Source organism: Triturus cristatus, chromosome 9 (assembly GCF_964204655.1).
Source record: "Triturus cristatus chromosome 9, aTriCri1.1, whole genome shotgun sequence".
NCBI classification, from domain to species: domain Eukaryota; kingdom Metazoa; phylum Chordata; class Amphibia; order Caudata; family Salamandridae; genus Triturus; species Triturus cristatus.
This window is the reverse complement of record NC_140592.1, coordinates 584,383,470-584,455,558: the sequence shown is the minus strand read 5'-3', so window position 1 is coordinate 584,455,558 and position 72,089 is coordinate 584,383,470. Positions and strand designations below refer to the sequence as shown.

The window sequence follows — 72,089 nt, the reverse complement described above, 5'->3', positions numbered from 1 at the left end:
CATACCGGAGGTCCTTATGAGCCACCCGTCCTACCCCTACTTGACGACAAAACCGCACCATCTCCGTGTTGAGCTTCCTCCTTGCTTTATCCACCGCCCCAGGGTTTACAGCCCCCCTCCAACTCCTCCGCGGAACAAACTCAGTCCATACAATGGAACACCCTGCCCATCTCTCCTTGATCAAGACCAAGTCCTTCTTCATCGCCCGCATTAGTGCCAAACCTGTCTCCCTGACCATGTCATTCTCCCCCAAATGTAAAACCAACACATCCGGGCACCGACCCCCCCTCAAAATCCCGTTCAATACTGTTACCAGTTCCTTCCATCTCATGCCACCCCTTCCCCGCCATGCCACCGAGAATAAATCTTTATTGAACCCCAGGCTGTCCCCAAAGTAACTCTCCTGGGCCTGGACCTGCGCACGCCTCACAAACAAGTGCCCCACAATCCAAATGGACATCTCCCTGGCGAGGGGTCCCATAACCGAACCTGAAAAGAAAAACAAGAATGAAAACCAGGAAAACACCCCTGAAAAACTCTCCTTCTCCTCTTCTTTTTTTTTTTTTTTTTTTTTTTTACAGCAACCCACCCCCAGTTTCGCTGCGCACATAATGCTGATAACAATTCGATGACCACCTGCCCAACCTCATGATGTCCCCATTCTCCCAACCCCTCGCATGTGCCTCTGATGCCGCCCCAATTCGGAAGGAATGCGTTCCAAAACCCTTCTCCTCTACCCCCAGTCTCCTCAGCGCCTTACGCAGCACGGCCAGTAGTTGTGAAGCCTTAACGCCCCACCCCTGCCGATGTAAAAAGACCAGGTCCCCCAGCCCCCCCGAGCATGCTTTCCAACGCAAACCCCACCGAAACGAACAAACCGACGGCGAGCTCCCCTTCTTCAAAGCAACCCACTTCCCCCGGCTCTTTTGGTCCGTTTTAGCCTTTCTGAGCCAAATACTCACCACCTCCGCCCCGAAAGAGACCTCTCCCCAGGCCAGACCCCGAGTCCCTTTGGATCCCAACAACTCCGACACCCGAAAAGCCCCGAAAAACATCCAAGACATGAGTGTGGAAAAAAGTATGGCCTCCCCGTCGCCCAGACAAACCCCCGGCAAAACCCCCATCACCCCCTCCAAGAGCTCCCAGGATAGTGGTTTCCTCACCTGAGCCGTGCTCCCACATTCCCGTGCCCACCCTTCCAGAATCCGTGTCCCTAGTTCCCCCGTGGAGGGGGCGTAGCCCCACAACAGCTTCCCGACAAAAGCGATCCCCGCTAACTTGCCCCCAATTGTCACCTTCGTCAGGCCTCTTTCCACCAAGTCCAATATGAACTGCACCACATCCTCCTGTCTGGCCGCCCCGGAAGCCCGCCACCTCGCCCCTGAACGGACAAAATCCTCCCATGCCGCCCGGTATGCCAACCGTGTAGACTGTGCTAATGAGCCTAAAACCAATTGTAGCATCCTGTGTTGCCTACTTCCCATAGTTGGTTCAGCATTCTGTCCGGATTCACGTCCGCGTCCTTGGCGAGCCCACGGAATCTCCCCCACTGCGAACGAGACAAAGCATCTGCAATGTCATTGTCCACGCCTGGCACATGCACCGCGCGAAACGCCATATCATGTCTCAAGCACCCCAGCACAAAAACCCTCAACAACTTGAGCACCTGCTCGTCCCTTGCCGACTGCCTGTTGACCACCTGCACCACAGCCATGTTGTCAATCCTGAACGTGACCCTCTTGTGGGCCAACAAAGCTCCCCACAATGTGACCGCCACCACCAAGGGAAAGAATTCCAAGAAGGCAATACTCCTGCCGCCCGCCAACTAGTCTGAGGGCCAGGGTTCTGCGCACCACCTCCCCTGCCAGTACAGCCCAAAACCCTTGCTCCCCGCAGCATCTGAGAAAATCTGCACATCCCACACCATGTCCACATCTTTCATCAACGGCACCCCGTTAAACTGCTGCAGGAAAAACTGCCACATCCTCAAGTCTTCCCTCACCCCGGCGGACAGCCGCACATGGTGGTGCGGGGGCCTCTGCCCCTCCAATGCTCTCCCCAGTCGCCTACAGAACGTCCGCCCTACTCTTACCACCCTACAGGCGAAATTGAGATGTCCCAGCAACACTTGAATGTCCCTGACCGTCACTTTTTGTCGTGCCAACACACTCGCCAGCAGCTCCAACATGTTTTGTTTCTTATCCGCCGGAAGGCATGCTTCCATCAAAACGGAATCCAGCTCAATGCCTAGGAAAGCCAGTGCCGTGCTAGGCCCTTGCGTTTTTTCTGGGGCCAGCGGCACCCCCATGTCCCTCGTGATCTCTTGGAAACTGTCCAGAGACTTCTGGCAGTCCGCGGAGCCCGAGGTGCCGACAAAAAAGAACTCATCCAAGTAATGCGTCACTCCTTGGTGACCCGTCCGTTCCGTAAACCACCATTGTAGGAACGTGCTGAAACATTCAAAAAGTGCGCAAGACATGGAGCAGCCCATCGGCAATGCTTTGTCCACGTACCAGTGGCCGCCGAATTGTATGCCCAACAGATCCCAGTCATCTGGGTGAACTGGCAGCAGCCGGAAAGCTGACTTTATGTCGCACTTTGCCATCTGCGCTGTTGCGCCCGCGGTCACCACCAGTGACATAGCCACGTCAACAGAGGAGTAAGATACAGTGGCCGCACTTTCCTCAATAAAGTCATTGACCGACCCACCTTCCGGCCATGACAGATGCTGTATCAGGCGAAACTGACCCTGTTCCTTTTTGGGCACCACTCCAATGGGTGACACAATCAAATTATGCAGGGGCCAGTCCCGAAAGGGTCCCGCCATGCGGCCCTCCTGCACCTCCTTATGCAGATTCGCTTGTACCACCTGTGGGTGCTCCCGTGCCGATCTCAAGTTGTCTGCCCATCTACGCACCCTTGGACCCTCATACCCCAGCCTGAACCCCTCCAGAAATCCCCACTGTAGTCGCTCCGCCGCTGTCCTGTCCGGATACCCCCCAGAGCCCCCAACAAAAACTCCACCTTAACCGGAGTATGAGCCCTTTGGCCCAGGCCCCTTAGCCCCCCTCCCTCCTCCCGTCTGTTGTGACTGCTGCTGTCCCCCCGCCTTAAAGGCGCCTGACTGCCACTGCTGACCTGGCAACTGTCCCTGGGCCCCCCAACACTTGACCAACGCATGCCGCTTTCCGCAGCCTGAGCATTCGTGCCGAAAACGGCAATATTCCCGCGTGCACATGCCTTTATTGTAGTCCCAGCACGCGCCTTTCTCTCCTGTCGTACCTCTGCCCGCTCCCCCCACCCCCCCTCGGGTGGGACCCCCTCGAAAGGGCTGATACACGAGCGGTAGCCCGCTGGTCGTAAAAATAGTCTTCCCCGACCCCGCGAGCCCCATCGTGTGCTGCCACAGATCCGTGTCCAGCTCTCCCCACTTAGCCTCCGTATCCCAAGCCATGCGGGCCCTGAACTCCTCGTCGTACTGCGCCCATGCATATCCACCCCCTGTAATTTGTGCCTTCCGAATGACATCCATATATTTAAACATGGCCACCGACCTCTCTGGAAATTTCTCACAGTACACACTAGCGTAAATGAGAAACGCCGCCGTCCAATTTTCTATCGTCAACGGCACCTTCGGCCGCTTTGCCAACTCAAACTCCTCTTCCTTCGAGCCCTCCTTAGCCCTGACCTCCCTGTGCAGAAGTTTGAGCATCTCAACGTATTCCCCTTTCCAGATCCTCTCCTTAGTCGACACCATCAGATGCGCCCCCAAGGGCTTTGTGACCCCCATATACGGCAACCTTTTGATCTTCAACTCCTTACTTTCCAACTTCGTCTCCCCTTCTCCCGTCTTAGCGTCGCCTGTCCCCTTCTTGTCCGTCACCCCTGTGTCGCTCTTCCCTTCGTCCCCCTTACCTGCACCGTCCGTGCCCACAGACACATCCACCACATACGCTCCCCTGCTCAACCTCCCCCCAACCCCCCTCCTCAACAGGCCCCCCCACTCCTCTGGAAACCATCACTGGGCGCCCGAGCAAATGTTTATTACCTGGCGCCAGTGTCTCTGTTCGCCGCTCCTGGCGTCCTGTCCTGAGGGCCGAGTCGGTCTCCCACCTCGATGTCCGACCCGTGAGCCGCGCCTGGCGTTGTGACACCTGTAAAAAACTAGTCACAGCATTACTCGGCCCCCCCGCCCTGTCTTCCACATCACGCAACTCCCCCTCTTCCATGCTATCTTCCTCATAATCCAATTCCTCCTGTCCCACGCCCCCAGCATTCCCCGCTGGTGGCACCAACTGCCTGTTCGGTAAACCAACATCCTCCGCTGCGTTGCTCCTCTGCCGCTGTCCCCCGGGGCGCTGCGACCCCGTGGGTGTTGGGGCTGGCGACCCGTACCGGGCCTACTTATGCCAGCCACGCCGGGATCCCCCGCCGGTACAGGATACGCCGCCCAAGGCTCCACCCTCCCTTCTCCTTGGTGCTGTCGAGCCGCTCCCAGCCCTACCAAGTCCGGCACCCCGCGACGGTCCAGCTGTCGGTCCCCTGCCTGAAAAGAAAAGGAATGGTCTGGTGTGCTGGGCCTACCTCCTTTCTGCCTACCATCCCATCCCCGCTTACCGGCCCCCCACGTACACGCTACCCACGCCTTCCCCACCGCGCTCAGATCCACCGCCTCCTCCCCTGCACCGTCCCCGTCCTCCCCGTCGCTCCCCTCCCACGCCCCGACCCCCCCACCCCTTGCCCGCTCTACCCAGCTCCCTCCGCGTCCCCTGTCCAACCCCGAACCCCCGCCTCACTGTCGCCCCACCTCTCTCCGCCCCACCCCACCCCGAACTCCCCCTCACACCGTCGCCTTCCTCCCCCGCCCCGGACGCCTCCCCTAACCCCTCCGCCCAGGACTCAAAAATGTCCAAGCCTTCCCAATCCCGCTCGCTGCCCTCCGATTCGAACAGCACTGGGGAGTCCCCCCCTGCTGCACGCCCCACCCCTCCGTCGTCCGCCTGCTCTCCCACCCTCCCCCCGATGTATGTTGTCAACCCCGTGCCCCCCCCCTCCCGGTCAAACCCCCCCGCTCCGTGTGCTCCCCCACTCGCCCCCCCCAACCCTGGGCAAGCCTCTCTGCCTGCCTCTTCGCCATACTGACGTAACCCCCCTCTGGGGCCAGGGCCTTCCCCCTGTCGGTGGTCCCCGTCTACCGCACGCCCCACATGAGGGCCCAGCCGCGTGCCCCCCCCCCCCCGCCGTGCCGTCCTCCCCGGCCCGTCGCGCCTGCCCCCTGCCCCCCCAACCTCTCCCAGTCATGTCAGGGACGGGGCCAAGTTCCTCCGCCCTGTGCTGCCCAATGTAGCCGCCGCCATCCTCCTCCTCTCCCCCGCCCCCCCGCAGCCTCCCCCTGTTCCACTACGAACGGGGCAGCGCTTCTCTGCTCTGCGCTGCCCCGAGATATTGCAGACAGCCTCGTTCCCTCCGCCGCTTCGCTCCCTGTCGTCCCCCCACGCCCCGCCCCCTCCCACCGCCCCGGCGCCTCCAGGGCCGCTCCCCTGCCAGAAGAGCGGCCCTGCCATGAATGTCCCCGCGCCCCCTCCGCCGCTCTCGCTACGGCCGCTCCCCGTGTCCGGGAGCGGCCTTCCGCTGACTTCGCCCGCGGCGGGAGAGCCCCAGACACGCTCCCCCGCCGGGGTGCTCGACCCCGCCCCCGCACCAGTGACGCCCCAGTCGGGCCCACACCCGCGATCCCCGGGGCGGCGCTCCTCGCATACGCGCCGCCCCTGACACTCACCGTCCGTCCGGGTGGCGAACATGCCGCGACAGCGGCCGCCCTTCCCGCCGATGCGCGCCGCACGGGGCGCGCCGATACCATTAACGGCGCCTCCGGGATCAGGAGATCCATCCTCCCCGCCTCACTCAGCAGGCGAATCGCCTCCAACACCCTATAGTCGCCGCCAGCCATGACCAGTATTATCGCGACTACTCTACACCACCTGACAAATTTTTTATCTTCCCACTAGCGCTCCCAGCCACCAGGTCACCAAACTTAAAATGGTGGCTGGGAAAGCGCGTAACTGACACTTATACCCTTGGGCTTCTTTTACGAAATTTGGGCTACATTTGGGCTATTCCCAAATGTAGCCCAAAACTTACAAAATGGCCGCTTCGGCCACGCCCTCTCCTCCCCCCCTCCCAATCTGCCCGGGGAGCGGACCTCGCTGCGCTCGTCCGCCCCCCAAGCTCCCATTCGTGCCGCTTTTTAAATCCTGTTCTCCGATAGTAGCAGTGGCGTAACGATAATTGAGGGGGGGCCCCTGCAAGGAACGTGGAGGGGCCCACTCCGGACTCTATCAGGAGCTCCCTGGCCAAAGTGCAGTGCTGAGGGGGCCCCCTGGAGCTTGGGGGCCCCACCGCACTGCGGGGGATGCGGGGGCCTGTGTTACACCCCTGGATAGTAGAAGGTTACTTGGATGCATGTAGTTGCGTCATCACATCATGCCAATAGAAAATGGGTTCAACAGAAATTGGAGAAAGAGAGCAGGTTATGGAAATACCCCGCCATCTTGACTGAGCTCTCACATAGAGTTTACGCTCGAGTCATGGGCTCTAGATTGACTAATCAGTGATCACACAAAAGAGCACAATCGTCACGGCTCTGTTAATAATGTGTGAATGGAGTTTTGTGAACTTTTTTATTGTTCTGCAATCATTTCTATGTTTGAGAAATAACTAGTAACAGGTTCTAACTAGTCCAGATATCTACATAGTTACAGGTTTTAACTAATTCAAATATGTTGAGTAAAAGGTATAGACAAAGTTACTTCCCCTAGAGAGCAAACTATGAGCCAGATTAAGTTGGAAATAGGAGGGCGGGCCAAAGGATGCCCCACTAAGTATGTAAGCGCCCCCGGGGTGCATCATCTCATTTGTTTGAAAATCATTATTTTTCATCTATGTTTTGGAGGGAATAATGATGAACGATACATGAACCCGACTACAATTATAAATACACATCGGGTGTCTTTATTTACAGGTCTATCATCCATACAAGATCTAAAAAGGTGGGTTTACTTTGGGCTCACTTCTTAGATGAATAAAGGTAGTTGTAGTATATTTATATTTTAAGCAGTTTAGATGTAGAAAAGGGGGCAGAGGCAGAAACAGCCTCTAAGTGTCACGACTGCATGAAGGCGATAGCTACCTGGATGGCAGCTAACTGCCTTAAGTTAAACGCTGGAAAGACCGAGGTCATTCTTTTTGGTAATACTACCAACTTGTGGACGACAGACTGGTGGCCGTCATCTATGGGCAGACCTCCCATCCCAGTTTCAAAGGCAAAAAATCTTGGGGTGCTCATTGATGCCAAACTCTCGTACGAAGATCAGATCAGTAGGGTTGTATCTTCCTGGGCCTTTACCCTGAAGCTCTTACGCAAAATCAGATCCCTCCTTCCAGACGACTGCCTAAAAATCGCAGTAACGGCACTAATCCTATCACGGTTGGATTACTGCAACAGTCTCTATATCAACATTCAAACAAAACAGTTATCGAGACTTCAGACTGTGCAAAACGCCGCAGCCAGATTACTCACCGGTATACCCAGGTTTACATCAGTAAGGGCAGGGCTTAGATCCCTCCACTGGTTACCGGTGGCAGCTCGAATTCAATTCAAAGCCCTATGTTTAGTCTTCAAAGCCCTTAATGGCATCGGCCCTGAATTCCTTAAACATTCCATCCAGTGGTATGTGCCAGGGAGAACTCTGAGATCTCTGACATCCAAACGCGCTATTCTCCCCCACTATTACAAACTCAGATGGGGCGGATGAAGTTTCTGCCTCTGTGCCGTTAAGGCCTGGAATAGCCTTCCCACCTATCTCAGGAACTCCCCTGGATTACTCCCATTTAGAAAGGGCCTGAAAACCTGGCTCTTCTCGTGAATTCCCGGCCCTCTGCTTTCTTAGATAGGTAGCGCACAGCGCCAGGACACCCCAGGGTAACAGTGCGCTTTAGAAATCATGATAACATAACATAACATAACATAACATGTAACTGAAATGCCTGTAGTGGGGACTTTTTATTGATTACATTTTATTGCTTGTGCTCTGGGTATTTCCTGATTTAAACCCTTTTTAAAAGTGTTCAATGTAAAAATCCAGTACACCTTCCGTCGTTTCCTAACTGTTTCAGAATCTTGCCCTTGTTTAGGTTGGATTTTTTCTACAATGAACCATTTTATATCATCTGCTGTATGGTTCATTTTGGTGTAATGTTGTACCATAGGTGCTGGCATTTTTTTGGTATGGATTGCTGATCTGTGTTCAGTTAAACGGGTATTGAGGATACGTGCCGTCTCTCCCACATATCCCATTCCGCAAGGACAAATTAAAAGAATATATTATATCTTTTGTCTTACAGTTCATCATTCCTTTCGCGATGATGGTCTGTCCATTGCATTGCAGAGAACGTGTCTCCAATGCCAGTGGACAAACCGTGCACATACCACATTTGTAATTGCCTACAACAGGCTGTTGCCCAACAATACTTCTCTGTATTGGCTTTTGTAATAGGGACGTGTTTTCAAATTTGGCCATGTAGATATTAGCTACTGTGGGGGAGCAAGATGCGCCCATACTTACGCCCTTGACCTATTTGTACATTTGGCCATTACATTTAAATACATTTTCTTCTAAGAATATTTTTAGACAATTGATGATAAATGTCTCATCACAGTCAATGTTCATAGTTTGAATGAATCACTGCACAGCTTGCAGTGCTCCTTGAATAGGTATGTTACTATATAGGCTTTCAATGTCCAGTGTGACAAGATAATGTTGTTCAGGGTTGAATGGAATGCCTTCAACCAAGTTAATAATATGTCTTGTGTCCTGGACATATGCTGGTGTCTGGTTTATATGGGGGTGAAGAATGGCATCTAGATATTTTGATAATGGTTCTTTTATCGAACCTATTGATGTAACGATTGGTCTATATGGAGGATTTGTTTCACTTTTATGGATTTTAGGGACTACTTACAGGCTATCCATTCTAGGATGCTGAACATTCATGTAGGCACACTCCTTCTCGCGTATGTGTCCATCTCTGAGTGCTCTATTGGTTAGATGTTGGATTTTCATTTTAACCCTGTCTGTTGGGTTGCTATTGAGTTTGGTATGGAAATTGGTGTCATTTAACATTTCCTCCATTTTGGATACATAGACTGGGGTGTCTATGACCACAATTCCGCCTCCCTTGTCACAGCTCTCTATAGTAATCGCAGGGGTTTGTTTCAAATCAAGTAGCGCTTGATGTTCATCTTTCTTTATATTGTATGGTGTTCTTTGCACAAATTTTGTGGCTGCAGTTAATATTTGATACACTACCTGTTTGAATATTATTACTTCAGGAGATATTTGCTCTGCAGTAGGAGTGAATATGAATTTCAATGACAGTCCTGATCTATTGAGCTGCACGAATGTCGGGGCTTGTTGGAGCAAAATACGACTTTAAGGGGATTTTCCTGAAAAATGCCATCAGGTCTCCAAAGAGTTTGAACTTGTTTATGCCCGAACGTGGCACAAATGTCAATGCTTTAGATAGTAGGGAATATGTGGCCTGTGTCATGTTAGACGTACTCAGATTAAATACAGGAATTTCCGTTATTCTCTCCAATATTGGGCGTTTCGAGTTACCGGGTACTGATTCTGATTGACCTGCTGATTTCTCCGGTAATGGGGTTGGTACTGGGACCGCCAATTGCCCCTTCTCTGATTGCGTCTGCCTAAAAAAGGTTGGTTGGTTTGGTAAGTTCTGGATATATAATGGCTATTTCTAGAATCAAATTGATTTGGGACACTTTCATTGTCAGAGTCTGCCGTATCAGAAAATGTTGTTACTTTCCGGCTATATTGTCTGCATGTCTGTTGTTCCTGCTGTCCCGCATCTGTTTGAGTGTAATAATTTTTTAACAGATATGGGTATGTGTTTTCCCTACCTGATAATCTAATGTCTTTTTTGGGTTTGTCTGTTTTTCTTTCATTAAGACATTCAGTGTATGAATGCATTTCAGCATCTATTTCCTCTAGTTTTTTCTTTGCTTCATCCACAGCTGATGTACCGCACACTGGGGTGGAGCAGTGAGCAAAGCAACAATGGATGAATGTTTGATTCATTCAGCATTCCATTCATCATTTGTTGCCCCAGGACTTTTTGCCCTAAGTAGGATGGTTATGCCCAGATGTGGGTTCTATGCTCACAGTACCTCTGGATTCAAGTTAGCCTAGCTGATGAGGGGTGTTACCCCGAAACCGTCCCAGTATGCTTGTTTCCCGTTCAGGGAGGACCCGGCTTGGCATTTCGGGCTGAATTGTTCCATGCGGAGCAAGGTCAAGACTGATTTGCATATGGCTGGGTCTAAACTCGGGTAGCGTTGTGAGCAAACGAACAATGGATTTAACCAAGACCCCTTGACTGGGGGTGAATGTTTCATTCATTCAGCATTCCGTCCATCATTTGTTAACTCATCACTTTTATAAATTGGGCATTTTCTTGCATAACAATCCTGTGTGCCTCTGTCTGTTTGCGTTTTCACCGTCTGGTTTTATAACGATAGGACCTGCAGATGTGCATTCACACTAGACAGTCACAAGGGGGGTTGAGGAGTTTCCTGCCTTCCCAAGGTGACTCCTAGCCAGGCTGAATAGTCCTTTTCTGCATTTGGGGACGGATTTGGGGACATTCTACAGCACGTATTGAAAGAGGAAAATGCTTGTAGTGATTGTTTTTGTGCAGGCAGGTGCCCTTTCCTGCACAAAAACAATCTCCCCATGATGCAGGCATTGTGCCTGCATCAGCGCATGGCAGCTGTTTGTGCGCCAGCGCAGGGGAGAGCACAGGAATGCAACATATCCTTGTAAATATGTCACATTCCTGTGCTCTGAAAGTGCCGCAGCGTGGCGCATCCAAAGGGCTTGTGGTGCTGCGGAACTTTCTTATAGATCTTCCCCTTAGAGTGGTCTGAGGAGTGTTTACTAGTACCTGAATAGGATGTGTCTGCTCTGCACAAAGGTATCTCCTCCTCCTGCAGTGAAGCTGGACTAGAGGGGACAGAACTGGTTTTCACTGAGCTCAGAGACTTTCTGCCCAAAAACTTCAAAGGGAAAAGTAGTATTAATATTGGGGCCGTGACCCCAGAATTTTAGAGCTTGTTTGGACCAAGGAACCTGCCAAGAAAGGAGCTGGAGAAGCTGTAAGGAGAAGCTGTGAGGAGTTACTACCACTTTGCTGTGTTGGCCTGCAGTGGCTGCTTCTGTCTTGGGCAGGGAAAGGACTGGACCGAACTTTCTTCAAGTTATTTTCCTGAGTTTCTCCAAGGGCTTGAGATAGAGCTTGCCACCTGTTCAAGAAGTCTTAGGAACAGAAAAGACTTCAATTTCATCTGCTACCAGCACTGGGAATTGTGTGTTTTGTGCTGTAACAGAAAAAAAAGCAACCCGATGCTGTCAACGATGCGGCTGCTGGGTCCATGACCTTTTGGCACCACAGAGAGCATTGCCCTACTTCACAGCGCAACCCTGATCCCACCGACAATGTCAACCGATGCTGCCACTGAGCTGCTGCTTGCACTGTGACCTGAAGGCACCGCCCTTCCACCGCCTCACTTCACAACGCCGCCCTGGTTTCATCGATGACAATGTTCCACACCAACATTGATGCCACTGCCTGCATCATGGCCTAAGTGCACCGCTCGTAAGTTACTCGATGCACCATCCCATCCCACACGACAGCCTTGCCCTCTCGATGCCGGCACCATCGACTCCAGATTGTCTGCCGATGACAGTGCTTCTGCAACGACGGTGCAGCTGCTTGCACCGTGACCTGCCAGCACTTCGCCATGCACCGCCTCGCTTGCATCACAGCGCTGGTCACAGGATGCCGCTGAACGCCGTCACTGAGACGCTGCCTGCACCGCAACTTGAAGGCACTGCACTGCTCCACTTCACACCGCAGCCCCAACGCCTGCCAATGCCGGAGCTCTTGAGTTCAACCTCATAGAGTTTGATCTGCAATGCTTGTGACTTCAAGGGTCCAACAACTCGTGCAGCGACCTCCGGAACTGACACCGATGACGCCGCCTCTCCAGAGCTCCTCGCAAGGTCCACAATGCCCTGCCTTTCCAAGGTACTGTTTGCAGGTCTTCCCGACACCTTAACTGGCCCATGACGCTGTGGTCGGCCTGACCTTTTCGATTTGTTTGTTCACAACACCGTGAAAGCCACGAACGGCGATATCAACTTCAAAGAGCTGTACTTTAAGGTTTTTCTTGCAATATTCGTATTTTGATTACAGTATGGTGGATTGTTATAGTTTTAGTCTTGTTTTACAAAGATAAATATTGGCAATTTTTCTTAAACTGGTGTGGTGTCCTTTTGTAGTATTTTTACTGTGTTAGTGTGTGTTATGTACAAATGCTTTACACATGGCATCTGAAATAAGCTTGGCTGCTCGTGCCAAGCTACTAAGGGGGTGAGCAGGTGTTATTTTTGACAAGTAATGCCCTTATCGTGACTAGAAGAAGGCATCCCTATTTGGACATGGTGCATACCTCTGCCAACTAGAGACCCCCATTTCTAACATAGTGTTTCATAAGTTCTTTATGAAGACAACAAGCCACCATTTTAAATATTGGATGGGCTGATAAGGGATTTTTCTCTAGGGTGGTGGGTTATATTGGCAGGATGCCAGTTATTTTGTTTTTTATATGTTGGGGTGGAGTGGGTGAGGGTGTTTTGAGGGTGCTCTGTGATGTTTCAGGGTATTAAATATTTTTTTTGCATTTGGAGGGGTGGTGGGTGACACAACTCCAGATTAATCATATTTTAAAATTATAGGGAGGAAGGCTGAAAGATGCAAGTCTATGTGGTACATGACTTCTCAATTACACCCCTTCTTCTGCACTGCTGAGGATTAGGGGACATAAACAACATTTAGTTTGAAGAAGTGTGATTGTCACTAATGTGGAGTTTTGCACCTTGACATCAACAAAAGCTTCTTCTTCTTCTCCGCTTCTTTTGCACAGCTGAGGATTAGGGGGCATACATAACATATAGTTTGAAGAAGTGTGGTTGTCACTAATGTGGAGTATTCCACCTTGACATCAACGCAAGCTTCTCTTGTCTATTTAATGCCACTCAGAACTCCTTGTTGGAAAATAACCTGCTATTGCCAACTACCGATCTATAATTCTATGCATAATAAAAGGAGCATTGAATACATTTATAAAAACATGTTCTCTCATTTTCTTATCACAATCTACTTGTGGCATCAACATTGTGCATCTATAATAAGAAAACAACATCACTTTTCAGTTGTAATAAGTTACTTCTATTGAGCTGTGACATCCCAATGCCTGCCATCAGAGCATTCGAAATTTGTGAAAAGCAGATCACTTTGCAGAATTACAACTGTTGTTTAAACAATGATCAGACGTACTAGGTTATCAGCTAATGTTCATCAAAATTAACAGTATCTAGGTGATAGGAGTTCTAATTAGTAATTGAACCGCTAGAGTTCATTACAAGAAGTAGGAATCTATTTTAATTTTAATGCACTTTCTAAACTACAGCTCCTGCTGAAGGAGATTTAAAAATATGCTATATTCACTTACAAGCAGCATGTTGCATTCGTATTTTCACATGACATATTCTACATGTATTTTAAAGTTCCGCACCCAAAATGTATGTTTCATTTAAAGAAACAAGCAATGCACCAGTATAACGTTAGTTGTAGAAAGGTAGCTGGACCAACCATACATTCTGTTATAAAATACCCTAAACTATAATTTACATGGACATCAATTTGGAGTTGAGGAACCTTATAAAATAACTCATGTCTTTGGCCAGGTTGATTTTTATTGTCAAAGAACTCAATGAATAGCAATGTCTCCATAATGTACAGCTGGGGGGGGCTTCATTCCCTATGTACCAACCTCTCTGTAACATTAACAAATCTAGAGCACATTCTGTTGCCATCTAAAATCCAATGAGCATTCTTCACAAAGGAGTCATACATGTGCATGCATGTTACTATTGCCTAACATGGCGTAGCTGTCGGAAAAACATTTGAGAGTGTTACTCGCTAACAGCGATGAGAAAAGTGGCAAGCAGTAATTTTTAGTATGTATTTTCGAACGCCATTTTATCATCCTGATTTTTGAGTTGCTTGGGGAAATTACTCTGATGAAGGGTATTTGATTGCGGAAAAACATTGGTTCTTGCTGAAATTTCTCCCTAGAAGAGCTTGTTAAACAATTAAAAATATAAGCAATAAATTCAATGTAAAAAAAAAAATCAATAAAGTTTTGAAGCATTTTTAAGCGATCATATACCATTAGTACAAAAAGTCACATCGGTGCATTATAACTGATAAAAATAATAAAATTAGAGATCTGGATGGTTCACATTTATAAAAAACCCTATACAAAAATGTCTCTGCCTGTTTCACCTCCTTTCAGATATAGTTTTGCCAGACCTATTAAATAACATTTTTCCATACAAGTGAAACATTTTGCGACTCATGAGATGCTCTGTGCTATCTTTCCCTCTTGTTGTTGATAACACAAGATATTTCATGGGTCCTAAGTCCCAAAATTGTGTCTCACGTTATACTTATAGTGCACTACGGCATCACCACTCTTTAACTTATATATCCTTTTACATTTCGCTCTTTCTGCTGTTTCTCTAAAATGTGAATCAGCTTCTCCAAACTCTCCTCGTATAATCAACAAAAATGATTTGATAAGCAATGGAATTATTGAATTTCTTTGTAACAGGTGGTTCTAAATGTAGTTGTTTGATTTTAATGGAGGCACGTTACGATTGGGTTCATACTAAAGTGCCCTGGACCGTTTAATATACAATCTAAATCGGTAGACAAGACCAGGGACCTCCAGGAACTGCCATTCAACATTAACGGTGAGTTTTGGAAGAAGAATTTCTTCAGGATCTGATGGTCTCAGACAACTGTGTCAGTCTGTCTTTCTTCAGTTGTTGACTTGGTCTTTTTACTATCAGCAAACGATGAAGTCGGGTCGTCCGTTAACACGTTTCTTAGTATGGTCTTTATAGACTTCTGGAATTTCTCCTTGAAGTCCTGCCCCATGATCACATAGATAACAGGGTTTATGCAGCTGTTGATGAAGGCAACACTGATGAACAGAGAATCCACAGCATTCGTTGACTGGAAAAGGTCTGAATTGGGATGGTTGGTGGCTAGTATAAGACCAGACACGTGGTATGGAAGCCAACAAACAAAAAAACCAACAATTACAACAAGGATCATTTTTAGCATCCTATTTGAATGGCTGAAGTGGCTGCGATTGACTTTTACGATAAGCAAGGTGTAACAAATTGAGATGGCCAGGAATGGAAAGATGAATCCAAACAAGAACCGAAAAACAGCAATTGAGGTCTCCACATTTTGGGCATAATCACCGGCGATGCCATAATGTGCATTGCAAGTGGTCTTATTGATTGATTTGGAAATGTTAACCTTTCTGAAAATGAAAGCGGGACTGGTCATGAGAAGCGCCAATATCCACAGTGACAGACAAGCTACTATGGCTTTCTGAACAGTGCGATGATTCTGGCACCAGATCGGCTTCATAACTAGAATACACCGATCCATGCTGATGGCAGTGAGGATGAGGACGCTGGCATACATATTGAGTAGATACACAGAAGGGATGACCCTGCATGCAAACGCGCCCAGGGGCCAGTGGTAGTCAAGGAGTGGCAGCATGATGGAAAACGGTATCACCAAACAGCAGAGGAAGTCCGCAATGGCGAGGTTCAAGAACCAAACAGTGTTCACCGTCCTTTTCATCTCACAGCCAGTCATCCAGATGACCACGCCATTTCCTGGAACCCCAAGAAGGAATACAATGCTGTAGATCACGAGGGAAACCACTCTCACTGCGCTTAGCGTAGGAGGCGGTGCCTTGGCATGGAAGTCTGGCAAGGTGAAATTCCTGACCAGTGTGTCATAGTCAGATGTGTTGTAATCATAGTAGTCATCTTCGAAAGTCATTTTCTCCTGGTTTTTATGGCACCTTAAAAAACATAACAAAAAAGACAATGAATTTTTATGTAAGAAGTCAAGTTTGATTACAGTCCATTACGAAGCTTGTTATAGTTTCTGGCAGACTTTGTAAGTACTTTTTCGGAGGGTGGGGGTGGTTAGACAGATGAGAATATGCAGCAGAAACGGAACCCTCAATGTAATGAATGCATCTCGCTTGCACCCTATAAGGAGGTTATGTTAACAGTGAATGGCAGAAAAGTCAGAATTTAGGCCAAGGGCTTCCTCTGGGTTATGGTGTTAGATCTCCACACCCACTGTAGAGTGAAGCGATATAAAGGAAAGATATTTACAGTGATTGGGTAAAATGATATTTTCACGTAGGGGAAAGGTGAATGCCTTACTGGCACAATTTGACCAAAGCTTACTCATACAAAGATAACATTGGTTAGTGAATCTCTCTGTCTAATTCAGCCAGTTGACTGGTTTATGCAAAGCTGGTTCGACTGTTAGAATCAAAGCTCTGTGGTTCCTTAGGTGAAACACTTATTGGAGAAGAATAAACGGCCATATTAACCAGCACCGCAGCCCGTTCTTTGCCTCACTGTGATAAAAGAGCGTAGTCTGAATGGCTGTTTATTGCACGTGAAGTTTTTTTATGGAATTGGCCTTCATTTTTCCGATTCTTCTCTAAATAGATTTGTGTCATCAATTCCTGTAATCTCCTACTTCTCCTGCCTATAAGTGTGGCATGTCTCGGAGGCACGGCCTTCTCGATTTAGACATATACATTTTTGTAACGTCCTTTCTGAGCAGCAGCGAGTTACAGGCATTCCCAGGCACCTACTCTAATAATTCAAATGGGGCAAATGTACTTGTTCTATACTGCCCTCGCATATTTTCAATGTGAAATAGAACCAGTGCTACAACTGTTGTTTTGAAATGTTCAGAGGTGTTCTGAAGTGATTTGTGAATGTGCCATGTGAGTTCTCTTGGAGATTTGTATGCACCTCAAACCCAGCTGGGCAGTAATAGAGCACTGTTCATGATATGGGGGATCCACGATCCTGAATGGTGATCATTGCAAAGGCTGTTAATGCAACTTGAGTTAACAGTTTAAATGGGTGTACTGTATTGGCCGTTGCCTTTCAACAGATTACTGTTAATTGGAAAAATACGTCCAATATTTCTTTCAAAGCATGGTGGTACAATGTCTGTCACAATCATAGACTTGATAATGCCTTTGTTTTTCCTATTCAAGCAGCAACTAAACGTGCAGACTTATGGCTCCCCATTACGTTATATTTAGATAATTGTGTTGCCCGTTCCTCTCGTCCATCGCCTGCTCAACAAGAAGTTCCTAAACCCCCATGATGCCCTTCCCGCGTCCATAATTTTTCAACATACTGTTTTGTTTTCACTCTTTTTGTACTTAGTTGTTTACAATATGATTGATGCAATTTTTTCGCTTCTTTCCAAATGCCCATGATTATTCTTTAGTTGTACACTCTCTCTCACCTATTTTATTTTGCATTCCCCTCCCTCCCCTTTCCTTCCCTCTCCCTCTTTTCTCCCCTTCCTAGCGGATATTCTGTATTGCATTCTTATTTTTCATTACCTAATAAAATTCTTTAAAACTTAAATGGGTGTACTGCATGTTATTGTACTAGGTTATTGTTGGTTCTTCTTCTCTATGAGGATGTGGCTGCTCTCTGCAGGGTCGGACTCAGAAGCAAAATATGCCCCGGCACCAATCTAACCGTGACCAGCAAATATTGTATTGTATTGTATTGTATTGTAAAATCACTTGTATAGCGCATGGCTACCCGTAAGCATCCCAGCGCTTTTGGTACAGAGTGGGCCTAGGGTGGATTCGCATCACATTGTTATGCTGCATTAAATTCTGGGGAATAGAAACGTTTTAAGTTGCTTCCTAAACTTAAGGAAGGTATGTTCCAGTCTTAAATAATCCGGGAGGGAATTCCACTCTTTTGCTGCTTGCAGAGAGAAGAGTCGGCCGCCTGAGCGGGCTCGTTTTATCCTCGGGATAATTGCCAGATTAAGTTCGCTCGATCTAAGCTTACGTTGGGGCCTATAAGGATGTATCATGTTTTCCAATATGGAAGGACCTTCTCTATGTAGGATCTTATGTGTGATGCAGAGCGATTTAAATCGCACTCGCTCCTTCACCGGGAGCCAATGAAGCGATCTCAAGGCTGGCTTTGCCGACATATATCTATTGGTGCCCGTTAAGATCCTAGCAGCATAGTTTTGGGCCACTTGCAAGGTTTTAAAAGTGGAAGTTGGGGCCCCTAGATATATAGCATTCCCGTAATCGATTCGCGACAAGACCAGCGCCTGGACTACGGTCTTCCTTGCTGTTTCTGGAAGTTGGGGCAAGATTTTACGGAGGGATTTCAGTATCCCATGACAGACTGCAGATGTCTTTCTGGCTTGACTCTCAAAAGATAAACCATTATCAAGCCAAAAGCCTAGGCTCTTTATTTCTGTCTTAGGAGATGGTATAGCACCCATACTGGTAGGCCAGGCGAGATGGTCGGGAATATCCTGTCTGCCTAAGAGCATCAGCTCCGTTTTTCCTCCATTGAGTCTCAGTTGAGACAGATTCATCCAATTTACCACCGTCTCCAGACAATTTGCCAGGTTGTTCGGCGGGGACTCTATTTGTTGCAGAGAAAACACCAGCTGGGTGTCGTCAGCATAACTTATTAGCTGGATGCCAAACGGGGCAACCAGTTCTGCCAGCGGGGCCATATATACGTTGAACAGTGTGGGGCTAAGGGAAGAACCCTGTGGTACCCCACACTGTAACGGTAACAGGCGGGAACAGCTATTGCCCTCAAATACCTGGAAGTATCTATCCTCCAGAAAGGATCTAAGCCACCTCCAGGCTTTTCCGGTTATCCCAAGATTCCGGAGTCGAGTCAGCAGCAGATGGTGGTTAACTGTGTCGAAGGCGGCGCTGAGGTCCAGAAGGATAATGGCAGCGCTGCCACCTGCGTCCAAAATCCTTCTGGCCTCTTCCACCACCTTCAACAATGCTGTTTCAGTGCCTTGTCCCCTTCTGAATCCTGTCTGGGATGGATGGAGGAGATTGTGCTTCTCCAGAAATGCCGCCAGTTGGATGTTTGTCAGTTTCTCAATTAACTTCCCCATCCCAGGTAACAAGGATACCGGGCGATAATTCGCTAGGTCTTCAGGGTCGAGGTTCGGTTTTTTAATTAGAGATCTGACCATGGCCACTTTCCATACCTTGGGAACCGTAGCCAATGTGATAGCTAAAAAAGTGACCCACATCTGCAAATCGGGTTGTTTTAAACTTGTAAAGACACGCTGTACAAGTGGTTTGCAAGGTATTGGAGACTGCATGCATTTGTGCTTGCTGCATGTGATGTTTGTGGGAATATCAGGGAAATCAACAGTAAAAACGGGCCCATCAAACTATAAAATACGCCCACCAGCAGCCATAAAACAGACCGTACACTAACCTGTCAGACCAGCCCTTTGGTCAGTGCCAGATTGCCATATTGTCTCTCACAGTCTCCTCAAGCTTCGTTTTTTTTCTCTGTATGTCTATTGAAAATTTACAGGTAAATTTATCTTTCTTTTCTATTCCTCTATAACAAAAAAGCTATTCAATCCAAATATTGCCCTGTCTCCCACAGATTAGCCATTCTTACATAGGTCTCAAACGACCCTCACTTAAGTGAGCTGTCTCTTGCCTTGCCGTGTGTTTTTCTTGAAATAATCCCTGTTTATAGTCATGAACTCCCAAATGTCATCTGACCAAAAATGTTTCAGAAGAATATTTAGGTAGCATCTTCGGATATTTTAACCTAACCTAACCTAACCTAACCTAACATAACATAAAATAACATAACATAGCATAACACAACACAACACAACATAACATACAATTAGAAAACTATAAAAATAACAATAAGATAGCAGTAGCATAACATAACATAAATACATAACACACCATGACATACCATAGCATAACATAACAACATAACATAGCATTCCATAACATAACACAACATAAAATAACATAACATCAAATAACAATAACATAACGATAGCATAACATTACCTAACAATAACAAAACAATAACTTAATATAAAATAACATAATATATCATAAAATAAAATAACAATCACATAACATAAAATAACATAAAAATAATAATAACATAGCATAACAATAATAATAACATAACATTACACAACATGACATAACATAACAGTAACATACCATACCAATAAAATAACATCAAATAACATTACACAACATAGCAATAACATAACATAACAATAACATAACAAAACAATAACATGATGTTAAAAAACTGGTATCTTATACGGAAAGAACCTTAAAAATCAAGGTGCTTCTAACTCCCAAAAAGTGGTCTTTACATAAAGGCATTAGGTAAAGTAGGTAGTACTCCTGTTATTGTGTAGAGAGTAAATGAAGGAATGAATGATCTTTATTGTAAAATTAATTAAAATCATTCATTCATATACAGGGTGATTCACAAAAGCATTTAAAGGACGTAGTACTTCAAAAGATTCTTTGCACATTGCCCCCTAAACATCTAAAATGGAAATATTCAGGAAGGATTTACCTACCAATAGAACCAACAGAAAAGACTGTACCCTCTTTGAACTTTGATTGACAGGGAGTTGGACAGTTCAGGGCCGAAGGCGAGTAAGAGTGCCTAACAGAGTCCTCCTGCAGTACTACTTCCTATACTCCTAAATGCTGTAGTGCATCAACCCCATTAAATTCAGCTCTAACCTCAAAGGTCATCGAGAGTAAATAGAAGAATGCTCACACATCAGTAATGGGAGAAGAGATAGGCATCACAGATGGGAATATTTAAAAAAAAAACACTTCTCCAATCACTATCAAACTAAAAAATATACCAATTCACACCAGTTGAAAATAATAAATACAAGAGTAAAGGGGACAAGATATAAAAGGCAATAAAAACTTTGTAACCCTACTGACATTAAAGGAATTACTATAGTAAACGAGAAGTATAAAACCAGTTCAAAGCCCAGGAACACACACGTTCACAAAATGCTCAACTACAGATTTTCACTGAGGGCAAGTCAATGCGGGTGGGAACCTCTTCGAGTAAATGCCCCTGGTAACTGTCTTTAGAGATTATATTGCAGTTATTCAGAGTTGTTGTTCAATAAGCACAGAGCTAGCTTTGACCTTGCATATGAAATGGGTATTCACAGTATAAAACTATGTAACAAAAAGGTGTTGTTCTAATGTGTTGTTGCTAGTGCACAGGAAAAGCTAATTCGAATGTGATGAGCTCCTGGTAAGATGGTAAGAGAGAGCACATTTATAGGCACAGACTTGCATCCAGTGGAGGTAAGTTTATGTTACCTGAGGAAAAGCCAGCTAAACCCTTCAATATTATATGTGTAAAATAGTTTGCAGCTTTAGAGGCACCTCAAATGTATCTGTACGTTCACAAAGGCCTTCATGAGTGTGTATTAATGTAGCACTGCTTCTGGTAATCAAATGCAATTCACACAGGAAAGGGCATAGACCTACACCTGTCCTGTCTCTCATGGGAGGTATTCTCCCCCCAAAGTGTGTATAGGTGTAAATGTGGGAGTGGCTATGGCGAGTGGCAGGAACATTGGGAATGTTTACACCAATTTGGAAGGAGGAAAGAAAAAAATTCCTTAGGGGCATGCCAATACAAAAACACACCTACATAAGGGTAAGTCAATCTACTCTAGTAGTAAATCTACTCTAGTAGTGCTATATCCAAATAAGCTCAAATCTACTCTGGTCAAGCCTAACATTTAAAAACTAAAATTAGATTTTAAAAAATGTCAACTGCATTACACATTGCAGACATGTATACAAAACAATGTGCAACTATGTTAGAAACCTGTTAAAAAATAAAGAAATATAATTGTAAAATAATGGACACATAACTTAAGCCATTGCAGACACCCATCCAAATAGCACTTTAAGATAAAGTTGCACATTCTTAAACAATCACAACTCTGTAAATTGTTAATGAAGTAACACTATTCCACACACACTCAAAGACACATCATAACACATTGCATGCCTCAAACACATTCTTTCACTCTCTTCTCTCACCCCCATAACGTCGTTCAGCACAATAGGAAGAAATGATTGTTAGATGCGAATCAGTTTCCTCATGTGATGCATGCCTCTCTATGCTTTTTAATTCATAGCTCTATACAGCATAGGGGAGGATTTCTTATACTTTCTGGAACTACATTTTTCAGCTTTTCTCCTAAAATACCCCTCAATAGTTACTAGTAATAAATATAGTGATATTTTGAGTTTTATGTGTCCCAATTCCCATATGCAAGGGGTTGCGGAGTGGGAATATGTATTCCTTATTTGAGGCATAAATCCCCACTGCATCTGCTTAATAGCATCTAGTGAAACTTGGTGCTGTGGTGTGGAGCTGGGCCCACAATTTCCAGATGCATCAGCTTCACCATGTCTTAGTCTCAGATGCTAAACCACTGTATAAGGACGTTGGAGCCAGACCTAAAGATTTGACAGGGCTGTTGAGGTTCTTTAATGGAGTCTTAATGTCCTTGTTCGATGACCCAGTGAAGTGGAGGTTCCGTTTCACGGAACCTAAGCTCGGTCTGTCTGCGAAGGGAAATGAAGTATGTGTACAATCATGAATACAAGCACAGAGGCATCTGAAACATTACCTTCCTGGATTTTTCTCTGTCACTTTTGGCATTGCCATTGTTGGTAGAGGAGCTTATGGACACGTAAGCATGCTCTGCTGTGGATAAGGAGACTGTAGTGGCCTTGATCAACAACCAGCTGCTGAAAAAGGAGGAGTGCTGATTCCTTCAAGGGTGTTTGCCCCATGGTTGGAAACCGGTATGTGCTGGAGTTTGAGAAAAACTTCCTAGAAGCTCTCTTTCATTAAAAGTAGACGAAGTTCCAGAGGTTGGGATCCTATGAAGGGGCCTCCCCAACCTATATTCTTTGAGAATTCAGAATCATGCAAATTGCATGGGTGTGAGGCAATTTTGCACCAGTGTAGACAATCCTATTTTGGTGAAGTGCAAATTTGTATTGCCAGCTGCACTGATCATCCAGTATAAGAACAGCGTTTGCACTCACTAATGAGTGCAAAATGTGTTTTTTCTTACCCCACTGACACCAGTGTTAGTTGAGATAAGTAGGGGACCAAAACCCGAGTTCCATGCCCATGGACGTCAATTAGAGGTAACGAAGGGCAGCTCAGGCTACCCCAGGTCTGCCCTTTCAGGGCACTGGCACTGCTCCTGCTACCACTGGTCACGGAGACTCCAAAGGCAGCTGCAAGAACAGAAAGTAAATAGGTTTCTAAGAGGAAGTCATTTTCTGTAATTTCTTCTCCTTGTCCATTCCTCTAAGGGTGAGACGAAATGTCATTGGGCCAGAAAGTGTGTCATGGTATTTCGGTCACCCCTTACAATTTAGTAAATTGACATTGATGTCTGTGCTGAAATAAGGTTGAGTTGTGAAGGTTAAGAATGCTTGGAGGGGATCGTTATTATGAGTTCACCATGTTAGACCAGTTTGCATAAATAATTTGCTTTTGTGAGTGCAGTTCCGTCTGAAATAACTTGACCTTTTTCACAATATGAAGCTTTTTTTGTAGCGTTTCCCATTGTCGATCCTCCGAGGTGTTGAGACATTCATGGCATCAGCTCGTATTGTTGACCACTACCCAGCAAACAGAATATACCTGGGAGACAGCCATTTTAATGAGCTAGACAGCTTCTTTCAATTACTAGTTGTTTTTTACGAATACACAAGGAGAGAACTGTTCATAAGAAAGATGTGGCAGGTTGGATAATAGCGGGCTTAGCTCCTCGTGGGGCTGGTGCTGAAATGCCCCATGGGCGCCGCAAAAGGAATCTTTGGCAGAGATCTTTTTTATATCTGTGATGATGAGTGCGGGTGTGAGAGTGAGTGTTAGACCTGGCCCTTTGGACAGGTTTCTTCCCAAATATTTTGCCTGTCGCCTCCTATTTTTCAGACCCTGTTTTTGTTGGCTACAGGATTCTGGGCACTTTACCACTCCTGACCAGTGCTAAAGTGCAAATGCTCTCTGTATAATTTATCCAGGATTGGCATATTTGATTTACTGGTAAGTCCCTAGTAAAATGCACGGTGTGTGCCAGCGCCTGTAAATCAAATGCTACTAGTGGGCTTCCAGCACTGGTTGTGCCACCTCCATGAGTAGCCCTGTAATATGTCTCAGGCCTACCACTGTAGTGTCTGCCCGCATGTTGACCTGGCAAGTGCACCCACTTGTCAGGCCCAAACCTTCCCTTTTCCTTACATGTAAGGCACCCCTATGAAAGGTCCAAGGTAACCCCCCCCCCCCATGGGCAGGGTGCAGTATATGGGAAAGGCAGGGCATGAACAAGTGTGTGCGTCATGTCCTGATAGTGAAATACTGTGTATTTCGTTTTTCACTGTTGAAAGGCTATCTGTCCCATAGGATAACATGGGAGTTAATTTGAAACATCTTACAAATCTACCTTTCCACTGGGACAAGAGAAAGAAATTGAGTTTAGGCTCTCTGAACTCAGAATTCAATATCACATCAGTTAGTAAAGATGGTTTTTAAATCGTGTGTTTGAAAATGACACTTTTAGAAAGTAGGCATTTTCTTGTTCAACTATTCTGTGTTCGCCTGCCTGTTTGTGTATTCAGTGTCTGAAGTTTGATTGACAAGAGCTAAGATGGGCATTCACTCTAGACAGTCAATGGCGGTGGTTGAGGTGTGCCCTGCCTTGCCTGGTTGACTCATCGCTGAGCTGAATAGACATGGGGGTATATTTACAAGGACTTAACACCACCGTAGTTCAATTTTTTAGAAGTTTTCAGCTTTTTTTATCATCTTACTGACAAGTTGCCGCTAACTTCAGCTAAGCTAAGCTTCAGCGCCGGGACACCCCGTTGGATGTAGCTGTGCACTTAATAATATTCTTTATGATTATTATTATTATTATTAACTGCATAACTGCAGCGTAAACATGAATTTTCAATTCTGTTAGCTGGACTTAATGAAAATGAGATGCAAGGTAGGCGTTCCCGTGAAAAAACTGCCGCTAACCACACTTCGTGATATTTACAAGGAATTCCTTGTATGGTGCAAAACTGAAAAAACTGCCTCTAAGACCAGTTAGAGGCAGTTGTTTAAGACCCAAAAATAGCTGGTCTTAAAATTGATGCAAACACTTAGGCACACATATAAGATGTTTTGGCGCTGTACTGCGCTGAACGGAATATTGCTGCCCTGCGCCAAAACAAAAGGCCACACATTTCACTGCGCCCTTCCTTGCGACACCATGGATGCGCCTTATTAACTGTAATACGTTCCATATCACAATCAATGACAGATACGTCTGTAATCCTGACATATCTGTCAGCGCTAAAGTCATGCATTACTGCAGTTGTGTCGTAAGCATGACGCAACTCCAGCAATGCATGGGGCAGGCCTATCCCTACGGCACTGTGTCACCCTTATGCCCACCATGAGGCAGGTATAAGGTTCTGACGCAGTGGCGTCCTAGAATTGTCGCAGTGAAATCTGATAGATTTCACTGCACCACTCCTACGAAGCTTTGTTGCGTGTAAACGCACACCCTGCATATATCATACCTGACACAGGTAAAATGTGGCACAGGGCATTACAAGGTCACGCATATGCCTAGATGCATCACTTTGTAAATTTGGCGCTACGTGGTGCAAAATTAACACTGCAAACTGTCGGAAGGGGCTCGTGAATAATCCCCCTCTATTTTCCCCCTACATTGATGCACAATGGCAGCCATGCACCAACGCAGGCACCCTTGTGCCCTGGTGTTGTGGAGTTGATTGATGTTTTGCAGGAAGGGACACCTACCTGCACAAAACCAATCAATCCAGGGTATTTCCTCTTCCTCTGTGTGGTGTGTGTTGACGGCAGATTGGAAGACTGTGTGAGTTTCAGGGGTATTGTTGTGGCTCCATCTCTTCTCAATCCAGTGGTGAATATTTCATCTTACACACTGGCACAAGATGAAGAGCGTATTCTATCTAAGGGGCTCTCTTTCATACCCACGTCTCATCCAAATAACTTCGACACAAGGGTCGAACTGCATGCCTTCTTCAGGAAGATCCGCTTGAGATATTTTTTCAAACATTCTGTGTCTGATTCATCACATTCAGCTACAGGATTGAGGGTCCCCTCCACTTTTGTCCCGCCTACTAATGCTATGACCAATAAGATCTTGGCATATGAAAACATGGTATTAACCGACGTGATGAAATTATTGGCAACGTACAAACATACCATCCCCAACACCAGTAAATTGGAGAGGATGGCTTTAACCAAATTGAAGAACAACAAAGATATTGTCATAAAGGCTGCCGACAAAGGCGGTGCCATCGTCATCCAGGATACAACAGCTTACAAGGATGAGATTCTGAGACAGCTCCAAGATGGGGTGAGCTACTCCAAATTACGATCTGACCCAACTAATGACTTGGCAGAGGAAATCCTGAAAGTTACCTCCGAAGCTTTTGGACAAGGTATTCTCAGTAAACTTGAGTTTGATTATCTCAATCAAAAATATCCTCGATTGCCTACCATATATACCTTGCCCAAAATTCACAAAGATTTTCACAAACCACCTGGACGTCCCATTGTTTCAGGATGTGGCTCCCTGCTGGAACCATTATGCAAGTATGTGGATTTCTTTCTGAAACCACTGGTGGAAAAAACTGAAGCTTACCTAAGGGATACGATGCAGACGATCAATCTGGTCGACCAATTACCCTTTGATCCCAGTGGCCAGCTACTTGTGACCTGTGACATCGTGTCCTTATACACCAGCATTCCCCAGATACCTGCCTTGTCAGTCATGAGTGAAGTTCTCAATACTCGACCATCACCAATGAGAGTACCAACAGATTTTATAATCTCACTTTTGACGATTGCCATGAAGAAAAACTTCTTTTTCTTCCAAGGAGATTACTACGTTCAGACTAAAGGTGTAGCCATGGGAGCAGCCTTCGCTCCGGATCTAGCAATAATCTACATGGACCATTTTGAACGGTTGTTCATTTTTGACAATAATCCATTTCCTGGTAAGATCAATTTATGGAGACGGTATATCGACGATATACTCTTGATTTGGAATGGTGATGCCATGGAGTTGGCAGTCTTTCATCAATGGCTTAATCAATGCAATAATAACATTCAGTTTACAATACACTCTGATGCCAAAGAACTTGCTTTCCTGGACATCAAGATCTACAGCGAGGACAACAAATTACATACAACACTGTATCGAAAACCTGCTGAACGCAATTCTTTACTCAGATACAACAGCCACCATCCACGTGGCCTAAGGGACAATTTACCATTTGGCCAGTTTTTGAGGATCCGCAGAAACTGCACTAAAAAAGATGACTACCTTGTTGAATCTGAGGATCTCAGCAATCGACTACTAATAAGGGGGTACCCGAGGAGATTGGTCAAGAAAGCACGCAAGAGGGCATGGTTCAACCCCAGAGAAACCCTTTTAACACCCAAGGCGAAACAAGACGTGGCTTTGCAGAGAATGATTTGTGTTACCACCTTCTCTACAAGAAGCAATGCAATTAAGAAAGTGATTAATCAACATTGGAATTTGGTGGCTGATGACATCGACCAACCCAACCCGCCTATGCATTCCTTCAAGAAAGCTAGATGCGTGAAGGATTATGTAGTCCACTCTTTCCTGGAAACGGCAACAACACCTACCATCCAAGAACTTTGGAGTCTGCCACCAGTGATTGGACATTTCAAGTGTGGTCATTGTAAGGCCTGCGAAACAACTGACACGACAAAAATGTTCTCCTACAAAGAACACTCGATTACTCTCAGTTCATTCACCAATTGTAACTCTGTGAATGTAATCTATGGTATTGGTTGTCCTTGTGGGTTACTTTACATTGGACAAACCCAACAGAAAGTCAAGTCGAGAATTCTGCAACACCATAGCCGAATCCGTTGTAATGTGGTTGGTGCCCCCCTGGTTGAACATTGTGTTTCAAAAAATCACAAGCCGAATGATCTGAAATGGCTGGTACTTGAGAAGGTGAGGGTTGGTCCCAGAGGTGGGAATCTGTCAGCTATTCTTAATGTGAGAGAATCTAAATGGATGATACGGTTGGACACTGTCGCTAATGGGCTGAACGAATTTGATGGTAGCAAAGCCCAATTAGCGGTCCTTAGAACCTAACCTTTATCTATTCCTTCCGGACAGGAGACACTCACCCTCCCGTGTTCCATGATTTAACCTTTTGTAACTTCATTGTTTACGGACATATACCAATGTGCACTGATTTCTAGTGTCAAGCTTTGCCACATTTTAATAGTTTTCATGCTTTTTATGAAATTCATGCAATTATTCTTTCTTCTAACATAAGTGTGGAATGGTTGTATATAATTGTAGAATTTTGTCTCTAATGTGGACCCATTTAATTTGACTATTGTCAACAACAGCAACACATAAATATTTCCACTTATGTAACATCATATTTTTTCCAACGAATTGTTTTGAAATGTGTTATGACAAAAATTGTAACTACGGAACGACAGCTTATAGCATTTAACTATTGTGTTTGATATGGATATGCTGGACAATGTTGCATTTTAATTCTTTGACCTAAATGTAACCACCCAACGATAATTTGTACTTTTTGAGTTTTGGTCATGAATGTTCTCCATGTTTTACGCTGGGCCTTCACTTATACAGAAACATTGGTTAGCGCCGCAGTGGGTACACTCTAATTTCTTTCCCCTATTTAACATTCTATTAAATAACATCTAGAGGAACTTTAAAACCGAAAGGCATTTTTGAACCCCCACCTCGTCTTTTTCGTTAACAACTTAACCGTAGTCTTTTCTCCATCACGTTACTCAACCGGCATCTAGCGCCTGCACGGTAACGGAGATCACGTGATAACCTCGCGTCTCCCGGTATAAATATACGAGCATTCGGCGCGTTTCTCTCTCCACTTGTGAAACGGGAGTAGAGATCCAGGGTAAGCACATCCATAAAAGCTTTAGATACTATGCACGCTGGCCCCCCAATTAACCATTTGCTTGTGACATTTGTTAGCAACTCCACTAAATCGTTCCGTTTGGCCTCTCAGCAAGTCCCCCCTTTTCGCAACTAGATTGTGTCTTCTTACAGGTGCCGTGGTGTCCTTCGGCACACTTCTAAGATTCAATGTCCTTTAGTCTATTGTTTCCATGAACCTACCTGCTTCATACATGTGACAGTCGCCGAGGTGTCCCTCGACACACTCCTAAGACTGAGTTTCCCTTAGCTTAACGCTTTAGAGTACCACTTGTGATCCAATCTGATTCACACGTTTTTTTTAAATTACATTCGCAGGGTCCCCCCCTCTCTACCGATTTCTTATTCTCCTCCTTCTTTTTTAGATTTATTTCCCGACGGTGAACTAGCGGTGATTTATCCCGAGCAGCCGACCCGTCCTAAGCATTTTGAATACGGCTCCGTTAATGCTGATTGTTGAGAGCTCTAGGACCTAACTCGACAGAAAAGTTTTTTCTGCGGTAGAGTAAATTACTCGCTTATTTTTGGAGCGACTTTTCTTAATACATTCCTGTTCTGTCCACTAATTTAACCAATTTCAATTCAAGGTGGCCACCACTCTCTTCGCCCTTGCCGTTACCACTGAGAAGGTTGGAACCCCTCTTTCTTTGACGATTCTGTGACGTCTTAGAGTCCTGTCCTCTGACAGACATGGTAACTTCCCTTGATATTTTAATTTTTTTATCCTCCCCCGTGAATAGAGACTGATTAGCCTTATACTCGTTCCATTTTGTTTTTCTTTAGGTGCCCACTTCCCTTCCACATGCACCCCAGTCCTGATGAAGACCCCATCCCGTAAGGTCATAATGACTACCTACAACAAACAAGGGGTCGAAACGTCGACATAACACTATTGCCAATATTATCACCAGTACAGGATGCACTGTGATCTTCTTCATATATGGCACTTTTCAGAACTGTTTATATTGTAACCATGATTTGATCTGTATGTAATACGTGGCAGTGATTCAATTATGCCGACCAATTTGATTGTGTTCTAGTGGATCTATCATTGTGTTCACTTCCTTTTAAATCCCACACTCAATCAGTAACCCCCTCACTCCTCCTTTTCTGGGCACTTTTATTACTGAAAAATTGTTGCCTAAATTATGTATCTCAGTAAAACGTTTATGACAGTTCAATGTGATTAAATGACATTCGAACTTCTTTGAGTTATTTGGTCAACTGTTTTCCAATGTTTTGTTTTGAATGATTTGTATGCTGGGACCACTTCCTCCATACCATCTCTTCTCAAGGCGTCTGCAGGTGCATCTGGACTAGTGGAGGGTGTGAGTAAATTAGTTGGCCTTCTAGGAGTGCTGTTTGCCTGAGGGGTGCCAGGGTTAGAGATCCATCGGTGGAGGTTGCACGCTGCGTTGTTGGCATCTGTAAGCATTGGCAGAGTGGTGGTGCTGAGGGAGTTGACGAGAAGTTCTTCTGTGGCCTTGATCCAGCTGCGACGGGAGACAGTGATGGCGGTGGTTTATGGTGGGCGTGGTGAAGGCTTGATGTATACAATGACGGTCTGTCCAGGAGAGTTGGGTGGTGTGGCTGTAGTGGAAGTTCCTGCTGGTGGAGAAGACGGGCTTGAGCATGTGTTCGTCCATGTGGGTTGGAGTGGTGACTAGCTGCTTGAGTCCAATGTTGCCAAGGTTTCCCAGGAGGGGGTGGTGTTCTGGTCACTGGGGTTGTCCAGGTGGAACTTGAGGTCTGTGAGCAAGATGTAGTCGGTGGATGGGAGAGCCTGGGGTGCGATGAGGTCTATGATGGCACAGCTGAATGGGGGTTCATGGGGCAGAGGGCCTGTAGACAAGGGTGCCACGGAGGGTGGTGTTGGGGTTGGTCCGGTTCTAGAAGTGGAGGTGTCCCATGGTCGCCATTGGGTCATTAGAGTCCATGGTCAGTCGGAGTGTGCTTTTGTAGACGATGGCAAGTTCTCCTCCTGGACGGTCAGGGTGGTCCTTGCGGGTGATTTTGTAGCTTTCAGGGATTCTAATGTCCGGTCCGGAGCAGAGGTTGGTCCAGGTTTCTGTGAAGAAGGCGATGTCTGAAGATGTGGCCTCGAGGAGGTCTCAAATTTCTGTGGCATATTTGTGGAGGGACTGCACATTGAGGAGGATGCAGTTGAGCCAGTCGAATGCACTGTTGGTCGGCTGGGCGGCAAGTGTGCTGATGTGGCAGAAGGTGTGTTTGCCGTTTCGGCAGGCGCAGGGTGCAATGGTATTCTTCGGTGATGCTAGATGGCAGGCGAAGTGGCATCCAGGGTTGAGGGCGAGGAGGGTGCTGGCATCGTAACGGTGGAGTGTCTGAGATGTAGGGTCCCTGGTGCTGGGCGCAGTACAGGAACAGACAGACGCAGACGAGCTTGCCTTTTGCTTGCCTTTGGCGCACCAGTGGCACGCCCGCTGTGCAGGACCGCACAGCATCTGCCATTAAGTAGTGCTGCGGGGGACTGGACAGCTGGGAGGCTGGAAACGCGGGAAAGGACACTGGAGGGGGCAGGGACATGGGGGATCGCAGTGGAAACAAGGGAGAGGACAGGGTACAAGGAATTGAAAAAAAGCACAGGAAAAACAAAGCAAAACAAAGCAAAGATGAAAAAAAACAACAGTGGAATAGCAACGGAGAAGAGCAGAAAGATTAACAGGAACAGCGGAAAAGAGGGATAGGAGGGCAGTCAAGCTGCATAGCAGTGATGCTCTACCACTGGTCTACCAGGGATGAGGGTTGGAGGAGGGACTCAAACACTTGACCTCCGGGTCAGAGGAACCAGCAGCAGCAGATGAGGACAGCAGCAGTAGCGACCAGACGGCGCAGTGCTGTGGGAAGAGGAAGTCCACCAAGGGATAGTCCCCTGTGCACCCAATAGCAAACTAACAGGGGTCAAGGAAAGACAGCACCACCTGGTTGCCTCTTCCGATCTAACAGTGGCAACCGGATTCTGTGTTCCCCAGTGAGTAACAGAGGATCAGGCTGCATACCCAAGGGCCTGGGCAGGAACCGCCCCGTGCCCCTGGCACCCACTGCCACCAATGGCTGAACTCAGAGACTTGAGCCAGTTAGTGGACTCCCCCACCAGTCTTGGGCGGTGACCGTGGTGATGTAGGTCAGCTGCAGTGCAGGGATTGCTCAGAGCACGGTGTGCTTCACTCACAGGCGCTAGGCCTGGGCCCGACTCGACCCCCGGGCCTCCTCTGCTATGCGTCCCACCTTCTCCTCACCTGGACATTGATACCGGGGCTCCAAATCTGTGACTTAGCCAGGAGCCTCTGCTAGATGGGATTTCACAAGCCTGGGTATAGCAGTCACCGCCAAGTCCGCTGGGGAACCTCCTGATGCAGGTGATGCAACAGGGCCCTCTTAGGCTTGAAGTTACAGCTCTCCCGCCACACAAATTTGGCGCTGCTTAGGGGCCTCAACATCCACAGCTTCCGGCTAGCACAACATCCACCGGCTTTTGATGAAGAGAGGCACGGCCCACCATTGGTAATCTCCTCTGTGCACCCCGGTGTAGTAGTGGCACATGGTATGCGAGATAGACCTCCCTACGTTGGTGTGCAGGAGTGCCTCCACCGTTCACAGCTCCAAGAGGCTCCAGGTGTTCTTCTCATACAGGTCAGCAAAGTGTCTCCATGCGACCTGCCAGACTTCACCACCAGGTAAGGGTGATCACCAACACCTCAATGTCTACTGCCATGGCCCAGCAACTCCACAGCACCTTTGCCTCCCACTCTGGGTCACAGACACAGGCCCAGTGAGGCCTCCAGGCCCCGGGGACTGTCCGCAATTTCAAGGTTTTGGCTGCCATGGTGTTGCAAGAGCGCTATGAAAAGTTATGCACCTCTTTTCATAAATGTAGCCTTGAATCTGCATTTCCTCTTCGCCTAGGAAACTGGCTGGTCATCCTGGCTGTTGGGGAGTTTGGGGGGGTTGTTGATCTGTGCTGCACTTGGCCTTGGCTGCTTCATTCTGCATTCCATTGTTTTCATTTTCTCTTTTTCATTGGAGGTGGACTTATAGGCCATTTTTCCCTCTAGCTTATAAGTGACATTGGGATGAGTAACATGAGTTTTTTTGCCACTAATTTATTTATTTATTTATTCATTTATAGAGCGCCTGGTTACACCGACGGTGTGTCCACGCGCTGAGACGCATAAAATGAGTATACTGCTGTAACTAGGTGGCTATTGAGCTGTTCATTATTCTATTTTTGTAAACAGCCATGTCTTCAGCTGTTGCCAGAGGCCTTTGTGGGCTTTGTGCTGCTGGCAAGCGGATGGCGATAGAGGCCACCCACTTCATGCCAGCAGAAGAAGCCCAGGTTATCCTCATTCTGATAGCTGGAGCACAGGTGCTGTTCCTTGAATGACTATGGCATGGCTGGGTGTTACCTCCACCATGAGGGGCCGATAGTAGTATATGTAAACCTAACTACAGCATTTTTCTTTTTTGGTTTCATGCCCTGATGTTTGCATGGTATAAGCACAGTGTAAGCATCGGCTTTATAGCCCTGAATGTGATGCCAGCTAAAACGTGTTCTATGCCAGGGGCTACCTATTTTGTACCGTGCTAAAGTTTTCCTGAATGGTTCTTTTATAGCAGGTACACTTTAGGAGTAATTACTTTTGTGGCTCTCCCTGTGATGTTATGAAATGTTTTAAGATAGTACTCATAATCTGTGCAACTTATAAGTACAGCATCAGTACAGTAACTGTTATATTTATGGCCATTGCCGCAGGGCAAAGTGATTTATGATCTATGTGACTTCTTGACAAGTGTCTAGTGGCACAGTGATTTATTTGTCTGCGGTCTAATGTGTTTTATGTATAATACAAAGGATATTTTTCTATAACCTTGTGTTGAGTGTCTTTCTGTGATGTATGTTGGGTGTTACTGGTGTGTGTGTGTTGTGCAAGCTTTATACACATTGTCTCTGGGAGAAGCCTGACTGCTCTGCAAAGCTACCAAGGGGGTGAGCAGGGGTTATCTTGTGTGTGTAACTCCATTACAATGACGAGAGTGCTGGGTTCTGCCTGGCTTATGTGCATACCCTAGCAAACCGGAAATCCCATTTCTAACAGTAAGATGGTGAAATGAAGTGAATTAAAACTACCTAAAGGGTACCGAAAGATATAGTTAATCAGGGGTCAACTTAGTAGGGTTAAACATTATGTGGACTGTCAACTATGGTTATGAAGACTTGCAATCTCTCAATATGTGTTCTGGAGGTCGTCATGTTTCACGCCTTAGATGTCCAGGAGGGACCTGTGGCCCTTCTTCAGGACCAAAAACAGTTAGGGCTGGATGCATAGATCTAGGAATATCAATAGATTTAAAAAAAGACTAATAGGGACGTAAGTCAAACAGGACCTACATTGAATAAACCTATTCAGGTCTCCCAATCCAACCTTAAAGTCAAGGAGCTGACACGCCTTGGGTCAGAAACAGAGGACTGCATAAAGACTGAAGTGAAAAATTATAATTCATTGCAGTGAAGAGTGTGTCACCTACCCTGTGCTATGCCTGCCTGGAAAGGCATTGCAACCCCGGCCCACGAGGAGCTAAGCCCAATGATGAAGCATAACACCTACACGGGTGTGTGAGGGCACCTCCTTCCAATAAGGAAGACTCCCTCACTCTTACTATTATCGAACCAGCCACATCTTTCTTAGGAACAGTTCCCCTTCCTGCGTATTCTGACTACTTCTTGGGAGCAAGGGTGCTGGAACTTGTAATAGCTCCCTATCCCCTTCTCTTATGTGATTGATACGTGAGATAGACAAGAGAGCCAACCAAAAGGCTCTGGAGATATCAGAACATGTTGAAATCTGTCATCTGTCATTCGAATGACTGTACTGGGTCAGGCCAATTGGGAACTCTTTCAACTTTTCAGTATGCTTGCTAGCCTTTGCTACAAAACCGAGAAAAAATATGCAACTCCATCTGAGGAAGTTTAGAAAAAGCTTAGGTTTCCTTGAGCAATCATGACAAAACCATGTTTCCTTTGCGACCGCAGCAAGAGAGAGAGGCAACAACGTGCCATGGACCCTAACACAAAAAAGCCAAATGGGCCGCACACCACCTAGTTTAATAGTGGAAGACAGACATCACAGGGGTAAAGAACCTTTTAACAGCCATGGGCACTTGTGCCACTGAACCTGCTGTACTGATTATAGCTATGACCTAATCTTTGTTTTGGAGGAAATTAGAAGCATTTACTGGTGAATCAAGAGGCATCAATTGTCAAACAAAGTGTCAGATTCTTGTTGATGACACAGGATTGTGTTTTGGAGCAGTCTGTGGGAGAGTTTTAGGCTTACTATTTAATAGTGCAATATTCCAAAAACTGAAAACATACCCTCCAGATCTGAGGCTCGTGAAGCATTCACACAATGCTTCCACGGTATCCCGATTATGTGCTACACCATTTTGCATTCTTCCTCTTGTAGTTTTTGTTTACCTCCATAAGCATGGGCTTAAAAAAACCACAACTTCCTCTATTCTATTACAAAAAACCCAGGACATTTTAGAACTGTAACAAATAACACAGAACTCACAGATATGCTGATACTCTTAACTCAAGGGCTGTAAGGAGTCCTTCATTTTTTTGCAGTTTTATATAGCGCGAACTCGCCTCGAAGGTATTGGAGCACTTTACATGAGCACCATTTACATGACACAAGGTCAAATTTATAACGTAGGCACGATGAGATTAAGTGATTTACCCAGAAACACAGAATGTCAAGCCGACACTGAGAGAAAACCTGCTGCATATTTACAAGCCCCTATCGCCACTGGAACGTCACTTTTTACGGCATTCCTGTGGCGATAGAGGCTATGCTTAGCGTGAAAGGGGAGGGCAATGTGTGTTGCTGTGGACGTTTCACCGCAACACCCATTGATTCTGATGCTGCCCTCTATTTACAAGGGAGGTGTAAATAGGAGGCAGCTCTACAATTAGGACCTGGAACAACCTGGTCTTACCTTGATGCAACGAGGAGAAATGTTTTATTTCTCCTCATTTTTGCTGTGTTCCTGTGTGCTGCGTTGTGCAGAACACATGAAAACAGCAAAAGGCCAATGATTGTTTATGTACAGTAAGGTTCCACTTACTGCCCATAAACAATCATTTAAAAAAAATAAAAAAAACGTTTAAAACTTCTATGTGTGCTGCATTAAGCAACACACATAGAAGTCACAAAACTGCCTTTAAAGAATGTTTATGTGCAGGAAGGTGGTCCTTTCTGCACATAAACAATCTTACCCTGCATCATGCAGACACCCTTGCACTATTGTGCAAGGGTACTTGCATTGGTGCTAGGCTGCTAAGTGTAGCGCCAGCGCAGGGGGAAAGGCAGGGCTGCACCATAGTCTTGTAAATATGGTGCAGCCCAGCGTTTCTGAAGTGGTGATGTGAGGCGTTAAGCCAGGAAGGCTAATGCCTCACTCCGCCACTTCCCTTGTAAATATGCCCCGAGGTTCCCCTGTTTCAAGAAGGGCGCTCGCACTGGTCGTAACGCCACATCTTCTCCTTTTAGTGACACCGATCAGTAGCTATATTTATTACTTTTTATTCTATTACGTTTTTGTATATTGCTGAACACTGTCAGAGAAGAGAAAGACAGGATTACTCCTTTTGTTTCTGCATCAGAGAAAGATGATTTTTAAAGGATTTATATGAATCTAATTGATCTCAGAAAAAAACGTGCACTGTGGGTTTTCCAAGCAAAACACAAGTAGCTCAAATTGCATATACGCAGGGGAAATATGGGATGTCTTGACACATGCTCTTAAAGCATGTACCTTCTATAAACACATTAATGGGGCTTATTTATGGGCACGGGGATGCGACATTTTACAGCAACATGTCACATCTCTGTGCCTTTCCCTGCGCTGGCGCATAAGCTGCTGCCATGCGCCAGCGCAGGCACCCTTGCACCATAGCACCCTTGCACCATGGTGCAAGGGTGCCTGCGTCATGGGGAGATTGTTTTTGTGCAGGAAGGGACACATTACAACACAAAAGAAATTAGTGATTTCCTCTTCCAATGCATGCTGTAGAAAGCAGCACGCATTGAAAGAGAAAAAAACGAGGAGAAATGAAAACATTTCTCCTAGTTGCGCTTCCGTACGCCACCTGTAGCATCCTGACGCATTTCCAGAGTTACGATCGCTCGTAAATCTGGAAATGCATCGGTGGACATTGATGTTGCGTGGGAACACCCCAGTAACACCCATGTCACACCCCTAACATGCAACGTGTTGCGTCAAATGGGGCAAGATTTACGAGCACACATGAAGCCATGCAGGGTGGCTTTACATTTGCTCAGTGGCGGTGCGTCCATTGGGGGCGTTGGGGCGTAGCCCCCCCGCCCAGCTCCCGCCCGTAGCTCCCTCGGCATTTCTAAACTTGTCTTAAGTAAACACTTGACACCGAGGGAGAACCAACTGACAATCATGTCAGTCAGCATGACGTCGGACCGCCCACCCCCTTCAGAGTCTGAAGGGGGTGGGCGGTCCGGCGTCATGTTGACTGACATGCTTGTCAGACCAGGGAGGGACAACAGGCAGCAGCAAAAGTGCGCATGAGTGGGGACGGAGGGCGAATTTTCACCCGTGCCCAGTCATGCGCACTTGTATTTGCACTGGCTTGCGCATGCCCATTAGGAGCCCCTCGGTCTCCTAATGGGCAGGCGGCGGGCGTAGCGTAAGCTGTGCCGTCAGCCAATCCTGGCGCTGCTGGCAGCGCCAGGATTGGCTGAGAGGGGTTGGCAGGCCCCTCCAGTGCCGTTCGTGAAGGCGCCAAGGGGAGCAGAGGTCTGAGAGGTGGCGTGGACCGGCTGTAAGGTAAGTTTAGTTTTTTGTTTAATACGTAATTTCACCTGTGCGCGACCCCCTCCCCCACGAGCCGCGCGGCGACTGTAAGGGTGTGTGAGTGTGTGTGCATGCTTGGCTGCGCGTGTGTATGTGGGTCTTTTGAAAGCAGGGCATAAGAGCTCGTGTAGGGAGCGGGGAGGGGGGCTTGCAGGCTGGACAAGGAGGTTACCCGATGGGCTCCATCACCAGAGGGTTGGGTGGGGTAAGGTGTTGCTTGAACAGGGCAGTGGTTTCACTGCTTCTGAGGTGCAGCAGTGAGGGAGGGAGCTTGCAGGGTGCGGGTGACGATAAAGTTGCTGATTCCAGTGTAAGAAGAGCACACGTGGTGTCATGGCTTTTCCCTTCATTTTTTGGTCTTCACCTTCTTGGTGTTACTCCTGTGACTGGCATGTCGCTCCCTGAAATCTTCCCCAACGTGCGTGAGGAGTGCTCGAGTTTACCGCTTCATGCGTAATACCAGTCATTGCGGAGGGTAGGCACGGTGGTATTCTGATGGGGGGTGATTCTGGCAAACTTTCTAAGACCTCTGACCAGTGGAGCAGTGGTGAAAAGGGCAGAACAGGTGACTGTCAACGTTCCCCCACTCACAGCACCCCCTCATCAAGGGGTTGCTGTAAGACTGTAAGACCAACTTGTGGGCACCTGGGGTTGGAGATAGAGGCCGTAGGCACTTGTGACGGTACTTGTGGAGGCAAGGCCGCGACTGAGAGTGTGTTGTATCATGAAGTACAGCGACAAATTTACCAAGAGTGTTTGTTTTTTAGGGGGAGGGGCTGGGGGGGCAGTTTAGACTATAAGACACCGCACTATGCAGCAAGCCTGCTCTCGATTTTGCATATTACTTTTTGTGTTGGTTGAAATATCTGTTCTGCTGTTGTTGAGCTCATGGGCTGAAAGGCAGCCGTTTGTAGAGGTTGAAAGACGCCTTTTTGCAGTGTCCATATTCTGTGGTGTGCGTTATTGATGGGTTGAGGTTATTTTATGTTCTGTTACATTGTAGTAAGAAGGAAGTATGGTGTATCTTTTTCCTGGGCTGATGGGTCATAACTTCAAAACTACCTGGTTATTTTACATTATATAGGAATTAATGTTTCACCCTGGTCTGTGATGTTGTCGAGTCTCTTGTGTCATTCTGTTGCTGTGTTGCGTTGAACAGAGGCGTTTTGCTTCACCCACTGCACAACATACTTCAACCATTACATTTTACTTTCTGTGTTTTAGGATATATTTGTGAAAGAAATCGTAGACTGGTTATTCTGGGTCTCACAATGCCAATGCACAAATAACCCTACAGTTTTCCTCCCCGTTATTTCAGAAATTCCCCTACACATTGTCCAAGAAAACCCTGTGCCCATTGCTCCTAGTGGTGAAGTGAAACTACAAGAAACAGGGGGAGTGTCAATGCTGGTCTGGACTTACCCTGGTATTAAACATACCTCTTAAGATGTATGCTCTGGAAACACACACTAAAGAATGTTTGCTAGAAGGAATACAACTGAAATAAAGAAATCACACAGACGTACTGGCTCATTGATAGGTCATTACTTTTGATAGTCGAGCTCCCAATGTGTCACTCTGTAAAGAGCCCATGCTGTAGTTATTGTAGTTTACACTTTGAGACAATACCAGCTTTCTATTTTCAATAATTTAAGTAGATTGTCCACCGTGGTGGCAATTTCCATGATCAGTCCACGATGTTGCATCTACTTGTTTTGGTCTCCTTGTCTATGGTGACACTCACAGCCCTACAGTGGATAACACAACACAGCCTTGTTGTTAACTACCTATGTGCACTTCTATATGTGTAGATTTCTGTGTTTATCACTATATATTTCTTCCCATTCTAGGTACCCTAGATTCAGTAGATTGTATATAGACCCTTCACTAATGTATATCATTTTAGTTGATAAAGGATTTCTTGATTGTGCACAACTTCAGCATAAATACTCTTTTTGGTCTGTAAGCAAGAGTACCAGCCTTACCTCATTTCATGGGAACTTAAGCAGCACACATTTCTATCCAGGAAGGCCAGGGCACAGACTATTTTTATGGCGAGAGTGCTGAACATGTAAGCAGATGTTAGAAAAATGTAAACAGAACCACGGCAAGCAAAGATAGACGGTTTCATTTTTATTTTTACATATTTCCCATCCGAGTTAATCATTAGTTTACGCAGAAAAGGCTTCTGTAACAGGTTTTGGGTTAACGTACTATCTGTTTTAATGTTTGGTGCTTTTCTCCTATTCGTTGATGCTTACAGATAAAATGAGCACCACCAAGTGGGGTGATAGCAAAATGTGTGAGCCTGAGGCAAATGTGTGCTTTATTAAAACATCTGGTGTCATTAGTCAAACAGTGCTTTATCCATAAAACGAAGTAAGTGAAGTGGCCAGTAGAAGCGACATGTTTCACTTGCTGGTATTTTGTTCCTACTGCTATGGTCTTAGCACTAGAAGTCGAGGGTAAAAAATATTTTAAGAGCTTCTGGTATACTGACTATGACTTGGACAATGCTTCTTTCGCTTGGATACTAGTATATGCCAGGTTCCTTTGTTGTCACTTACTATCTTTAGAACTGAAGCAGAATTTAAATAGATGCTGAACAACTGGAGACAGGACTGCACAGTCATGGAGTTTCCTTCCTAAGAGCTGTCATATCACCGGTGTCTGGTGGTTCTGCTGTTGTTTGCAGTTGTCTTTTAATCATTGATAGGTCGATTAGTGTTATTGCTGTGGCCAACGTTCTTGTCGAAGCATTTGGCTGGTGTTCTGGTTTCTTGCCTTCCCATTTCCTGGCATGATGTGAGTACATTAACTCTCCATCAGCACAAAACATTTTTGCTCCCTCTGTCTCATTGTCATGTTCTTCATTATGTTGAGTCTCAAGATGTGCCTGTGTATGTCTGTAAGTGTGTGTTATGGTATGTATGTCTGTATGTGCGACTGTGTGTGTGTATTTGTGCTTTATTGTACGTGATTCTATTTTTTTGTTTTTACAATGTGCTTAATGCATGTGTGGATGGTCTATGAATGTTCCTAATTTTGTCTGAAAATGTAATGAAGAAACAGGATGGGGAACTCATTTTCTGGGGATGACTCTCTTTGTTAAGTGCGGAAACTGAGATTATAATGTTAATGCATTTTAGTTTCAGCAGGACTTCACCTAAGAACATACCCTCTGCAGTGGGCTCTATGTGTGTTTGCAGCTCTAGTCTCTGTGCTTCTCAAATTTGCTTGAAAATGCACCCTTTACCCACTTTTTTTTCAAAATTTTCTCGGGGGGAAAAACCCCCCCGAACCCCCTCTAAGGTGGTCAAGCTCGCTCGCTGCGCTCGCTCGCCACGGTGCACTCCGACAGAAAGTTTACGCCGCACCACTTTCAAATATCACCATCCGCCACTGCACAAGGGGCTTGTAAATAAGCCTCCAGGAGTTTTGGAGTGTGCAGGTTTGTCCCAGATGTAGGCAGGAAATTGTTTCTGCAGTACCAGCGGTCCACCGGAAGACCTAGTGCTTAGTTAGTGCCAGTGATTACAGGTGGGTGGCACCAGAATCTATTTCTATGTCTGGTGTTAGCAAAGACCTTTTGAGTTTACAGACATAATATGTATAATATACTTACTTATAGGGGCTTTGAGTCAGCCCCCCTCATCCATTGCTCTGTTGTGCTTCATCCACATGTCTTCCACCTCAACACCATACAGAACGGGGCAATGACTGAACCCACATCAGCCATTAGCTAACTGCGCTGTGAGTCACAACATCCCACCCTTTCACAAAGACCACATCCACATAAATAGAAGTTCCCTTCTGTGCCAGGCTCTAGAATGAAAACGTGTGTGTTTTTATCAAAAGACGTTTGCTCTTAGCCAATTTGTTTCAGATGGACAGGGGTCCAGCAGCTTCCCCAACAATAAAGTTTAGAAAAAACCATCCCAAAACAAAAATTAAAAAAGCTAAAAGGGTCGCAGCCAGCATCAGACCAATTACCTTTATCAATGTTTATTAGCCTTCATTCCACTGAATTAGTTTCTCAGTTGTGTCTGTTTATCTCACTCAAAGGAGTTCTTTTTCATCCTTGCTCTATCCATGTGTCACTGCTTCCTAACTTTCACGTTCTCCTCCTTTCTTTCTTTTCATTTCTCTGTCTTGTTTTCGGTCACAATCTGACTATAAAAAATATGCCCAGACACCCCAAAATGTATTCCATTACCCACCACCTGCAATCATGCAGACAAAACTGAATACTGGTCCTGCAGTCACAATGAAACAACAAATCCGGAAGCACTTGAATGTAAAGAATAACAAAAGGACTGGGTAAACCAATCAGGCCTAACATTTAACAATTTGAGAGCTCTGTCTGATTGTAGCTGAACACATGCGCATCAGTTTGTCAAAAGGCAGGTGTAGTGGAGCTGACAACACACACCCTTTGTTCCCACATCACATGACAACATTGACCCCTTGCCCCGCCCTGACCTGCTCAAGGGCTGTCCATTTGCTGCTGAACACTTGGGGAACTGCACAACCCACACAAAGTAAACAAGGATCTTTCAGCCTTTTTAGGTTTCGCCTGCACAACGCTTGCACTGTGCTTGTGAAATCTATTGATTTTTAATACATATTTAAAAGGAGCCCCTCTCTTTCCTGGCTTTTTATTGGTTCCTGCACTTGTCAAGTACTGTTCCTCCATTTCTGGTGGCTGTAACACATTTTCCTGCATTTACCAATGCTTGTTCCTTGTCTGCTTTTTTTAGCAGTTTCGAGCAGCTGTAATGCTGTTAACATCGCTTTGGTGGAACAACTTTTTTTAATAAAAACGTTGCGGCAGTTGGGGTGCAAATGTTTTTTTCATAACGTTTTGCTCTCTTTCTGCTTTTTCGTCTTGCAGCAGCTATATAATGCAACTTCGGAGAGATTGACTGGCACATGCATCAACCAAAAATCAACTCGCAAAAATTCCAAATCGCAAAAATCACCCGTTAGCGAGTGGCAAAAAACGATTCCCAATGCATCAACAGAAATCGGGAAAAAATAAAGAATCGCTAAATAATTCCCCGCTAAAACAAACAATCGCTAAATAATTCCCCGCAAAAATAAAGAATCGCAAAAAGAAGCCCCGTCAAAATAAAGAATCGCTAAACGATAAATCGCAAATACCGAAATCCCTAATAGCGCCCGGCATGTGCCAATCGCAAATGACGAATCGCTAATGAATGCATCAAAAATCGCAAATACCGAAAATCCCAAAAATCGCAATTTTGCATGAGCAGATTAAGGGGAATCAGAACCAGGAGGTAAAGTTGCATAAAAAAAAAAAATCCTTAAAGTGCCACAGATGCTAACAATCAGTAAGCCATATAAATAGGGCCAGGAGACCCTGTTACCTTGCACAAAATGGCAGCCCTCTACGTGCTTGCAAGGAGGATGCGAATCAATGCAGCAGGACAGCGCAGGAGAAGGGTCCAGGAGAGAGTCTTCATAGTGCGCATCACATTGCTTGGCCAAAATGAGGATGAGGTTTACGACAAGAATCGTCTCAATCGTGCCATGATCATGCGCCTAATTGAAGACCTTGAACCACTACTGCAGCACCAGACACGTCGGACCAATGCTATTCCTGCGCACGTCCAGGTCCTATGCAGCCTGCACCTACTGGCCTCTGGAAGTTTTCAGGGGGTCATCGCCGTTGCGGGAGGCGTATCACAAAGCGCACTATCACGCTTCTTCCACAAATTCATTGATGCCATGCTGACAATGATCCATGACCACATCAGCATCCTCACAACCCCACAGCAGTTGGACCACACCAAACAGGCATTCTACCAGGTGGCCCAATTCCCCCATGTCATAGGATGCATTGACTGCACGCATGTCCCCATCTGTCCACCCTCAGCCAATGAGTACATTTTCCGTAACCGCAAGTCCTACCACTCCATCAACGTGCAGGTCGTGTGCGATGCCAAGCACATCATCACGGACCTAGTGGCACAATTTCCAGGGAGCACACACGACTCCTACATATTCCGACACAGTGGCATCCACAGGCGCCTACTCAATGGAGAATTTGGAGAGGGACTCCTGCTTGGTACGTACACATACCTCTTCATAAAATGAGCATCACACATGTATATTCATCACTGTCGCTAAGCCTTTGCTTCCATCCTGTAGGTGACAGTGCATACGCCCTGCTTGAATACATCCTCACCCCCTACATCAATCCAGTAACACCACAGGAGCAACGCTACAACGCAAGCCACATAAGCACCAGAAATGTGATAGAGAGTAAATTTGGGATTCTGAAGAGTCGCTTCCGAATCTTACATAAGACTGGTGGTGCCTTGCAATACAAACCAGACACCTGCTGCAGGATTGTAGCAGTATGTGCCATGCTGCACAACATCGCAACCAGAAGGGGGATACCCATAGAGGTGGACAGGAATGACGACTACCGGGATGACCAACCACCCGCACAACACCGACTGGCACACGTTCCTAACACAGCTGAGGGCCAAAGGAGGCGGACATACATCATGCAACATCATTTCTGACCCAGGTAGGAATGAGCCATGACGATATCATTAGTGGTGCTACTGTTTAATGCACAGGAGCACTGCTGTAAGTGCGGTCACACATAAATGTGAATTACAGTTCCCCCACACAATGAGGACCAAAACATGCTCGTTGTAGTCACGGGTGTGCAATAGTACAAATGGACAGGGCCATGGTTACCCCACCATGGTCAGGGATGCCGTACGGTATGACTAGTGGCGCTTGCCACGAACGCCCAGCCTCCTATCACCTATCTCCTCCACCTCACCACGGCCTGTCCCTGTGGCTGTTGAGCAGCGCAAACTGCGCCTCCTGGTGTTGGTCTCCACCACGGATACGCTGCTGACACTTGAGGCAGCCTCAGTGCCGTCCTCCCCTCCCAAGGTGCTGCCACTGAAAGTTCCGCTCTGCAAGTGTTCCACTGCAGTGGTCACCTGGCCTAAGGCCTTTGCCACGTCACCACAATAATGGCCGAGGTCCACCTGCAGTGACACGGAGCGTCGGGCCAATACAGCAGTGCTGTTGCACAGCCTAGTGATGGCCTTGGTCGATGCAGTTGAACGGAGCAAGTTCTGTCTGTGCCTCCGTCGCTCACTGTGATGCCCTGCTCTGATGGCACGGGTGAGTTGCTGGAGGTCCTCACTCAGTTTTCTATTCCCCTCTGCCACAACTGTGGTCATGTCCGCACTGCGTCTGTCAGGGTACACATTTGCTTTGCAAGACGTGACATGTGTAGGCTAATGGTCCCCATGTGTCTCTCCTGCAGGCGCTGGACAAGGAGCATCTGTGCCTCGATGCCACCATATGGGGAGCTTGCCTGGTCGGCTACATCAGGAGTACTGCGCAGGGACCTGCGCCACTGCGTGACTCGGCCACGTGCTGGTGGTGGTGCTGGCGGTGTGACAACTGTCGGACTTGGCCCAGTTGGTGTTGCAGGACTCGGGCATGCATCCATCACCTGCATGGGGAGGACTTGTGCCCTGCGTCTTGGTGGTTTGGTTGCAGTTGGCGCAGCAGGTGGTGGTGGTGGTGGTGGTAGTGGTGGTATAGTTGCTGGTGGAGGTGGGGATTGACCCTCCTGCGGAGTGTCGCCATCAGAATCAGCTGGTGTCTCCGAGATGATGAGGCGGCCGCTGTCATCTGAATCACCAGGAGATGCATCTGTGTGTGAAACAGTGCATGATTAGTTGGATTATGACTACATCTGTTTGTAATTTTTCATACATGTCCTTCTATTGATTACATTATTTGAGTCTATGTTTTGCTTCTACTGCTGATCGGAATTATAATTGCATTTATGACTATACTTGCACACCTGGCTGACATGACTACGACTCCCATGATGCACTACTGATATGAGGGAATATGTGTGGTGCACCTCTGCCTGCACACTGTGATCGATCTGGGGGGATGGGAATGGGTATACGATATGCAGTGAAGGGACGCAGGCATGCATCTTACCTTGTTCAGTTGTGGCTGCGCCGGAGGTGTCCATCTGCGTGACTCCCACGACCGCCTCTGGCTCGATGGTCCCCTCGGCTAGCTCCTCAAGGGCAGTGTTTGCAGGCACTGTGGATGGCCCCCCTCCTGTGCCAGCTGCCTCCCTGACCCTTTCTGCGATCCTTTCCGTGGCCCTCTTCCTGAGGTCGTACCACCTCTTCTTTAGTTCATCGATGCTGCGGGGCGTCACTCCCACGGCATTGACCCTCTCCCTGATGCGCAGCCATATGCGTCTTTTCTCCGCCTCTGGCACCTTGAGAGACAGCTTTCCGAACAGCCTATCATGCTTGCTGCTCACCCCCTCGATCAGGTGCTCCAGTTCCCGGTCAGAGAACTTTCTCTTCCTCTTCCTGGCTGTTTCAGCGGTGCCTGGTGCATCCTTGTCCATCCTGGTGGGGTAGGGTGGAAGTGTTGTCAGTGAGGATTCTGTAGCCTCAGCCTGTGTCCTGTTCCTCCTCCTGTGAGCTCCTCAGGCGAGTGAATGAGGGTGGGGCAGCTCTACTTCCTGGTAGTGATGTCATAAGACCGTTCCCAGAGCGACCCGTTTTTTGCGATTTTGCTATTACCGATTTCGCTATTACCGAAATCGCTAATACCGATTTCGCTAATTCCGAAATCGCTATTTACTATTCGGTGTTTGCTCTACTCGCTATTGTGTATTCGGTAAATATTAGCGATTTTTAAGAAATCGCTTTTTTTTACCGAATCTGTTGATGCATTCAGAAATGCGATTCCTTAATAACGATTCCTTATTTCTCGCTAATAAGGAATCGCTTTTCCGAATTTTCATGCATGTGCACCTAAGTGATTTGCCCAGGGTCACAGGATGTTGCACCACCGAAACTTGAACCACAATCCCTGGCTCTCAAGTCAGCAGCTCTGGCCTCTGCGCCACATCCCGTCCACTCCCGTAATGCTTGTTACTGTTTCTTGATTTTTCTCTTCCCGCCTTTTCTGACTTTCTCTCTTTTGTTCGAGATCAAAATATGAGGATGAAAACTAAGTCCGTGAGCAAAAAATGTGTGCCTGCTGTTGTGTCGCCATGCCTGACCAGGTCCAGGACTTCCGGGTCAGGCATGGCAGGAAGGGGACGGGATGGGGCGCCAGTTATGAGATAAAGCATATGGAATAAAGAAGGTTGTGAAACACCGCTCGTGTCGCGCCTTATTTAAAAGCGCATGACGCTAAATCTGGCGACGAGGGTGGGATGCTAGGACACCCCCTCCAACTATACACGACAGAAAGAGCATCCAGCCACAGGAGGAGATGCGCTATCAATGAGCAGATGAGCGCTGCCGATCGGCTCAGCATTGCAGCCCTGACAAGGACCTCCTGTGAGGTGAGTTCCTGATGCCCCAAATGAATAAATGGTGCACAGCACTGGGGTAAGAACTATAGTTTCTCATCTCTCCAACTGCATACAGGCATCCCGTCTGGCAGCCATCTTAGAGTCAGGTGCGTCCCATAGGAAGACATTGGTCTCACTCCGGCGGCCATTTTGAGGACAGGCAAAGGAAAAAGAAGCACCCTGTTCCCGCCTTAATACATTTTGAAGCCCTACAAAGCCACAAGAAGCGTCAGGAGGGACAGTGAAGACAGCAGTGTATCACCATGTCCACTCGACCTGACTCCACGCAGAATGCAACACCAGGTTTAGCCTCAGCCACACCACAAGGGCCCATACTAATGGGGTATCATTCCTGCGTCCCCCCGAACCTCTGATATTGACTTCAGGAAACAGCATGGGCCCCAAGTGGAAAAACTGGATAGAAGATTTTGAAGACTTTATGTAAGGCTCAAGAGTAGACGTGAAGGACGCTCTGGACAGAAAATTTCTCCATAAACGCAACCTAGAATATGAACGCTACACCTTCAATCTCGCATCCCAAGAACACGATGAATCCATGTGCGATTTCATTTCACGACTAAAGCGTCTGGCACGATATTGCGAGTTCAACAACTTTAACACTGAGGACGCACTTCGTTTACGCATCATCGAAGGAAGCCAATCTGAATCACTGCGACATCGACTCCTCAAAAAACACTACTCGCTCGACGACATTGAAGTACTCACATGCATAAATGACCAAGCCGAAGAACACGCAAAGAAAATGGAAGCAGGGAAAACAGGAAAGCGGGAACAAGCCCTCCGAGTTCAATCCCAGACAGAAACAAGATGTCGGCCGGATCATCGGAGGCCGGACAAACCCACGAGCTCGTCCCACGGTGGGACCAGAAGCAGTAAAGCCCAGAAACAACCGCTGCACTGCTACTGTTGCGGCCTGGAATATCCACACACTGGCACCTGCCCAGCCCTGGGCCAACAATGCCACCGATGCGGGAGAGACAATCACTTCGAAGCCATGTGCCAAACCAGGCGTAAAGAAACTAGGCCAGTCAGATGAAGTGCCGGGACACGTCACCACGCAAGGGCAGTGCATGGAAGAAGAGACCGATCAACCAGCTCATCCAGGTCTAGCACCCAGTCCCAGGCGTCGTATCGTTCTCACAGGTCGACATCAAGAGAATAGTCCGCACTCACTCCCATGTCACAGGACAGTGGTGAATATGTATGCATGGTGGCCGACCCAGACCGGCTGAAGAAATACCCCCAACTAGATATTCGAATGGGAAACTACTCTGCCAAGTTTGTTCTGGACACAGGAGCGTCACTGAACTATATCTGCATAACGGAATATGAAAAGATGTACCCGAAACCGAAGCTAGAACTGGCTGCAGTGTGTGTCTACACATGGATGTCCAATGAGCCACTGCCATGTCTAGGAGGTTTTCCCACAACGCTAACCTACAAGAACAGATCAATTCAGGCTCAAATTCATAGAGGACCCTGAAGCTGCTGACTGCCTACTCAGCTTACCCACAGCAGGATAGCTGAGGCTGGTAGAGATCCTATTCAAAGCGGATGACTCGCCCAACATGATCAACAAATTCCCGAAGCTGTTCTCAGGCCTAGGAAAATTAGCCAACGTCAAAGTTAAATTGCACATCAATGGTCAAGTCACACCAGTGGCCCAACATCACAGGAAAGTACAATTTCACCCCCAGCAAGCGGTCGATGATGAGCTTCAAGATCTGCTGAGAGCGGACATCATAGAACGATCAACCGGACCCACTCCCTGGGTGTTACCGGTGGTAGTCATGCCCAAACGAGGGCATGAAAACAAAGTACGCCTGTGCGTGGACATGCGTGCCCTGAATACAGCCATAGAACGGGAAGGACATCCCGGACCTCACATTAGTGACATGATTATACGCCTGAACTGAGCGACGGTCTTTTCAAAATTAGACCTCAACAAAGGATACCACCAGCTTGAACTCCACGAGAAATCGAGATATATTACCACGTTCACCACTCATCAAGGATTCTTCAGATATAAACGCCTCAACTTTGGCATCTAGTCAGCGACAGAAATCTTTCAAGAAGCCGTTCGGCGGGTGATCCACCACATTCCCAACTCATATAACTACAGCAACTACATACTTGTATTTGGCACGACACGTGAAGAACATGACAAAGCCCTAGACCGCGTGTGCCATGCCCTTCTAAACGTCAACCTCACACTCAACAGAGACAAGTGTGAATTCCACAAGTCAACCCTCAAGTTCTACGGCCACATCTTCTCTAAAGATGGCATGAGACCAGATCCCAACAAAGTCTCAGCACTCGCTGACACACCGCAACCAGACAGTGACGTTCGGTCATTCCTGGGCATGGCCAGTTATTGTGCCAGCTACATTAAAGACTATGCAACCATCAGCTACTCACTGCGAGAGCTAACAAGACAAGGCCAACCATTTCACTGGTCCAAGGCATGCGAACATGCTTTCAACAAGATCAAAGGCGCTGTAAGCTCTGCCGCCCATTTGGCCTACTTCAACCCCAAAAGGAAAACGGAAGTCACCGTTGACGCCAGACCCGTGGGCTTAGGTGCCATCCTTGCCCAGTATGATGACGAAAGACACCAGCATCAAATCATGGCCTATGCCAGCCGCAGCCTCACCGACACGGAGAAAGCATATTCGCAACCGGAGAAGAAAAGCCTGGCCGTCGTGTGGGCATGCAAGCATTTCCATTTATTTGTTTACAGGAAGCACTTCACCCTTATCACCAACCATCAGGCCTTAACCACTATCTTCGGGAACCCACGAGCGAAGATGCCGCCAAGGATCGAGAGGTGGGGGATCCGCCTGCAGTACTACACCTACACCATTATTCACAAACCGGAAAGGCAGAAAACCCCGTGGACTACATTTTACGCCATCCTCAAACATTGACACAGACACGCACTTCGCTGGCTGAGGAAAACCTTCACTTTGTAATTGACCAAGTGCGCCCACCTGCCGTTCCACTAGACGCCATTATAGAAGCCACTACCAAGGATGCCACACTCCAAGATGTTATGCAGCGCATCCGAGCAGACTCATGGAGACATCTGGAGACCTCCCAAACCATCACTGCTATCAACATATAAGAACTTTCATCCTTCAAACACGTCAAGGATGACCTCACAATCAGTGCAGATGGATTGTTACTGAGAGACAGAAGGATTGTCATTCCTCAGCAACTACGGCAAGGGACCATCAATCTAGCCCACAAAGGCCACAGGGGTGTAGTAGCCACAAAAAAAGCACTGAGAGAGAGGGTCTGGTTCCCATCTCTGGACCAGATGGTAGAAGCCATGCTTCAAGACTGCCCGCAATGCCCCATTGCAAATGTCTGTTCTCCCGGACGGCGTATGGCAACAAGTAACTGTTAACTTCTGCGGCCCACTAAAATCTGGGAAGTATGTCATCGTCATCATGGACGAATATTCTCGTTTTCCCATTGCACACCAACTATCGTCCACAAGAGCATCTGCAGTCATACCCATCCTTGACGAAATATCTGCAGCATGGGGGATTCCACAGACAGTAAAAATGGACAATGGACCACCTTTCAATGGACATGAGTTCACAGAATTCGCAGACCATCTGAACTTTAGACATCGGAAAATCACCCCCCTATGGCCCCAAGCCAATGGGTGGTTGAGCGCTTCATGGCCACCTTGAAGAAAACAATACAACAAGCTGAACTGTCCCCGCGTGACATACAACCAGCGCTCAATGAAGTACTGAGAGCTTACCGAACAACACCACACAGCACCACCAACAGGTGCCCCGCTACCCTGATGCTCGGGAGAACCCTGCGCACCAGGATTCCGACGTCCGACGCAGTCATACACTCCAGACTCCCGACCTCAGATCATGAGACACTAATGAACATTGACAGAGACAAGAAAGCAGAGATGAAAGATTACGCCTATAATCGGCGCCATGCAAAGACATCCAGCCTCCAGGGAGGAGATTGGGTACTAGTGAAGCAGGAACAGAGAGCTAAAGCCGACAGCCGATATCATGCTCACCCGCTACAAGTAGTGAAGAACAAAGGAACCATGATCACAGCAGCCTCCACAACAAAGAGAACCACAAGAAACCTATCACACTTCAAGAAGTGCAATCCAGCAGTTTACCGTCAAGAAGATGAAACAGACAGAGACACAGACACCACAGACCCAAGAGCAGACAGCCTCGAAGAACGCCTTCGCGTAATTAACATGGATGAACCCGGAGAACAACAACCTCCTCGCTGGCCGCAGAGGACTACTTGAAGGCCGGTTCGACTCATTGAAGAGCTTTAACCCCTTCGCTGCTAGGCCTTTTCCTCCCCTGTGCTAAGCCTTTTTTTGGCTATTTAGGGTAGTACGCGCTTAGGCCCCTGTAACATTTTGACCACATAAAGTATCCACGCCAAATTTGCACCCTTTTCTTCCAACATCATGGGGAGTCTAACAGTAGCCATGGTTTGTGGATTCCCCTGGAGGGGTCCCGGAAATTAGCCAAAATACAGCAAAATTTAGCTTTTTGGGGGAAAAATGGGAAAAAAGGGCTGCAAATGAAAGCGTCTGGGTTTTTCCCTGCAAATGGTATCAAAAAAGGGTTTGTGGGGCTGAAATCACCATTTTCCCAGCTTTTAGGGAATGACAGACGTTTGTCAGAAAACCAACATTTTTTTCACAGTTTTGGCATTTTTCTGGGACATAGCCTATTTCTGCTATTTTTGTGCTTTCAACCTCCTTTCAGTTAATGGTAGAAATGGGTATGAAAGCAATAATGGATCCTGGAAAGCTATACATTTTAGAAAAGCAGACGAATTTCTGAATTCAGCAAGGGGTCATTTGTGTAGATCCTTCAAGGTTTCTTTATAGAAACTAACAGTTAAATATAGGAAAAATTGAAAATTAGTTGAAAAAAACAGCCTTTTGTGTCAAAGTTTTCACCTGTAACTTCTTCTAATTATGACAGCTCTTTGAAAGCATTATAGCGTTACATCCGCTGGACCTTTCTGGTTGTGGGGATATATAGGACTTGTAGGTTCACAAAGAACCCGACGGACCCAGAGTCAAAAACTGAGCAGCAATTTGCAATGGCTTTTTATTATGTACCGGGTATATAGCAATTATTGTGGGAAAATGTATAGATGGAAAAATCGGTATGAAAGACACCTATGTATTTATGAAATGGGAACAAATTATAGAGTTTAGAAACAGTAGATATTTGCACATTTTCGAAATTGGGAATACTCATACTAGCTTGAGAATTATCGGTCAGTTTTCAAAATGACTTCTTTTTTACACAATGTTTTTCATTTGGAAGGCATAAATGCATCGAAAGTCAATAGGTAATAACAGTTGCTTTACAAATCTGGATTACCCTAAGCCTCCCAATAAAAATGGTACCTCACTTGTGTGAGTAGGCATAGTGTCCACGACAGGAAATTGCTCAAAACCCAACGTGAGCACACCACATTTTCACAATGAAAAATTACCCTTTTTTTGCAAAGTGCCTAGCTGTAGTTTTTTAACCCTAGCTCTGCCGGCACCTAGGGAAACCTAGCAAACCTATACATTTTTGAAAACTAGATTCCCAGGGGAATCCAGGATGGCGTGACTTGACTGCCTCTCACCAGATTCTGTTACCCAGAAACCCTTGCAAACCTAAAAAATTGTCCAAAAAATCACATTTTCCCCACATATCTGTGGTAGAAAGTTCTGGAATCTGCGTGGATCCATAAATTTCCACCCACCCCGCGTTCCCTAAAGTCTTCCGAGAAAAATGGTACCTCACTTGTGTGGGTCAGCCTAGTGCCCGTGACAGGAAACGGCGCAAAAGGCAACGTGGACACACCTCAATTTCGTAGTGAAAAATTACCCTTTTTTGGCAAAGTGCCTAGCTGTAGTTTTTTAACCATAGCTCTGCTGACGCCTAGGGAAACCAAGCAAACCTATACATTTTTGAAAACTAGACACCCCGGGGAATCCAGGATGGGGTGACTTGACTGCCTCCCACTAGGTTCTGTTACCCAGAGTCCCTTGCAAACCTACATAAATAGTCCAAAAAAACACATTTTCCCCACATACCTGTGGTGGAAAGTTCTAGAATCTGCGTGGATCCACAAATTTTCACCCACCCCGCATTCCCCAAAGTCTTTCAAGAAAAATGGTACCTCACTTGTGTGGGTCGGCCTAGTGCCCGCGCCAGGAAATGGCTCAAAAAGCAACGTGGACACACCTCAATTTCGCAGTGAAAAATGACCCTTTTTTGGCAAAGTGGCTGTAGTTTTTGAACCATAGCTCTGCCGGCACCTAGGGAAACCTGGCAAACCTATACATTTATGAAAACTAGACACCCGGGGGAATCCAGGATGGGGTGACTTGACTGCCTCCCACTAGGTTCTGTTACCCAGAATCCCTTGCAAACCTAAAAAATAGTCCAAAAAAACACATTTTCCCCACATACCTGTGGTGGAAAGTTCTAGAATCTGCGTGGATCCACAAATTTCCACCCACCCCGCGTTCCACAAAGTCTTCTGAGAAAAGTGGTACCTCACGTTTGTGGGTCGACCTAGTGCCCGCGACAGGAAACGGCACAAAACGCAACGTGGTCACACCTCAATTTCGCATTGAAAAATGACCTTTTTTGGCATAGTGCCTAGGTGTTGTTTTTTAACATGAGCTCTGCTGACGCCTAGGGAAACCGAGCAAACCTATACATTTTTGAAAACTAGACACCCAGGGGAATCCAGGATGGGGTGACTTCACTGCCTCCCACCAGGTTCTTGTACCCAGAATCCCTTGCAAACCTAAAACATTGTCCAAAAAAACACATTTTCCCCACATTTCTGTAGTGGAAAGTTCTAGAATCTGCGTGGATCCACAAATTTCCACCCACCCGCATTCCCCAAAGTCTTCCAAGAGAAATGGTACCTCACTTGTGTGGGTCGACCTACTGCCCGCGACAGGAAATGGCGCTAAATGCAACGTGGACACACCTCAATTTCGCACTGAAAAATGACCCTTTTTTGTCAAAGTGCCTAAGTGTAGTTTGTGAACCATAGCTCTGCCGGCACCTAGAGAAACCTAGCAAACCTGTTACCCAGAAACCCTTGCAAACCTAAAAAATTGTCCAAAAAATCACATTTTCCCACATATCTGTGGTAGAAAGTTCTGGAATCTGCGTGGATCCATAAATTTCCACCCACCCCGCGTTCCCTAAAGTCTTCTGAGAAAAATGGTACCTCACTTGTGTGGGTCAGCCTAGTGCCCGTGACAGGAAACGGCGCAAAAGGCAACGTGGACACACCTCAATTTCGTAGTGAAAAATTACCCTTTTTTGGCAAAGTGCCTAGCTGTAGTTTTTTAACCATAGCTCTGCTGACGCCTAGGGAAACCAAGCAAACCTATACATTTTTTTAAACTAGACACCAAGGGGAATCCATGATGGGGTGACTTGACTGCCTCCCACCAGGTTCTGTTACCCAGAATCCCTTGCAAATCTAAAAAGTTATCCAAAAAAACACATTTTGCCCACATTTCTGTGGTGGAAAGTTCTGGAATCCGCGTGGATCCACAAATTTCCACACACCCAGTGAAATCCCAAATTCTTCCGAGAAAAATGGTACCTCACTTGTGTGGGTCGACCTAGTGCCAGCGACAGGAAACGGCACAAAACGCAACGTGGTCACACCTCAATTTCGCAGTGAAAAATTACCCTTTTTTGGCAAAGTGCCTAGGTGTTGTTTTTGAACCCGAGCACTGCTGACGCCTAGGCAAACCTAGCAAACCTATACATTTTTTAAAGCTAGACACCCAGGGGAATCCAGAATGGGGTGACTTGACTGCCTCCCACCAGGTTCTTGTACCCAGAATCCCTTGCAAACCTAAAAATTGTCCAAAAACCCACATTTTCCCCACATTTCTGTGGTGGAAATTTCTAGAATCTGCGTGGATCCACAAATTTCCATCCACCTCGCGTTCCCCAAAGTCTTCCAAGCAAAATGGTACCTCACTTGTGTGGGTCGGCCTAGTGTCCGCGTCAGGAAACGGCGCAAAATGCAACGTGGACACACCTCAATTTTGCACTGAAAAATGACCCTTTTTTGGCAAAGTGCCTAGGTGTCGTTTGTGAACCATAGCTCTGCCGGCACCTAGAGAAACTTAGCAAACCTATGCATTTTTGAAAACTAGACACCAAGGGGAATCCATGATGGGGTGACTTGACTGCCTCCCTCCTGGTTCTGTTACCCTGAACCCCTTGCAAACCTAAAAAATTATCAAAAAAAACACATTTTGCCTACATTTCTGTGGTGGAAAGTTCTGGAATCCGCGTTGATCCACAAATTTCCACACACCCCGCGTACTCCAAAGTCTTCCGAGAAAAATGGTACCTCACTTGTGTGGGCCAGCCTTTTGCCCGCGACAGGAAACGGCGCAAAGCGCAACGTAGACACACCTCAATAACGCAACATAGACACACCTCAATTTCGCAGAGAAAAATGACCCTTTTTTGGCAAAGTGACTAGCTGTAGTTTTTTAACCATAGCTCTGCCGACACCTAGGGAAACCTAGCAAACCTATACATTTATGAAAGCTACACAGCCAGGGGTATCCCGGATGGTGTGACTTGACTGCCTCCCACCAGGTTCTGTTATCCAAAATCCCTTGCAAACCTAAAAAATTGTAAAAAAACCCCACATTTTGCCCACATTTCTGTGGTGGAAAGTTCTGGAATCCGCGTGGATCCACAAATTTCCACCCACCCCGTGTTCCCCAAAGTTTTCCGAGAAAAATGGTACCTCACTTGTGTGGGTCAGCCTAGTGCCCGCGACAGGAAACGGCACAAAACGCAAGGGGGACACCCCTCAATTTCGATATGAAAAATTACCATTTTTTGGCAAAGTGCCTAGCTGTAGTTTTTGAACCATAGCTCTGCCAGCACCTAGGGAAACCTAGCAAACCTATACATATTTGAAGACTAGACACCCAGGGGAATCCAGGATGGGGTGAGTTGACTGCCTCCCACCATGGTCTGTTACCCAGAATCCCTTGCAAACGTAAAAAAATGACAAAAAAAACACATTTTCCCCACATTTCTGAGATGGAAAGTTCTGGAATCTGCGTGGATCCACAAATTTCCACCCACCCCGCGTTCCCCAAGGTCCTACGAGAAAAATGGTACTTCACTTGTGCGGGTCGGCCTAGTGCCCACGACAGGAAACGGCGCAAAACGCAACGTGGTCACACCTCAATTTTGCAGTGAAAAATGACCCTTTTTTGGCAAAGTGACTAGCTGTAGTTTTTGAACCCTAGCCCTGCCGGCACCTAGAGAAACCTAGCAAACCTATACATTTTTGAAAACTAGACACCCAGGGGAATCCAGGATGGGGTGACTTGACTGCCTCCCACCAGGTTCTGTTACCCAGAATCCCTTGCAAACCTAAAAACAATTGTCAAAAAAAAACACATTTTGCTCACATTTCTGTGGTGGAAAGTTATGGAATCCACGTGGATCCACAAACTTCCACCCACCCCGCGTTCCCCAAAGTCTTCTGAGAAAAATGTACCCCACTTGTGTGGGTCAGCTTAGTGCCCGCGACAGGAAACGGCGCAAAACGCAACGTGGACACACCTCAATTTCGCAATGAAAAATGACCCTTTTTTGGAAAAGTGCCTAGCTGTAGTTTTTGAACCATAGCTCTGCCGGCACCTAGGGAAACCTAGCAAACCTATACATTTATGAAAACTACACACCCAGGGGAATCCCGGATGGGGTGACTTGACTGCCTCCCACCAGGTTCTGTTACCCAAAATCCCTTGCAAACCTAAAACATTGTCCAAAAAAACACATTTTGCCCACATTTCTGTGGTGGAAAGTTCTGCAATCCGTGTGGATCCACAAATTTCCACCCACCCCATGTTCCCCAAAGTTTTCCGAGAAAAATGGTACCTCACTTGTGTGGGTCAGCCTAGTGCCCGCGACAGGAAATGGCACAAAACGCAACGTGGACACACCTCAATTTCGATATGAAAAATGACCCTTTTTTGGCAAAGTGCCTAGCTGTAGTTGTTAAACCATAGCTCTGTCGGCACCTAGAGAAACCTAGCTAGCAAACCTATACATATTTGAAGACTAGACAACCAGGGGAATCCAGGATGGGGTGACTTGACTGCCTCCCACCATGTTCTGTTACCCAGAATCCCTTGCAAACCTGAAAACAATTGTAAAAAAAAAACAATTTTGCCCACATTTCTGTGGTGGAAAGTTCTGGAATCCACGTGGATCCACAAATATCCACCCACCCCGCGTTCCCCAAAGTCTTCCGAGAAAAAAGGTACCTCACTTGTGTGGGTCGGCCTAGTGCCCGCACCAGAAAATGGCACAAAACTCAACGTGAACACACCTCAGTTTCGCAGTGAAAAATGATCCTTTTTTGGCAGAGTGCCTAGCTGTAGTTTTTTAACCAAAGGTCTGCCGGCACCTAGGGAAGCCTAGCAAACCTATTCATTTTTGAAAACTAGACACCCAGGGAAATCTAGGATGGAGTGACTTTACTTCCTCCCACCAGGTTCTGTTACCCAGAATCCCTTGCAAACCTAAAAGATTGTCCAAAAAACACATTTTCCCCACATTTCTGTGGTGGAAAGTTCTGGAATCCGCGTGGATCCACAAATTTCCACACACCCCGCGTTCCCCAAAGTCTTCCGAGAAAAACAGTACCTCACTTGTGTGGGTCGGCCTAGTACCCGCGACAGGAAACGGTGCGAAACGCGACGTGGGCACAACTCAATTTCGCAGAGAAAAATTACCCTTTTTGGCAAAGTGCCTAGCTGTAGTTTTTGAACCATAGCTCTGCCGACACCTAGGGAAACCTAGCAAACCTATACATTTATGAAAACTGCACACCCAGGGAAATCCAGGATGGGGTGACTTGACTGCCTCCCACCAGGTTCTGTTACCCAGAATCCCTTTCAAACCTAAAAAATTGTCCAAACAAACACATTTTGCCCACATTTCTGTAGTGGAATGTTCTGGAATCCGTGTGGATCCACAAATTTCCACCCACCACGAGTTCTCCAAAGTCTTCCGAGAAAAACAGTACCTCACTTGTGTGGGTCAGCCTAGTGCCCGCAACAGGAAACGGCGCAAAACGCAACGTGGACACATCTCAATTTCGCAATGAAAAATGACCCTTTTTTGGCAAAGTGCCTAGCTGTAGTTTTTGAACCATAGCTCTGCCGGCACCTAGGGAAAACTAGCAAACCTATGCATTTTTGAAAACTAGACACCCTGGGGAATCCAGGATGGGGTGACTTGCGTGCCAGGTTCTGTTACCCAGAATCCCTTGCAAACCTAAAAAGAAATTGTAAAAAAAAACACATTTTGCCCACATTTCTGTGGTGGAAAGTTCCAAAATCCTCGTGGATCCACAAATTTCCACCCACCCCGCGTTCTCCAAAGTCTTCCAAGAAAAATGGTACCTCATTTGTGTGGGTCAGCCTAGTGCCCGCGACAGAAAACGGCGCAAAACGCAATGTGGACACACCTCAATTTCGCCGTGAAAAATTACCCTTTTTTGGCAAAGTGCCTAGCTGTAGTTTTTTAACCCTAGCTCTGCCGGTACCTAATGAAACCTAGCAAACCCATACATTTCTAAAAACTAGACAACAAGGGGATTCCAGGGAGGTATGGCTTGCGTGGATCCCCCAACGTTTCCTTACCCAGAATCCCCTGCAAACCTCAATTTTACCTGAAAAATCCACTTTTTCACACATTTTTGAGTGGGAAAGTTGTGGAATCTCCGGGCTGACACAAATGTCCTACCACCCAGTGTTCCCCCGGTTCTCTTGATAAAAATGGTGCCTCACTCGTGTGGGAGGCCCAAGTACCCGCGACAGGCAAGGGCCCAAAACGTATTGAGGCGACATCAAAATTGCCTATCACCAAACAACCTGGTTTTGCAAGGGGGATCACCTGGGTTTTTGGCCCCGTGCTCGATGGCCATCTAGGGAAACCTACCAAACCCACACATTTCTGAAAACTAGACACCTAGCCAAACTAGCCCCAGGGGGGCAGAAAGACTGAATTTAGCCCATTTTTGTATGGGGGAGTGAAGGCCCTTGCCCAAGGGGCCGATCCCCCCTCCCAGGTGTCTAGTGGGTGGATCCCTGCTTGGTGATCGCCCTCCTGGAGCAATCCCCATGCAGGGATCCACTGGTGAGGGGAGATTCTCCTCTTTCCAATGATACCTCTCCCGTCTTTCTACGTGCCCGGGGGGCTGAGATAGCCCCCTGAGCACAAAGAAAGTGAAACTGAAATGAGCCTAAAGGCTCATTTCGGTTTCGTTTTCAGTGCCATAAACCCAGCGCGACGTGCGCGCTGATCTTCATGGCACAGAAACTAGGGAGTGGGCCTCGGGAGCTGGGGAAGCTCTTCCGCAGCTCCCAAGGTCACGGGGGTTAAATAGAAATCCCTCTGCTGTCTGCAGCAGAGGGATTTCGTGCCCCTGGCCTCATGACGGAATGGTTCCGTTATGAGCACAGGGGCACCGATGCTCATGACGGAACCATTTCATCATGAGCATCGAAGGGGTTAAAGAATAACGGTCCAAGATAAATGACAATTTACAAAAGGGGAGATGTCGTGTCGCCATGCCTGTCCAGGTCCCGGACTTCCGAGTCAGGCATGGCAGGAAGGGGACGGGAGGGACGGCGCGAGTGCGCGCGCCAGTTAGGAGATAAAGCATATGGAATAAAAAAGGTTGTGAAACACCGTTCGTGTCGTGCCTTATTTAAAAGCGTGTGACGCTAAACCTGCGAGCCCACCTGTAACCACCAGCTCAAATTAAGCGCCAATCTTAGAAGGATGAAGGCGTGGCTAATATCAAAGACTCGAACCTGCGGCCTTTCACACACACACCCACACACACAAACACACGTGCACACCCTTTCTGCAGTAAATGCATTAACCCCATCTGCTATCTTACTCCTTCTGAGAGTGTAGATCTATGAAAAAAATGCATTCTAATGATAGCCCACAATTTTTTGCAAAAATAGAGTGATATCATTTGGAGATGATGTTACAGCATTTGGGGGGAATGCACATTTTTTTACAGTTGAAGTTGCCGCAAAATGGAACCGCTTAGGTTATACAGTGTTATCCAGCTTGCCTGTTATCCAACTGTATTTTAGGACCGGCACCACGGGTGTGCAGTTATTCCTAGCTCGAAGGATCCATCATGAACTGCTGATCTGGACATTATGTTCAACAATTTGAAATAACAAACTTTTTTGTAACGTTCCTGCATTGCATTCCACTTCCTGGCTTGCCTGTCCCTCCCCCACCTCACTCCCCTGCATGTCCCTTCCCCTTTCGTTGCTTGTTGTTATCACAGGAGACCTTTATGCTTTCACAAGCTTTTACGACCATAACTTAAGTAGAAATCTCCCTCAGTGATCTAGTGCTGGGACAGTCTGTCCAATCCATTGAACACTTCTGTCAGTTCAGTGACAATTGTTCAGCAAACATAAACATGTTTGGTTGTCACACTCGTAGACGTGTGCCTGTTATGCAGACATAAACATGTCATTGTTTCTTTTGACACTCGTTTTTTTAAGCAGTATGAACATCCTCGGCTCAGACCTTACTTGCTCTTACTTTAGAATGGGACATCGGATTCTTACTAGCTTCTGGTTGATGTTGTGGTCTTTAGGTTCAAAGGTCAGGGGTTTCTGGGAGTGTCTTTGCCACAAAAAGGCCACCACTGCTCATTTGAAAAGATGTGGGCTCTGTTCGCTCTGAATTGTTCAGAAGCAGTTTTAGATTTCGCACAGAGGCGAGACGTGAAAGAATTCTCCATGGGTGCAGTTTCAAAAGGCATGTTTAAATTTCAGATTGCACTGGTTTGCCAACCCTTTGGGTATATGTGCCTTTTTAACACACTGTCCCACATTTATTGCTTGACTTTGCCTCTGACGTCCTCCTAGAGATTAGAAGCTGCAAACCACGCAGAATCTACAAGACTTGCTTAATACTGCACAGTTGTGTGGGCGCCCTGGTCTGTTTACATTTTTGTATCCTCTGCAATGTACCCCTATTAGCAGGTCCTGTAGCACAGTAGAAGTTGTGGTAGATAATACGGATAAGTTTCAAACTCTGTGCAAAATGTATTTACCATAATAGTAAGTAAAAGAATGCATAATAATGTCCAGTTATGATTGTTGAGCATAAACTCACCCTTTGTGAGGTTACGCACCAAAACATACTTTGATGGAGTTTCTTAAACTTATGTTGCACAGCTGCTCACTGCTCACTAAGCAAAATCCCCCCCAAAAAAATCATATTAATTACACAAGCGAAGCCTAGCTTATTTGCCAATGCTTGCTTATTTGCTGTTCTTGCCTTTCTATTTATAGCCCCTCCAGGAGTAGCAGCAGACATGCCAGGGAATCAAAGTGCAAGCTAGAAGTAGCTCCTGCTGTCCTTCATTGAGGTCTATGCTGAGCATCTGACACCCAAAATGGGAGAACTTGAGACATATGGGGCTGATTACGATGGCATACAGATTTATGTCCGTCCGCCATCGCCCCGGGGATTGGGACCGCCCGCCTATATGGCAGTGGTCCCGCACTTCAAATTACAATGCGGCCGCCACCACAGCAGCCACAAAAGGCAGTTTTAACATTGCAGTGGGTGCTGCTAGCTGCAGCTCCCGCCGCAACGTTAAAAATGCAGGTTTTGCTTTTCTCTGCACTACGCGGCAGGCACCACGCGGTGCCTGCCACCTGGTGCAGGGAAATGTAGGACCCCAAGTGCAAAAATCAACTGCCCCTGCACAAGGGGGGCCTGCAATGGATCCCCAAAGGCCATCCCCGCCAGCCTTTCCATGGCAGTTGAACCACCATGGACAGGCTGTCGAGGGATGCAGCATCCTAATGTGGCGGACGGTGCCTGCTAGGCACCGCCATAATTGGGAGGATGTGGGGCGGATCCGACAGGCAATCGTAACGATTGCCTCTGTTGGACCGGCGCCAAGTTGATCTGGCGGGTGGGGAATAGCCTTACGATGGTGGTGAACCCGCCCCCGGCAGCTTGGCAGTTGCAGGTTCACTGCCATCGTAATCAGGTCCTAGGTCAGTTTGCAGTTGCGTGTCTTCCATCTATAGAGTAGAAAAACTCCTTCAACGAGCGCAATTTTACTTAAAATGTAAATCAGATCCAATCAAAGTTTTACATGGCAGAAAAGTAAAAAAAATTGTCAACGAAACAGACCTGTCCTTAATTATTACAGCAGCAATATACAGCTTACTTGAAGATCAAACTTTGAGGGTCTGACTTTTGCAACTACTGTTTTCATGTGAGGATTGAGGGGATCAGGATCTAACCCCATCTCTAAACCCCCTTCTATTAACAATCCTCTTTTGGGAACATCAGTACAAATGCTGTCAAACTTGCCATCAGTTGCTCAGTTTTAATCCATTATTGACCCAACCCTCACCTTGGAAATGAATGCAACCCCAGGGAAGACCCAAAATCCAACACAGCACAAGGACAGCCACACCAGTGACTCATCGTGGGCGAATCTATAAGCACAGACACATATGGCTGTAAAGAAAAAGTGTTCAGGGGCCAGGTAATTGGCAGACATATGGGATATTAAACAATGTAACCTTACATAGAATAATATAGCATAATAGCCCACTGACAGGAGTTATAATAGTTGGTAAATGCCCTCTCCCTGAGTTGTACAACTGAGAGGCAGGCAAGGGTCCATAAGTGAAAAGAGGGCAACTTGCAGACCAGTATAGCCCGAGGCAGGAGAGCTGTAATGGTCTTAGAGCATTCCAGCTACCGAGGGCAGGATGTTCTAAATTGAACAACAATAAAACGATAAACAAACATTGGAAGTTGAAGTTTAAAGCCTGCACCGGCCCTTCATGGTCCTGAGCCACTTCATTGTCTTCAATGGAGCTTTCGGCATTATACTTTTCTAATACTATTTGCTCTGGTTGGACTAATAGTTAAATGGCAAAAGCAATACAATCATGTGTAGCCTGTAGCACACCAATCTTATCCACCCCTATCTCATGTGACTGGATGACAGTCCTAAGTGCCAGAAACATGTCATTGGCTGGTGTTCTTGGCTTAGTGGAGTAATGCCTCCAGTCCGGTGATCTCTGCTTGCTGGGCTAATGACAGGTCCAATCCTGGTAGGTCCACTCAGCCTTTCGTTCTTCCGAGATAAGCAGATTAGCACCAGGGAGTTGGGCTGTGATAAACTTTAGTGTTCTGTCAATAGCGCCAAGTGACCTCCTGGAGGGGGTCAATGTGCACTCTACAACGCACACTTTTTATATATTGTATGGTATTGTAATTGCATTTATATAGCACTTACTACCCCTGGTGAGGCGTCGAAGTGCTTTTTCGGTGAGTAGCACGCTACTCTGGAACCCATAAAAGAACAATGTTTAATTAGTATAGTGAAATATGAAATTAATTTGAGTGGTGGATAGGTTAGTCAGTTATTTGGATTCAGAAGAATAGAGGAGGGATAGAAGAGGGAAATAGGTTTGCATTTATATAGCGGGTGTTACCCCTGATGGGGAGTTGAAGTGCTTTTTCGGCGAGTAGCACACTACTCCGGAACCCATGAACGATTAGTGGTGAATTAGTATAGTGAAATACGAAATTAATTTGAGTGGTGGATAGGTTAGTGAGTTATTTGGATTCAGAAGAATAGAGGAGGGATAGAAGAGGGAAATAGGTTTGCATTTATATAGCGCTTGTCACCCCTGATGGGGAGTTGAAGTGCTTTTTCGGCGAGTAGCACACTACTCCGGAACCCATGAAGGATTAGTGGTGAATTAGTATAGTGAAATATGAAAGAAATTTGAGTGGTGGATAGGTTAGTCACTTATTTGGATTCAGAAGGATAGCGGAGGGATAAAAGAAGGAAAAAGGTGTGCATGAGAATGCCCGAACATAGCCCCACTTTCATGGTATTATGATGTAAAACAGTGACTCAAACACACTCATTTGAGACCTTGATAATAGACAGATTGTAATTTACGGACAGCAAATACATGCAAATCTCGAAGATGAACAAAAGCAGAGGCTACCTCTAAAAACTAACGGTTCCAGAAATGTAGTCATACACATGACTTTCGTTTCCCTTGGTTTTCGAAGGACGCTCCTAGAATTAGTGAGGGTCCTTTCATTAATGCAACATGATTAAAGTAATCAACTGTCAATGATGCGGCAGCATTCATAGCACAGCGCGTGGCTCATTTTAATAAGTGCAAACTTTTTATGTTGTTTAATTTCTATATGTTTGCGTATAGAAATGCAATTTACATCGTTAGAACGTTTACCATCGTACACGGACATCCTGAAAAGTCGTTAAACGAAAAAAGATATTTTCTCCAAAATGCATGCAATCCTTTCCTTAAAACTAAAAACGATGAGTAAATTCCGACAGAAACGCCTTACCTCTATGTCGAGAATATGGGAAGTAGTAGATGGAAGGAAGAGCAGAAATGTAAATTCAGCTTGTGCCTGTTGCTTTATATGCAGTGTCAGGAAGTGAAGCAGGCTGGAGGAAAGCCAGTGCCCTGTTGCCCTGATACCGACAAACACAACTTCTTTGATCGTGCGAGTTTTTGCATATCCGCAGCACATTTTTCAGAGTTAACCGTCTCAAGGCGCTATGTTGTCAATTGCCTTTATTGAGTGCCATCTATCCACTGCCTGTTTTCAGGTGTCTAAATGTTCGATCTGAGCAGCCGAGGTGAACGGTAGAAAGGAGTTCATTCGAGTGAGAGCGCCAACGACGAGCAACTTCGACCCTCCATGTTGCTGTCTGATGAGGAATAACATTTTTTAGAGGACATTCCGGTAATATAGTTCCGATTGTCCATTTGTCACAGCCTTTTTTATGAAAGAAAAGCTGGCATTTTTAGCCGTTTCCGACTTCAGGTTGATTGAAGATCAGTGACCCAAACATGATTTATTTATTTATTTATTTCAACCTACAATAATAATAAAACACAAGTGCCTCGGCATGCAGTGCTTTAGGAGGAGGCCACACCCGTAACTGTATAATGATGGTGCTTCCCAATGGTCCCCACCGTGCCACTCCACATCATGCCTCTTTCTTCCTCCAGCACACACTTCCTGTCTCTTTATCTCTCTCTTGCAGGGGCTTTCTTATCGCTTCTATCTCCCGTTGGCGCTGGTCTCTTATTTTTCTCTTCCTCATTCATTTTCCCTTTTCTGTCTTTCTCTGTCTTGCTCTTGGGAGAAGCTCTGATCATGAAAATTAAATTGTGGACCCCAAAATTGAGTGCTGGTTCCCAACGTCTGGCACCTGCAAGCACCCACAAAAATAAGGACCGTTTCGTAGACGTAACTATCGTTAAAATGAGCCCTAACATGCTCCCTGTCCCCCCGCAGCTGCTATGCTGCACTTGCAAAAGAGGGGGTGAGGAAAGGAGAAGTGATCTTCTCACAGGAGCCCTGTTGGAAATTACCATATTGTGTGGTACTCCAATAGATGTTTGCCTTCTTTAATTGAACATGTTTTTATTGGCCATAGAACTCTGCACAGTTTACTCCTGCTAACCAGTGGTAAAGTGCTTGTGTTCTAGCAGAGGCCGCCGCCGAAGAGGGCCTCAAGGGCTGGCGCCATAACGGCTGCCTGAGCCCCGAGGGAACGAATCCGGTTGGCACTGGTTTGCGCCGCCCGGCGAAACGCGCCGAGGCCTGCTCCCTTCCCCCTTCCAAGGACAAAGGGAAGAGAGGAAGGGGGAAGGGCATATAAGGCGACGCTCCCCCTGGGCAGCTCACCTTTGCATCAGGGATCTGGGGGAGCAGCGCCGGCGAACTGCGAATCCTACCCACCCACACCTACAACAGCAGTGTCGCAGGCTAACAAGAACGACAAGAGCTGACGGGACAATGGTCGGCTATGGAGATACACCGGGTGGTGTCTAGGAGTACATCCACTCACTTTGGGATGCCTCACACGGCTAAGTGAAGTGAGGCCACTCACTTTGGGATGCCTCACACGACTAAGTGCAGTGGGGGCCACTTACTTTGGGATGCCTTACGGCTAAGTGAAGTGGTCTAATAAGAGGGGGCAGCAAACAGAGACGTCACTCGCAGACCAGTCCCTGCCGGATGGCAGAGCACAAGAGGGTCCCACAAGGTAACTAGCTGTGGCCTAACTCCGGGGAAGGATGCTGCCCACACACAAAGGTAGCACAGAGGGAGCACAAATCCAACCAAAAAGGACGGAAACAAAAGGTGTATTGGGTTGGTTATGGAAACACACCGACAGGGCGGGATGTTTGACGTAACAATGCGAGTCATTACAACGCGTGCCGTTACATCGCGGTTTTTACAACGACGGCGATGTTACCACGCTATGCCATTATAACGCAAGTCTTTACATCGACTTGCGCTAGATGGCGTGCTAACATTAGAAAAGTGTAATTTACTATTCCAACTCCAGTCCACTTAACAGTAGGGAAGGTGTTGGGATAGTAAACTACACTATTTGTAATGTTAGCACGCCATCTAGCGCAAGTCGATGTAAAGACTTGCGTTGTAATGGCATAGCGTTGTAAATCCACTTGCGTTGTAAAAGTTTTGTTGTAATGGTAGTGCGTTGTAAAAGTTGCGTTGTAAAGGTTGTTTACCACAGGGCGGTGTGTAGAAGGAGGGCCACTCACTCTGGAATGCCTTACGGCTGGGTGAGTACGCCTGACAAAAATCGGGGTAGCAAACGGAGACGGCACTTGCAGCCGAACCCCCGCCAGACGGCAGGGCACGAAAGGAGACTAGCAAGGTAGCGAGTTGGTGCCTAACTCTGGGAAAAGGCTACCCCCCACACGCATAGGGGCGTGGAAAACAACAAAGAACAATCTACGAGCTGTCAGGGTGATTTACGACCATAGGAAATGCAAATGACCAAAGACAAACCAGTGATTTATGGCCAACCGATGATTTATGGACGATGATTTATGATGCCCATGCAGAATGATTTATGACAACAGAATGATGACAGACTGTAACAGGATGATCTATGATAGCCCGATGATTTATGACAATGATTTATGGCTGATGATTTATGATGATCAGGCAGAGTGATTTATGACAGCGAAATAATGGCCGGTTGCCGGCAGAATGATTTGACACCCGATGATTTATGACCCACGAGTTATGATGTCCAATAACACCGAGTGATAACTAAATTGTGATCATGTATGAAATGATTTATGACCCCGGCCACCAGAAGGTGTCCAGGGGAATGTACAAATATGACATATGTAATGATTAATAAAAACTGCGGCCAACAACCACCACAAAAAGGAAATGACTGTTGGCTGTGTTCGTACTGCAGGTGCACAAGTATGGTACAGTTCCCGGAATGGGAGCAGTGCGGGAGTTATTCCTTTTAAACATGGTAAAATTGGCATACACCTAATTGGCACAATATATTATGCTTAGAAGTCCCTAGTATGTGGTACTACAGATACCTAGGCTTTGTAAATTGCATTCCTACAAGTGGGCTGCAGCACTCATTGTGTAACGCACTAAAGTAGCACTTTAAAACATGTCCTAGGCCTGCCCTTGCAGCCTGTGTGTGCAGTTTTAACCTGCCATTTTGAGTTGGAAAAAAAAACCTTTTGCCAGGCCTAAACCTTCCTTTTTATTACCCATAAGTCACCCCAAAGTAGGCTCTAAATTAGGGGTCAGCATAGCTCATTTAATTTGCTGTAGTATTATTACGTGAAAATACAGCAAAATTTTGCGATAATAGGGGAATTATGTGAGTAGCATCACCTACTTTAGTACTATTTTCTTAGCAAAAAATGCATCCTCGAGTCCAAAATGAACCTTTTGTGCTAAGAAAATGGTGCTAAATGCAACAAAAAGAACAACAGGATCTGGCAGCCACTGGCGCCCTGTTCCTGTGCTCTTGAGTAGGAATGTTTGCCCTAAATTACTCAAAAGAATAGTGGTAATCTCGTAATTGTGGGTAATTACATGTCACAAGAGTAACACAAAATTACTGGAATTACTCTGATTATTGCAGCGCAAATAAAAATTCGCCCATGCCTCACCTAATTGCTCTTAGTGCAGGGTGCATGTTATTTAAAAAGTAGGACATGTACATTTAATGTTTTTCATGCTTTGGCAATGAAAAAATTCCAAAAGTCATTTTTCACTGTAGCAAGGCTGGGTCTCCCATAGGAAACCACTGGATTACATTAGAACAATTTATAATGCTTGATTTCAGATTGTGAGAAGCTAGAAAGATGATTAAAAGACTTATTTATGGTAAAGTCAGATTTTCTATTACTCTAGTTGTAATTTTCCTGACTAACCCAAATGTGCCTTTCTGCCATTCTCCAGTGTCACCGGACTGCTGAATGGCTTCCCTGCAGTGAGATGTGGATTACTCCCAGCCAGTGAACTAAAGGCTTGGGTGTGGAGAAGTGCGTTACGTCACAGAGCAGAATAGTCTGAGGGGCAGTGCCAGTCCCTTTGTGAGCTTCAAAGGGTGCCCACTCTGCCATTGGCAGTTGTAGCTCAAACGTAGACCTGCCTCCCTTGTCTTCCTACTCAGTTTGACTCCATACCGAGTGAGAGGGGAGAGCTTCCCCAGAATTGGTTTGGAGTTGCCAGGTGTGGAGTTGGCGGGCAGTAAAGTCCCATAAGCACACCTCCAGATGGGTGCAGGGAGCTCTGACCAGGGGAACATGCGTTCTGCCACTTTGGATTTAGGTATCAAGGGCCACTGAGGGATAGTGTACAGTAAACATACAGGAAGTGCTACAATAGTAGTTAGGGTCACACTAGGAAACATTTACCCCATTGGATAGGGAATAGCTGGGAGCTGCCCCCACCCACAGGCTGTCACTGGGCATTAATTTGACGATGCCATTATCCTCCTGAGAACATTCCGGTACCTGTGAAGAATCAGAATCAGAATCTGCTGTCTGAAGAGCCTGAAGGAAAACTGGACCTGCTTGCCTTGAACCCGGGATCCCTGATGTGACTCCAAGGGGTAGTTGGTTGGCCTTCTGTTTGATGTACAGGGACATGGCAAGCTTCCAGAGTCCTTTACTGTATCTGCCAGGCTGACCACGTCCAAGTGGACCAGCATTGGGCCCTGCTTCTGGCCTCTGCTGGAGTGAGTGCTGCTGACTCCCCCAAGTGCTGTCCCGAAGGTTCTGGACCCTTGGCCGGTGTCAAATGTTACTCTTCCTGAAGTTCCCTGAAACCTAGGAATTATAAACGTTTTGGCCATAGTCTGCTCTGAGAAACTACAAGAAACCGAAGCCAAACTGGCAAGCCAATCCAACAAAGGTGCTTCATAAAAGGGCCAAATATTCAGGTTGCACCTGTTATCTTCTCGTCAACAACCAGAAATCCAAACCAGCGGGACTTCACGGAGAAGGTATCCGGCTTCAGGGAGCCCTCTTCAGCTGCACCCTTGCACTGCTGGAAGAATACGTGGTCCAAAAAAATGTGATTTAGTCCGAAGGTAGAAATCTCCACTCGGAGAAGATGCAAAAAGTATCTGGCCTATGAGGGCCCTCTCTTCAAATGTATATTGCTTGGAGCTTTCCTGCAAAAAGTCAATGGCTTCATGAGACCTCGTCCAGTGGCTATCTGACGACGTGGAGCCCTCTTTGGTCACAGCCTGCTGCATTACCCCCTAAGTTGTTTTTTTTTACTTCCATCCCGAAACTAAGTCGAAAGGTAAAACCTTTAACCCAGATGAACCTTGTTGCTGCATTCAACTTTCACTGCACTGTTGTTGGCCTTAAACCTTACCCTTGTACCGGTCTAGTGAAACCAGATGACCTTGATGACCAGACGCCCGTAACCCTTTTTGGTGCTATTTTGAACCCTAAACTTTAAAATTCTTAACTCTGGTTCTACAGATTGGATATTTTTATTTAGTGTCATTTTATTTATTAAAATTTGCTCTATGTTTGGAAATTTGTTTGGGGATTTTCTTGTGTTGTGTTTTCACTTTATTATTGTTTAAGTACTGCATAAATGCTTTCCACATAAGTTACTGACTGCTTTGTGCCAAGCAACCAGAGGGATAAGCACAGGTTTATATAGTGACTTTAATGCTTCACCCTAACATAGACTGTGTTTATTATTTTACATGTGTTTTCATCTCCTCAACTAATACTCCAGTTTCTTACAGAGCACCGACAATCACTCCCTTCCCAGGGCCACAGACATGGTATAAACTTGACTACTGTTCCAGACACAGGCAGCTAGCTAGAACTGCCCTGGCAGCAGGGCTTTAAGTGGGCCGGGTCTCACCCGTGCTGAGCACCAGCAGTTTTTTAAAGGGGGCCTCAAAACAGGTTCCTATCGGGCTCTGTTTTATGCCATGGCACAGTCGGTCTGTTTTTTTCCAGACTGCAGTGACAGCATGCACATCGATGTGCGCGTGCTCACACTGCTCATTTCTCACTAGTGGAGAAGTTATGGCATGAAGTCATGCCAGGTGAGGGTTGTAGGCGAAGGGAATCCTTTAAAGAGAGTCATTTTCTCTCTGGATTTCCTTTCTCTTTTTGAAACGCAGGAGCAACAACATTGTCGTCGTGTCAGCATGGCTTCAAGTAGAAGCTTTTTCCATATTATATACAAGCCATAGTTGCTGCTTATTTACTTATGCAACTGACAACCATTGACAAAACCAATAGTCCTGACTTGTAGGTATGATGTTACTTGTTATATCATATATCTGGATGCAATGACAGACACAGCAAAATGCAAGGCGGGCGGTACACTCTGGGCTGTCGCAGATTTTTAGCTTATGTGTTTTTAAGCCGCGCCCTTAATTACATTGGCCACGCCCCATTGAGGGACCCCCCAGTTTTTTCATCCCACTTAAAGCCCTGCCTGGCAGTATCAATCAAGCCTTTTGGGGATGCCACACCTGTGGTTAGGCAGTTATGATCTGAGTTGCAGAAGAGATCTTAGGGTGGCAAGATCAGTAGTCCATGCACGGACTAGTTCTTCACTGAGCTGAATTATTCTCCTGGGTCTTGTGGAGTATATTATCATTCTGTTGTGTCTCATTTATATATAGCTTTGGGCCTCATTTTGAATTTGGATCACCGGTAGCCTAACTGTAAATCTATGGGGCTCCAGCCCTACAAACTAATGGTTCATCCACTCTGGTTAAAGTGTGGTAAGGGCCAGGTTTCCTGCAGCCGATGCTAAGCTGTCTCTGCCATGAGAAACCTTTGAGTGGCAGCCTGTGCATCACAGGGCCACGGTTCGATGAATCTCAGAAGGCCTGCCCTATTTAAGGCAATAAGTGTTGTTCTCCCAACATGCATTTTTCTTATGAGGCTCAGCCAGGAAAAACTTGTCATTCCTGAGCAAGAAACAATGCAACATACCAATCTGCAAACTGCTCGTCTTTCTCTTCAAACACTCACCAGCAAATGCAT

The 72,089-nt window shown here is 46.5% G+C and overlaps 1 protein-coding gene across 1 annotated transcript; it reads right to left on the bottom strand.

The window, feature by feature from the left end:
• Positions 1 to 13,355: 13,355 nt before the first annotated feature.
• On the bottom strand, positions 13,356 to 65,182 carry C5AR1 (complement C5a receptor 1). The gene is made up of 2 exons (XM_085625625.1): positions 65,083 to 65,182; positions 13,356 to 16,093 (listed from the first exon to the last, which is right to left on the bottom strand). The coding sequence occupies exon 2, from the start codon at positions 16,069 to 16,071 to the stop codon at positions 14,998 to 15,000; it is 1,074 nt and encodes a 357-aa protein (XP_085481751.1). The 5' UTR covers positions 16,072 to 16,093; positions 65,083 to 65,182; the 3' UTR covers positions 13,356 to 14,997.
• Between the last annotated feature and the right edge of the window lie 6,907 nt (positions 65,183 to 72,089).

Coding starts and splice junctions, on each gene's coding strand:
- C5AR1 (XM_085625625.1), bottom strand. CDS start 16,071: ATGACTTTCGAAGATGACTACTATGATTACAACACATCTGACTATGAC.